Source organism: Chenopodium quinoa, unplaced genomic scaffold (assembly GCF_001683475.1).
Source record: "Chenopodium quinoa cultivar QQ74 unplaced genomic scaffold, ASM168347v1, whole genome shotgun sequence".
NCBI lineage: Eukaryota > Viridiplantae > Streptophyta > Magnoliopsida > Caryophyllales > Amaranthaceae > Chenopodium > Chenopodium quinoa.
In genome coordinates this window covers 5,180,939-5,251,940 of record NW_018743510.1, presented here as the reverse complement: position 1 = coordinate 5,251,940, position 71,002 = coordinate 5,180,939, and the positions used below count along the sequence as shown (strand labels likewise).

At 32.2% G+C, this 71,002-nt stretch overlaps 7 protein-coding genes across 11 annotated transcripts; 3 read left to right on the top strand and 4 right to left on the bottom strand.

The window, feature by feature from the left end:
* The first annotated feature begins 28,295 nt into the window (after positions 1-28,295).
* LOC110739792 (protein FAR1-RELATED SEQUENCE 5-like) lies at positions 28,296-31,468 on the top strand. 2 transcript variants are annotated; one of them, XM_021920276.1, is made up of 4 exons: positions 28,296-28,517; positions 29,094-29,657; positions 29,921-30,903; positions 31,386-31,468. In XM_021920276.1, exons 1-3 carry the CDS (start codon positions 28,324-28,326, stop codon positions 30,897-30,899), a joined length of 1,737 nt encoding a protein of 578 aa, XP_021775968.1. In that variant the 5' UTR covers positions 28,296-28,323; the 3' UTR covers positions 30,900-30,903; positions 31,386-31,468. The 2 variants fall into 2 exon arrangements, with proteins under 2 accessions (XP_021775968.1, XP_021775967.1); XM_021920275.1 differs by lacking the exon at positions 31,386-31,468 and having other exon boundaries at positions 29,921-30,986.
* Positions 31,469-32,255: 787 nt separating this feature from the next.
* On the bottom strand, positions 32,256-34,446 carry LOC110739794. The gene is made up of 6 exons (XM_021920277.1): positions 34,276-34,446; positions 33,807-33,987; positions 33,555-33,683; positions 33,142-33,285; positions 32,812-33,015; positions 32,256-32,522 (listed from the first exon to the last, which is right to left on the bottom strand). The coding sequence occupies exons 1-6, from the start codon at positions 34,374-34,376 to the stop codon at positions 32,394-32,396; spliced, it is 888 nt and encodes a 295-aa protein (XP_021775969.1). The 5' UTR covers positions 34,377-34,446; the 3' UTR covers positions 32,256-32,393.
* Positions 34,447-37,748: 3,302 nt separating this feature from the next.
* Positions 37,749-40,176, bottom strand: LOC110739791 (DNA ligase 1-like). The gene is made up of 4 exons (XM_021920274.1): positions 39,606-40,176; positions 38,973-39,315; positions 38,626-38,852; positions 37,749-38,058 (listed from the first exon to the last, which is right to left on the bottom strand). Exons 1-4 carry the CDS (start codon positions 39,683-39,685, stop codon positions 37,839-37,841), a joined length of 870 nt encoding a protein of 289 aa, XP_021775966.1. The 5' UTR covers positions 39,686-40,176; the 3' UTR covers positions 37,749-37,838.
* A 6,459-nt stretch (positions 40,177-46,635) lies between these two features.
* Positions 46,636-48,821, top strand: LOC110739789. The gene is made up of 6 exons (XM_021920272.1): positions 46,636-46,805; positions 47,094-47,274; positions 47,398-47,526; positions 47,796-47,939; positions 48,066-48,269; positions 48,557-48,821. Exons 1-6 carry the CDS (start codon positions 46,705-46,707, stop codon positions 48,683-48,685), a joined length of 888 nt encoding a protein of 295 aa, XP_021775964.1. The 5' UTR covers positions 46,636-46,704; the 3' UTR covers positions 48,686-48,821.
* A 789-nt stretch (positions 48,822-49,610) lies between these two features.
* LOC110739790 lies at positions 49,611-50,798 on the bottom strand. Its single transcript, XM_021920273.1, has 2 exons — positions 50,176-50,798; positions 49,611-49,693 (listed from the first exon to the last, which is right to left on the bottom strand). Exon 1 carries the CDS (start codon positions 50,750-50,752, stop codon positions 50,180-50,182), a length of 573 nt encoding a protein of 190 aa, XP_021775965.1. The 5' UTR covers positions 50,753-50,798; the 3' UTR covers positions 49,611-49,693; positions 50,176-50,179.
* Positions 50,767-55,733, bottom strand: LOC110739831 (protein FAR1-RELATED SEQUENCE 5-like). Its single transcript, XM_021920315.1, has 5 exons — positions 53,972-55,733; positions 52,562-53,490; positions 51,422-51,985; positions 50,814-51,158; positions 50,767-50,779 (listed from the first exon to the last, which is right to left on the bottom strand). Exons 2-5 carry the CDS (start codon positions 52,843-52,845, stop codon positions 50,767-50,769), a joined length of 1,206 nt encoding a protein of 401 aa, XP_021776007.1. The 5' UTR covers positions 52,846-53,490; positions 53,972-55,733.
* A 1,921-nt stretch (positions 55,734-57,654) lies between these two features.
* On the top strand, positions 57,655-67,224 carry LOC110739788 (transcription factor GTE10-like). Of its 4 annotated transcripts, none has more exons than XM_021920269.1 (11): positions 57,655-57,809; positions 58,114-59,400; positions 59,622-59,670; positions 59,785-59,940; positions 64,870-64,940; positions 65,139-65,208; positions 65,372-65,452; positions 65,536-65,651; positions 65,737-65,803; positions 65,921-66,051; positions 66,434-67,224. In XM_021920269.1, the coding sequence occupies exons 2-11, from the start codon at positions 58,123-58,125 to the stop codon at positions 66,716-66,718; spliced, it is 2,304 nt and encodes a 767-aa protein (XP_021775961.1). In that variant the 5' UTR covers positions 57,655-57,809; positions 58,114-58,122; the 3' UTR covers positions 66,719-67,224. The 4 variants fall into 4 exon arrangements, with proteins under 4 accessions (XP_021775961.1, XP_021775963.1, XP_021775960.1 ...); XM_021920271.1 differs by having other exon boundaries at positions 57,669-57,809; positions 58,084-59,400; positions 59,785-59,925; XM_021920268.1 differs by having other exon boundaries at positions 57,669-57,809; positions 58,084-59,400.
* Positions 67,225-71,002: the final 3,778 nt, after the last annotated feature.

The following is a 71,002-nucleotide window of genomic DNA, read 5'->3' as shown; positions in this document are numbered from 1 at the left end:
TAATGAGTAGCTTTAGTGATTGTAATGAAAAATATTACTGATTATAATAAATGATTGTAATGAATAGCTGTATTGATTGATATGAGGAATGTAACTGTTAACCTATTTATGTCTGTATGTTCGATCCTTGAATTGTTTTGTAGGGAAGCATGGCCGGAGGAAGAAAGGGAGATAGCTCGAGGAGGAGGACGTGAAGATCTGAGTCCTACCCCTCGTGCCATGTGTCAGACAGTCAGCATGAGGATGACTCTGAGACTGTTCAGGGTCTGGGTGACACTCAGGTACCATATTCGCTTACTCAGCATGAGGATCTGTCACAGCCCCGGAGCTCAGGGAAGTCGGAGCACGCACGAGGGGATGTAGTGCCACGCCTAGACCCGGGCACGCTCTGGTAAGAATATTACATCAGCTGTTATATGCATTTCCTGATTCATATTTCTAATTATCAAAAGCTACCGACGACCTTTTTGTTGTTCTGAAACAGGTTTGATGACCAAATAGTGAAGAAAACCGTCTCCGGTTCGATCCAAGGGCACTATACAGCGCCTTGGAGGAACTATGGAGAGGTTGACGAGGCCACGAAAAGTCATTGGTGGAACTTGTTCAGGGTATGTACCAGTACAAATAGTATTATTTTAAATGAAAAATATTTTGTTGTTACGTTTTACGAGTTTTGATTATGCAGCAAAATTTTACGTGGTCATCGGAGCTGGACAGTCAGGTACAATCGGCATTTAAAGCTCGGGCCAGCACCCGCCTTCGTGACATGTTTTACACTGTCACGAAGAAGATGAAAGGTGCGAGACCGTATTGGGTGTCATAGGAAGTGCACAAGAAGATGATGGAGATTCCTGACTCTGATGACACGTACAAGAAGCGGTCCACACAGAACAAGCTGAACCGAAGAGGCGGTTCCATGGAGAATGAAGTGGAGGCAACCCACTTCCAGGGTTCCGTATCAGCCGTACAGCATGCAAAACGGATGGTCAGTATATGAGATTTGTTGTTTTATGTTTTGCAGTAATTAAGTTTATAAATTAATGTGATTAATTTGTATTTATGTGCAAAGGCGGCGGAAAACCAAGGGAGGCTGCCATCCGCTGCTGATCTGTTCCTGAAAAAGCACTTCAAGGATGTGCCAGGAAAAGGAAAGGTTCCAGCAAACAAAAAGTCCAAGGAGATTGCGGTAATAAATTCATTAATTTAATGTCACTAAAATTTAAATTCAGTAACTAGGCTATGTTGGTAAAATCACGAACATTATCCCAAAACTTAGTGAAATGCTTCTAAGGTTCATTTTCAATGCCTGAACACTTGTAACTAGGCTATATTGGTATGTTAGTGCAAGTTATAGGTTAGTTTGATAAGAAATGTGAAAAATAGGCAAGGTAGAAGCCTTTTTGGCCCCTTTTCCCTCGAAAATCACGAATAGCGTCCCAAAACTTAGTGAAATGCTTCTAAGGTTCGTTTTCAATGCATGAACACTTGTAACTAGGCTATATTGGTATGTTAGTGCAAGTTATAGGTTAGTTTGATAAGAAATGTGAAAAATAGGCAAGGTAGAAGCCTTTTTGGCCCCTTTTCCCTCGAAAATCACGAATATCTTCCCAAAACTTAGTGAAATGCTTCTAAGGTTCGTTTTCAATGCATGAACACTTGTAACTAGGCTATATTGGTATGTTAGTGCAAGTTATAGGTTAGTTTGATAAGAAATGTGAAAAATAGGCAAGGTAGAAGCCTTTTTGGCCCCTTTTCCCTCGAAAATCACGAACATTGTCCCAAAACTTAGTGAAATGCTTCTAAGGTTCGTTTTCAATGCATGAACACTTGTAACTAGGCTATATTGGTATGTTAGTGCAAGTTATAGGTTAGTTTGATAAGAAATGTGAAAAATAGGCAAGGTAGAAGACTTTTTAGCCCATTTTCCCTCGAAAATCACGAATAGCATCCCAAAACTTAGTGCATTACTTCTAAGGTTCGTTTTCAATGCATGAACACTTGTAACTAGGCTATATTGGCATGTTAGTGCAAGTTATAGGTTAGTTTGATAAGAAATGTGAAAAATAGGCAAGGTAGAAGCCTTTTTGGCCCCTTTTCCCTCGAAAATCACGAATATCTTCCCAAAACTTAGTGAAATGCTTCTAAGGTTCGTTTTCAATGCATGAACACTTGTAACTAGGCTATATTGGTATGTTAGTGCAAGTTATAGGTTAGTTTGATAAGAAATGTGAAAAATAGGCAAGGTAGAAGCCTTTTTAGCCCCTTTTCCCTCGAAAATCACAAATAGCGTCCCAAAACTTAGTGCATTGCTTCTAAGGTTCGTTTTCAATGCATGAACACTTGTAACTAGGCTATATTGGTATGTTAGTGCAAATTATAGGTTAGTTTGATAAGAAATGTGAAAAATAGGCAAGGTAGAAGCCTTTTTGGCCCCTTTTCCCTCGAAAATCACGAATAGCGTCCCAAAACTTAGTGAAATGCTTTTAAGGTTCGTTTTCAATGCATGAACACTTGTAACTAGGCAATATTGGTATGTTAGTGCAAGTTATAGGTTAGTTTGATAAGAAATGTGAAAAATAGGCAAGGTAGAACCGTTTTGGCCCCTTGTTGGCCCCTTTTCTCTTAAAACATCATTATTTCTTAATATCTCGTCAATTTTCTGCAGGAAACATATCATAAACTGGTTGAGGAAGCAAGCAGTCAGGAGTCTTCCAAAAGCCAGGATGAACTGTACTGGGATGCAGTAGGCGGGCGTAACAAGAAAGGTCGAGTAAGGGTCTTGGTCGAGGTGCTGAGTTGTACTATCAATCCTCCCGAGTCTCTGGGTCCTCTCAGCAGTACCACCCGTCGTCATCTGTAGTGGCTGAGATCGAGGCTCGGGTGCAAGCTCAAATGCAGGCCCAAATAGAGACCCAGGTACAGGCCCAGCAGGCCCAAATGGAGGCCCAGGTACAGGCCCAGGTATAGGCTCAGGTACAGGCTCAGATGGCGGAACTTGAGCGGAGGAACAAAGAGATGATGGACGAGATGTTGAGTCGCATGACCGGACTCAACACTCCATTCACATGTTCCACGCCGATGTCGCCGCAGCTGCGAGACCCTTGGGACGACGACCCCGGTTGTGGGGGAGGCTCGGCTTCTTTTCCCGTCATGTAGATATTTGTTTCTTTTCACGTATTGTACATAATTTGAGATACAATGTAGGTTATTTAACAAAACTGAATGTAATAATTACAATTATTAATTTATATTAATTGCTTTATTTTCAAATGAAATGTTATTATGTTTTAAACAGATTGCAGTAGCGAAGAATTGGTTAATATACAGAGACGAAATAGAAGCAAAAAAAAAAAAAAATTGAACTTTCCGACGGAACAATTCCGTCGGAAATGTTGGGATTTCCGACGGAAAATAAATCCGCCGGAAATCCCCACATTTCCGATGGAATTGTTCCGTCGGAAACTACCCCCATTTCCGGCGGATTAATTCCGTCGGAAAATTTCCCCTTTTTCGGCGGAATATTCCGTCGGAAAATAGGGAGTTTTCCGGCGGATAATTTCTGTCGGAAAAGGGGAAATTACCGACGGAATCTCCAGTCCGTCGGACATCTCCGACGGACTTTTCCACCCCCCCAGCCACCATTCTCCGACGCCATTGTTCCGTCGGAAATTCCATCGGAATCATCATTTCCGTCGGAAACGACCTTTTTTCCGACGAAGGGTTTTCCGACTGGCTGTTTCCGGCGGAATTCCGTCGGAAATGACGATTTCCGACGGAAATTGCCTATTTTCCGAGGGATATTTTCCGTCGGAAATAGGCTTAATTCTTGTTGTGTTTGAAATTCACGCTTGTCATATAATAGCTCAAAATTGGATTGGGCTAATTTTCAATGTAAGCTAGATTTGGCATATGATATGGCAATGCAACATGGCATTTGGAAAGTAAATTTGCCCTTCAATGAAAAAATTTATTAGAAACCATCTCACCTGATAGATTATGTTAACATTGTTTTGTAATTATTCTTGATAATTATCTTTTGTATTATGGTAATTAACTTGTATAGTTTCCTAGTTTAACCTAGAATACTTTTGTATGTATTAGTTAATCGTTAATGAGAAAACAAGCCAAAATATTCTCACATTCTCTCATGGTATCATGAGTCTAGGTTACGATCCTAACCTTATTCGAATTTCAATTCCGCTCTCTTCTTCTTCTCTTCTCTTCCTCCATTCTTCCTCCATCATTTACTATGGCCTATTCATCAAAGCTTCATCCAGCTACCCTTGTCACAAACATCAAGAAATGTGTTCCTATTGTTCTTGATTACGACGATTCGCAGTACAACAATTGGTCGACTCTCTTTCAACTCCATTGCCGCGCTAGTTGATCCCACCGCACGGGCAAATAAACCATCCGAACGGGCAAATAAACCATCCGAACCTAAGGCAACCGAACAAGCTTTCTGGCAGCGACTTGATGATGTTGTTCGTGAATGGATTTATGGGACGATTTCCAATGACTTACTCAATTCCATTATCGATCTGGATGATAAAGTGGTTGATACATGGAATCATTTGGAAATTTTTTTCCACAATAATAAGTTGGCTAAGGCATTACAATTGGATGCTCAATTAACAAACACAAAGCTTGACTAATTTGATGGTGTCAAGCCTTACTGCACTCGTCTCAAAACCCTTTCCGATAGTTTGAAGAATGTAGGAAATAAGGTCTCTGACAATCGAATGGCTTTCCAACTGTTGAAAGGTCTCTCGGAGGAGTATAAACACTTTTGCACATCCGTTCATCATCTCAACCCTCTGACATCCTTTGATGCCCTATGATCCATGCTCGAATTGGAGGAGCAAGGAAATGCTATTGATGTTACATCTTAACCACTTGAGGAGGCACACATCTCTACTGCCTCACAAAACACCACCGAAACCCCACAAAATTCTGCTCAAAACCATGGGTCTTATTCGCGTGGTGGTGGCCGGAAGTCAAGAAAAGGCAAAGGTGGAGGAAAAGGCAAGGGTGGCGGCTCAGGGAAACAGAAACAACAGCAGCAGCCATGATGGGGTGATGTCCAGCAACAGTAGCCGCAACAAGGGGGTGGATGTATCCCCAGCTCTGGGCCTACCAGAATCAAGGTCCGTGGCCCACACCCCCTTGTCCGTACCCGTCTCAGGGTCCAGGCGCAGCCCAATGGGCCTCGGTAATAAGACCAGGTCCGAATGCTCAGTCGGGTCTTCTAGGTCCTCGTCCACCTCAAGCTTACTTCGTGGGTAATCTATCCTTTCCTTCTGGATATGTTCCGACGAATGTGGAGAAAGCTATGCATACCTTATCGATGGCCGATCCTAACTACTACATGGACACCGGCGCTACCTCTCATATGACTAATTCTCAAGGTAACTTGTCTTCTTATGTCAATTTGAGCAAAAACATTAATCATAATATTATTATTGGTGATGGTGGCAAAATTCCAATAAAAGGTTATGGTCACAAATCTCTTATTCAAAACACACTCCAACTCAAAAATGTCCTCCATGTCCCAAAACTTATCAAAAATCTCATTTCTATCCGAAAATTCACTACTGACAATAGTGTTCACTACTAAAATTAGGTCAAATTGCGACCATTTTTCTACGACCGTTGATTAGGGTAAAAAAATACCCTAACCACGTGGCCCAATCAGGGAGTGCCACGTGTCAATCCCAGAAAGGGCAAATGGGAGTCAATCCCAGGCTGACACGTGGCAGGCCCCCATTGGTAGGGACACTGTTCCCCTGCCCTATAAATAGAGGAACAAACCTCATTAATGGGGCATCTAGAAAATTAAACACACAACACAAAAAGCAAAACAACATTTATTTTCTCTGAATCAGAGAGAACCCATTTACTTTTCCGCACTATTCACTTCGAACGCATTCTAATTAGATCGTCGGAGGCGGAACTCCACCCAACCGGAGTTTCGTTATTTTGCAGGTACAGCCGGTTAGCAAGCTCAGTCTCGGAATTGTAACTCTCCCGTAGGACACAGAAAAAACCCCGAAACAACCGTCATAAACACGGTCACAAAAGCTGAAATCTGCGACCTTTTTATGCGGTCGCAAATTGCGACTATTTTTGGCTTTTTAAAACCGTCGCAAAGGTATTTGAAAAATTATTTTATTACAAATACATGTCTAAAATAATTCTAAAAAAATAAACCTCATTGCGACCGCTTTTAACGGTCGCAATTAAGGTATTTTCTTAAAAAAAATATGGTATAAAAGGGTGCTTAACTCATTTGGCCTAACCCAAATTTTCTTTCATTCTGCTCTTTCCTTTCTCATTCTTCATTCTCTTTCTTTTCTCTCTCTTCTCACGCCCCTCATCTCTCTTCTTTTTCTTCCTCCCTTTGTTCCTTAAGGTCGAGCTCCATCAGCTACGGTTGCCTTCTTCTCTCTTTTTCTGCCTCACTCTTTATTTCTCTTGTTCGGATTTTGACCCATGATATCAATTCAAATATTTCACTTTGAGAACATGTTTCAAGAAGTAGAAGGGATGAGACTTGGAGCAGCGAACGAATTTTGGTGTTTTTGGTCAAATTCAACTATAAAAATTCCAGATCTGGAGTTTTCATGGTCGAATTTGACCATATAAACACAAAGAGGATGAATTATTGAAAAGGTATGTTGATTTTTTTTTAAAAAAAAATTGCGTTTTTATTTTTATTTTTGTGGTTTAATTTCAGTTTTTGTTCGAATTTCTATGTTTATATTCATACGAATTTGGGTTTGATTTTTCGTTCGTTATTTGGGTTTGATTTTTGTTGATGGTCATAGGAATTTATGTTTGATTTTTTGTTGTTTTGGGTTTGATTTTTGTTGATAATCATACGATCTTTTTTTTCTTTTTTTTTGGGGTTTAATTATTTGTTCGATTTTTGGGTTTGATTTTTGTTAATGTTCATACTAAATTTTTTATTATGTTGATTTTCATACGAAAATTTCTTGGTTTGTTTTAGTGGGCGATTATGTGAATTTTTCTATGATTGTGGGTTTAATTTTTTGGGGTATTTTTTTGGGTACTGTAGGGTGGACGGTGGTGGTGGGTAGAGATTGTTTAGGGTGGCGGTGGTAGTGGGTAGAGGTTGTTTAGGGAAATAGGGCGGTGGGTGGAGTTGCTTTGTTTCGGGTGGGAGACGGTGGGACTAGGTGTATTGTAGGCAGTGGGTTGCGTTTGTTTACAATTGTTTTTTTTTAAATTTTAGCGACCGCCTATAGCGGTTGCAAATTATGAGATTGCGACCGTCACTAAAACGGTCGCAATTAATATTTTTTGCGACCACTTTAGTGCCGGTCATTGAAAATAAAGGAAACAGTCGCAAAAAATCTGCGCCTGTCATGCAGTCCTAATTATATTTTTTGCCACCATGTGAATAACGACCACCGTGTTACGACCGTTGGCGGTCGCAATTAATTTCAGCGACCGTTTGAGGCGATAGCAAAAACCTTAATTTTTAGTAGTGGTTTCCATTGAGTTTGATCCTTTTGGGTTTTCTGTGAAGGATTTGCAGACGGGAGAACAAAATAGTGAGATGTAATAGCAGTGGCGATCTATATCCCTTGTTCACAGATCGTCAAGTCTTTTCCTATTCTAGTCCGTCGGCTTTTGCAGTTGTTTCTCTTAGTGCGTGGCATTCACGTTTAGGTCATCTGGGAAATGCAATTTTAAGTTTTGCGTAGTAGTAATTTAATAAGGCTCAAAATGATGTTTGTCGCTCTTGTCCTTTGGGAAAATTAATGAAAATGCCATTTTATTATTCCTTATCTCTTACTACTATGCCTTTCGATATTGTTCATAGTGATTTATGGACTTCTTCTATTTCTAGCTCTCTTGGTCACATATATTATGTTCTATTCCTTCATAATTATACAAATTTTTTGTGGACATTCCCTATCTCACCTAAGTCCCAAGTCTTTAATTTGTTTCTCTGTATTAGAGCATATATTCACACTCAATTTGAACGGGAAATTAAAGTCTTCCAATGTGACAATGGCACTGAGTTTAACAAAGATCCTTTCCATAAATTCTGTCATCAACATGGAATGGTTTTTCGAATCTCTTGTCCATATTGTTCTCCTAAAAATGGCAAAGCAGAGAGAAAGATCAAAACGATCAATAACATTGTTCGTACTCTTCTTAGTCATGCTTCTATGCCGCCATCTTTTTGGCATCATGCTTTGGAAATGGCCACTTACCTTAACAATATCTTACCCACACAGATTCTCGGCTCTAAATCTCCCGCTCAAATTTTATATCAAAAACATCCTGATTATTCTCATCTTTGAGTTTTTGGTTGTTTATGCTATCCTCTCTTTCCATCTTTTAGGATTCACAAGCTTCAACCTCGATCTACACCTTGTGTTTTTCTTGGTTATCCGTCCAATCATCGGGGTTACAAATGTTTTGATATGTCAAGTCGAAAGATTATTATCTCCAAACATATATGGTTTGATGAAACTAGTTTTCCATTCTCTAAAGTTCATACTCCGACACCTTATACTTATAATTTTCTAGGCGATTTTTTTAGTCCCCTTGATAATCCGATGCCCCGGCATTTGGGGGCATCAAATGATGCTTCCCCTGCCCTTGCCCATGCAACAAATGTGAGTGCTGGTGCTACGCACGCCAAGCTGCCTCGCATTGCCACATAGCCTTCGGGCGCTGGGTGGGCGCATAAGTAGCGAGCTATTGCTACTGCTTCACCCGCTGGCTGGCAACCCGTCGGGCACTGTCTTGGGCGAGGCAGAGCAACAACATTCTCCTTATTCTCATTGTCGCAGCCCCTTCTCGCATGCAAGTGACTCTCCCCCCCACACCCAGCAGTGTGCTACTATCCCCGCCGGGTCAACCGCGGGTGCTAGTGTGGGAGCTATCCAGCATAGCGAGGACAAGCAGTGTGGGTATATCTCATCTCTCCAGTCCACTTCTCACCCTCCAATACCATCCTAACCTCATCCCATGACGACTCGTACTCGCCATGGGATCGTCAAACCGAACCCGAAATACCAAGACAGTTCTTTTCTCACTTCTACCTCTATGTCACCCATTCCAAAACATCCGGTTCATGCTCTACGTGACCATAATTGGAAAATTGCTATGCATGAAGAATATGATGCTCTTATTGAAAATGGAACTTAGGAATTGGTTCCACGACAGTCTAATGTGAATATCATTTTATCGTTGTGTATTTTTTGGCATAAAACGAACTCTGATGGCTCATTTGAGATACACAAAGCTCGACTTGTTGGTGATGGTAAGACTCAAAGGGAGGGATTGATTGTGATGAGACTTTTAGTCTGGTTGTGAAATCGGCAACTATTCGTGTGGTTCCTAGCATTGCTTTGTTTAAGTCTTGGCCTATTCATCAATTGAATGTGAAGAATGCTTTCTTACATGGTAGCTTGAATGAAACTGTTTATATGTACCGATCAGCCTTTGGGATTCAAGGATCCGTCTTGGCTGGATCATGTTTATATGTTGCGAAAGTCTCTTTATGGTTTAAAACATGCACCTCGGGCTTGGTATCAATGATTTGCTGATTTGTAGCATCCATTGGTTTTATTAATAGCAAATCGGACACCTCGTTATCCATTTATCATCATGGTAATGATATTGCTTACATTATTCTTTATGTTGATGATATTGTGCTCACTACTTCTTCAGAGTCTCTTCGGAAACTTGTCATATCCCAACTTAGCTCTGAATTTGCTATGACAAACTTGGGTCCTCTGAGTTATTTGTTAGGTATTGTTGTAACTCGGAACAAACATGGTTTGTTTCTATCTCAAAAGAAATATGCTCATGACATTATTGAGAAGGCAGGCATGACTAATTGTAAACCGGCTTCTACTCCTGTAGATTCGAAAGGAAAAATGAGTACTCAATTCGACACCCCATTTAATTATACTGCTTATCGTTCTTTATATGGTGCTTACAGAGTGCCTGACGTTTACTCGTCCAGACATTTCTTATGCTGTGCAACAGGTTTGCTTATTTATGCATGCGCCTAAGGTTGTGCACATGAATGCATTGAAGCGAATTATTCATTACATTCAAGGTACGCCTGATTTTGGGTTGCATTTGTGAAAGTCATCCGTTACTTCCCTCCTCTCTTATACGGATGCCGATTGGGGTGGGTGTCTTAACACTCGTCGTTCTACTTCTGGATACTGTGTTTTTCTTGGTGATAACTTGACCTCTCGGTCCTCTAAGCGACAACCTACTTTGTCAAAATCTAAGTACCGAAGCAGGTACTGAGGGGTTGCAAATGTTGTATCCGAATCGTGTTGGGTATAATTTATTATTAGAACTCAAGTGTCTGATTTCAAAGGCGACGCTAGATTATTGCGATAATGTTAGTGCCATTTACCTCTCTGGTAATCCGGTACAACGTCAGTGTACTAAACATATTGAGATGGACACTCACTTTGTTCGTGAGAAGGTCCATGGGGCGAAGTTCGTGTCCTACACGTGCCATCCCAATACAAGATTGCAGACATCTTCGCCAAGGGTCTGCCTAAGCTTCTTTTTGATGATTTTCGGGACAGTCTCAGCGTTCGTCAACCTCCCTTTTTGACTGCGGGGGTGTGATAGATTATGTAAATAATATATTTATGTAAATATTATTTTGTAATTATTCTTGATAATTATCTCTTGTATTATGGTGATTATCTTGTATAGTTTCCTAGTTTAAGCTAGCTAGAATACTTTTGTATATATTGGTTAATCGTTAATGAGAAAGCATGTCAAAATAATCTCTCATTCTCTCATCGCCATGTATTCTCGAACCCTAACCTAAATCTTAAAGAACTAAGGTCAAATTCTCTTTACTCGATATAAAGTATTTGAATGTATGTGATGTTTAAAGGTTAGTTTAATCTAATATGAATTTTTGTTTTAGTTTGATTTATTTGATACGATCATCTCTTGGTATGACTACGATCGATCTTTAGCTGTACTTACAAGCTAGCTTAGCTATAACATACACGGAGTACTCTGTAACAAAGAAGCAACATTATAAAGCATGATTGTGAATGTTTGATTCATCTTGATGTGTATTTAATTTTCTAGGTATGCTTTTATTTACATACTTTATAATTTGAGGACTGACTTCTGCATTAGAGAAAGAAATGAAATTTGAATATCCTGTGAATTATTTTTTATAAGAAAGAATATAATCTATGAATTACTCTAAGTTTTGTCAAAAAAAAAATTAACTCTATGTACAAGTCAAATCAATTTAATTTAATAGAAATAATAAAAATCCAACCGACATTGTAATTTTATATGTCGTTTACTTTATTAATTCAAAACACAGTTTTATAGATAATATATTTTTAAACACGTACGACTATACAAAGTACAAAAAATATTGTAATAGTGTATTTTTAAACACATACAAAGTACAAAAAATAAATTATAGTGTTAATGAACTTATTGTCATATTTAAAGTGACTAATTACAAGTAGAGATATAATAAGAAGCAGTAAAAAACTAATAATAAAATGAGTATTTCACTAGACTAGAAACTAGGCTACGACTACGCCTATTGATATCTAATTTAGTACACCAATCCGTATAATACGAAGTATACATTTATTTTTACAAACATTACGAAGTATATAAATAGGTTAAACAATGGAAAAAATTGACCATTATACAAAGTATATATTTGATGTACTTCATATATTACTTCGTACTTCTTATAATACAAAGTACGGTATCTATTAATGAAATGATTTATGGGACGTTGGAGTAAATCATTACAATTGAGTGGGAATAATTAATTGTTTCTTTTGACGCTAATTAAACTGCTAATCGAGTTTTTAAGGAAGCTCCAAGATACAGTGATCATGGTTGTGAACAGTTGTTATAAGCACAAAATCAAGTACCCTCATTGACTTCGTATCTCAAGGTTGAATCCAATACTATTTCAAATGTAACTAGGTAAGCACTACTACCTGGAAGAAATTCTAGATTTTCTACCACAAAAGGCAAATTTTTGAATAATAAATTGTTGGGTGTATTGTCACTTTCTAGGTTATTATTGGATCGTGTGATATGTCCTTCTGTCATTTTTTTAATGTCAAAAATTCTTTCATATGGAGTATAATGGAAAGTTAGACATCTACATTGAATAACACATTGTTGGCAAAAATAACTAATGAACTATACTTCATTTTGTTTGAAAAGTATTTAAAATTTGATAATCGTTTGAGAAATTCTAATAATTTAAACGTTTGAGAAAAGCTACATAAACTTTACGTCTATCATTAACTGCTATGAAGCAATTAAATTATTACTTTATCAAGCTTTTTTTTAAATTACCAGCATTTTGATGAATCGGTATATCAAAAAGTTAGTTAACCGCTACTTAAAATGCTATTGTCGCACTAAAATAGAGAGCTAGTTTGCTGCTTAGCTTTATTTAAAAAAGGAAAGGATCATTGGACTAAATAATACTCCGTATATCACATACAAGTACTTCAATTTGTGTCATACGGAGTACCAAATCTCATAAATTTGATCCCTTCAATTCAGTACTGTATATCTCTGACCAAGCAAAATGTATTTGACTCACTTGATAAAAAACTTGTTACCTTATATCGTAAATGTTTAGAGTTTGAATCTTACCAATTGAGACTACGAGAGTATTTGCAGGTAAGCAATTAAGGATCATCCTGCCTCACGGTTTACTTTCAAATATTTGCCCCGTACGTCAAAACTGCCAAATAAATATGAAGGTTGAGGATCTTCAAACCCTCTTTACGTTTTAATAAATAAAAAATAAAAATAAAAAAAAAAATAAAAATATTAACACCACTGTTTCTCCGAGGATTTGAGTTCTCAAATTTTGGTTCCTATGATTTGAACCTTTATCGCCAACAGTGAGTCCACCTTTGAGCAATAGCAGCATACTTACTGTATTACAAAGTGTATAACAAACTTTTTAAATACGAAGTACTGTACAACTTTTGAATTGACTTGCTATGATAAATCTATCTAGGTCGTTTAATAACAATAATAATCTAACAACGAAAATTCTCTACACCAGAAAACATTTACAAATCGAACTTCGGTAAAATGAGTTGAATGATGAAATTTAATAACGTACACTACAAACTTTAAAGCCTGGAAGTTTGTAATATACAAACATTATATTGGCTAAGGTGTATGCAATATTAAATACATGATTAAGACCTAAATAGAGTATTCTATTAACATCATTTTCATTTATTATTTTAAGTTATCTTTTTTAATTTTGGACGAAAGAGTTATCTAGTTCTAACTATTTCTCAATTTAAAAAAATTAAACTGATGAATAAAACAAAGCCTATCTATATGTTGGTGTTTGGAGAAATATTGCTTATGTGCAAATGGTGTCCGATCCAAACTGTATTAGATTAAATCTTAGTTTAAGCTAATCACCTTTTGAAATGTAAGTTTATGGTATGAGTTTTGTCAAAAAAAATAAAAATAATAATAATAAGTTTATGGTATGAGTACTTTTAACATTTTGACTCTTTCGTATTGAATGAATAGTATATACACTTGAGACTTTAATTTCTTCTCCACCTACAACAACGAACTTATAATACTCCTATGTATAGAATCTATTCTATTTTTAAAAATTTTATTAAATGTATCTAAGCTAGGAACAATACGTTTAGGTTATGTTTAATCACATTATTTTTGCTGATATGAACTGAACTTATTTTCTTTTCTAATCGTATATACATGATATGGATTTATTTTGTGTGATCTTATTGGGTTGTCTAATTTGACTAAACTTTGACATTATATATGTAAGAAAAAACGTATCAAGTAGGTCTTGTTAGAAATTCGTAATAATGAGTATTTTATTTATATGTAATTTTCATATATTTTTTTCATGATTACGAAATTAAAGAGATTTAGCGATAAAATGTCGCACATAAAATGATAATTGTGATAAGAATTTATTTTTTCTGATTTGATTTGAAATAAGTAAAAATAAGGTACTTATTAAGCATACCTTAGTTCCATCACTTTCATACATATTAGAAAAATACACAAATCTATTCACATCTAAAAATAAGTTCAAATAAGGTAGTCATCATTCTTAGAAAAACAAAAGTATAGATGAGAGTGAAGGATAGCTCAAGTAGTTACAGCTTCCCTCCCAATTACAAGAAATTTTGGGATCGATTCTCATCATTCCATCCTTGTAGCTCCCTAAAACCAAAAAATATGTGGATTATATATGTTTATTAAGGAAAATTGTTTAATTTCTGAAAATTTAAGATCATGAAAGCATGTTTATATATAAGTTCAAACAAGAAAAGGCATGCAATGTAACAAACACCCCCTTTTTTTTTTTTTTTTTGAAAGGGGAAAGTAACAAACTCTTATTAAACTTACAATAATAAATCAACAATTCAATCGTAAGACTTGTAACTATAAAAAGAAATTTAATCCATAAATATTGGTTTACATTAATTAATACATGTAATTTCAATTCCATAAAATTTAGGTGTATTAACATGACCAACATTAGTTGACTCACTCCCTCAAAAAAAAGGATGAGTAGTAAACAAAGCATTGTAAACTAGTAAAACTACAGAGTAATTGCATGCTAATTTTCTATTGATTGTAACTAATAAAAAAATATTTACATACATTAGTGTCTTTGGTTTATGAAAGTATTGATTAAAATCACATTAGTTGACTCACTCCCTCAAAAGTCATCCTTAAAATTTATTCATATCTTGAGTAAATTATTTTTTTTATACTTTAAAGACCCAAATTATTATTGGAATTAAAGAAAAAGAAAATTCCATCAAGCATACAATAGACGTAGTTATAGTACGGAGTAATCGTATTGCTAACTAGGGGTGGGCAAAAAATCCGATCCGAACAATTCGATCTGTGATTTGGTTGATCCGATCCAAAAATTAGATATTCGATTCGGTTTTTTCGATTTCGGATCGGATTCAGATAGCGAATCTAGAAAAATCAAATGTCTGATTCGATCCGATTTTTCAATATAATATAAAATTATAAAAAAAAAATTAACTAATTTGCAACAAACTCCCACTTAGAATGTTAGCTCTAATTATAATGTAATGGTATTTGTATCTTGGATTTTAAAGAAGTGATTTTTTATTTTTAATTTTTACAAGCTAGTATTTTATAGTTGTCTTAATAATCAAATGAACCTTATTGCATCATTGTACTTGAATTTGCTGCTTTTATTTAAATTTTATAATTATTACGAAAGTTCATAAAATATAAGATTTTAAACAACTCAAATCAAAGGCATTTTACCAAAAAAAATACCAAAATTTCAATACTAGTATATGGATCGGATATCTGGTGATCCGATCGAAATTCCGGATATTCGATTTTTTCAAATTGTAATTTTCTCGATCTGAAATTTTCGCATATCCAAAATTTCGAATTGGATGGGATATTCAAATGGCCACCCCTACTGCTAACAGTTTTAGTATTTTACCTTTTACTGTATAAAATGATAGTACGCCCTACAAAAAGTACAAATCAACAAATTAAGATGGTCCTACACTCCTACGTAATTTTTTTTTTCTTTTTTTTTTTTTTTTTCCAACTATGCGCAACCGCAACAGCCAAACAAGGCTTTATGACATGCTTGTTTGACTATATAAGGAGAGGGCAGAACATTATGTTATTGTACTCGTTTTGCAACTTTTTCTTTAATTAGTATGCAATCTATATATTTTTAAAAAATTTACTCGAAAACTTTACGAAATTCACTTGTTAATAAGTTGAAGAAAACTTTGAGAAATTTAATTGTATTTTACTGATTATTTAATTTTTAAAATGATAAAAAATTATGATTAATGTTGATAAAACTGATTATTAATTTATTATAGATAATATATATAGTTTTTATTTATTATTTTTTTTTAATGAATATATAGTTGATTTCTATAACGTGATAAAGAATTACGCAGTATTTCGTATCATCTAGGTGGATGAAAAATGCCCTAATTAAGTTAATTATATTTAGGACTATTTAAATGTTGTTGATTAAATAATTGTAAGTCGTGTAATTTAATTATTTAAAGCCTCTCATAACTTCTAAGAAAGACTCTAATACGAAGTATATAATTTCCCATGTACTCCGTAGTTCATAGGTTTGTGTAAGCGGCTAGCTAGCTAGTTTTCAGTGTGACATAACCATTGGCGGATGCAAGCTTGATCATGGTGGGTCACAGGACCCACCATCTATATATATATATATATATATATATATATATAATAAGTAATCTAATACAAGTAGTATATGATCATCAATAATCACTATAAAATTTGATTATTTGATCTAATTCAAATTGTTATTGAGTATCTATTAATTTGATAAATTGGCCGTATTGTTTAACCTACTTAATGGTTGTAATATGTACATTTTCAGATCCTATTACGTATTTTGTTTCGAGCATTTTTTATTTTACGTTTTCTTTTATAAAATCCTATACATAATACTCCAACTATATGTATTTCTACTTTTCCATAAAAAAAATACTATTATTAATTTTATGTTTATCTATATATCCCATACTTTCCCTTGTCTTCATTTAATTAAGGTAATCTTAAAAGTAATACTTAGTTACTAACGAAGTACTTTATTTATTAATTAAAAAATAAAATTATTTTCGCTTTAAATATTTCTTAGTCATCATGAATAATACCAAATGTAAATAGTAATAAAAATAATAGAGAGAGTAATATTTATTCTAGAGTATTTATTTTTTTTATTTTTTAAAACAATGCATTATAAATAATTGGTATGTTATCGGTGTACAATGGTGACCCATCACTCACAAAATCCTGAATCCACCACTGAACATAACACGTAGCATATTCAACAAATGATGTGACATAATATATTAGCGATAACTTCTTTAATTATCAAGTTATCATTAACCGCATGATCCACGTTATGTATCGCCATCAATATCCTCGTTGGAATAAATTATCTCATTTATGCATGGTTTGTGATTTCATTCATCATTATTCCTATAACGTTTAATTTATACGAACTTTTTTCCTCCTTGCCTGGTGGTGCAAAAAAGGGGACTTATATGTTATGAGTATGTGGTTTATATGTACTAAAACAGTTAATAGGCTAGAGTGTACAGTGTTAGTTGAGCGTCATATTTTAAAGGCAATCCAACCAACGACATTACGCACGTATAACCTGGACCATCTTTATCCTTTTTTATTTTATTGTTTTCTGGGAGAGGGGAATCTAGGTCGAAACTTGTTGCTATCAATAAATATGGATCGCCCGTCAAAAAAAAAAAAAAAAAAAAAAAAAATTGGATCGAGTAATTAATTGTATGGCTCACAATGCAACCAAATATAAAATACTTTCGCCTCTAGCAATGAATAATAGTTATTAATTAACTTGTTATTCTGTTCGTCTAAAATTGTACACCCTTCGTTTTATATTAATTGGCATTGTGTACATTGACTTTTTTCATTATTTATATGTTAATCTTGATTACCTCTTTTTAATAACATATTAAAAGTACATGTTATTCCATATCATATAAAATGCTGTTAAATACAAGTAAGTACACGGACTCACGGAGTATATATTAACATAAATTTTTAATTAATTTAATTAAAAAAAAAATAAAAAATACAGGGTTAACACAAGTGTATTGACATAGTTGAATTTGAATGTGTCAATTATGAAATGGAGTGATGGTCTCATGGAGGTAGCAGTATTTGCAACAAACTTTTTAATATAATTTTTGATTCTGATCAATGAGTAACGGCTTAAGTTAATACTAATTCCAACTTTTAAGCCCTAAGAAGTTTATAGTTGAAGTGTTTGATATGTGACTAATAGATAGATAAATAAAGTAATTAATAGTTGAAGATGATACATTAGCCAGAGAGTTAAGAGTATCCAATTATACACTTAATATAAGCGTATCATGTACAAGTTGGCAAGTCGAACCCACTATATATTCATTTTAATTTTGCAAGACCTATATGTTACGTTGCACATACTTGGATTTGGATGACGTGTCCGACACGATGTCATATGCTAAGACACTTCAGATTCTATAAAATATCATAAAAAATAACTATATATTAAGGTGTCGTGTCGAAATGTCAGAGGATCCGACACTAAATATTCGGCAATCGAATGTCGGAGCAACATAGCCTATATGTATATTGAAGCACCCTTAGTTAGATTAGAAAATATGCAAAATTAAGGACTAAGTGTAAGATAAACTTGGGTATTACATTTACGTCGTATATAACATAGTACTCCGTATATATTAATTAGGCAATAAAAGCGGCTAAAATATTAGAATGTATATTCGTGCAAAATCATTTTACATCTAGATTAAGCGTGTGAGGTTGTGCTATGCTAATTCTGAATTGAATTGAGGGAGGTGTCTGTAAAAGTGTAAAGTATCAGGAACTGAATTATTTTTTAGAGAAGGTAACATAAAGAGATCTAAGGCCATACAAATATGCAATGATCGTTTTTCCGAACATTGACTTTTGGGTTTGGTACATCAATAATTTAATTTTTTTCTCGTTAATAATCCCAAAATTAATAAATAAATATTAGTTTTTGACTCCAAAAACCAACAATTAAGCTGTAACGCTAGCTTTGTAATTTGCTTGAATCTTTTTATTAGTGTACATGGAGACATTAATAGACGATACTTGATCTCATACCTCGTGTTCAAATATTTGTACCAACGACATTGCGACTTGTGTTCAAATATTTGCAACGACATGGCGACATACTTTGTATATAATACTGGTACTTTCACGAATTGCCGTTTGGGTACATACATCTTCAATTCAAAGTTATAGCACAAGTTAATTAAAGCTCATTGAAGTAGCAGTTTCAACCAATTCAATTAGGAGCTATAGCACAAGTTATTTAAAGCTCATTAGTTCATCAATTAACAAAGTTGGTGTTGGTTAAATTCTTAACACCTTCAATACATGTTGTCTTTAACAGTAACTAATTGTATATAATCTGGAGCTTATCATACTTATTTATATTAGCAAGCTTATTAAGTTTGCTTTTATAAATCATCCCAAACAACCTACAAAATGACACCAAGAAGAAATGTCAGCTAATAATTAAACAAATTACCTTTTCATTCTTTTTTTAAAATTGGACGATTGGTAGGGATTTTTTTTTTGTACAGGTTGGTAAAGAAATAGAGTTGATGAAATGATTGGAGAAATTTAGGCTAAAACTGCATTATTATTTCTTCAAACTGCAAATTAAAACTTGTAATGCAACCATTTCTGCATATATGCACATACATTTTAATCCTCCGATCTGTCCAAAATTAAAGGTTACATGAACGATGTTTTTAGGATGTCTGGAAAATATTGTATGTCACGTTTATATTTGTAGCTAGTACGGATTTAAAGTATATACGAAGTATATAATTAGAATTTACAATATGTTGCTACTTTTATTAATAAGAAGATGCATAAATAATATACGAGCAGTAAAATTCAATTAATAAGTTCATGCTATTAGTTCGTATTAACGTATATGGATCTTTTTGTGAGGTTATACAATAATACTATTGCAAAACGTGATATACATAATTACTGTATTTTGGACCGGAAAAAGCAATAATACACTAACACTATATATAACCATGCATGTCCATGAAATGCACAATAGAAATAAGAAGTACAGAACGATACATAATTTTAGCATACGAATATTACCTCTATTAAATGTTAATTAGTTGTAACTTTGGGGTATTATTTATGAGATATAAAATATTCTAAAGTTGTAACTAACGTTTAACGGAGGTTGTATCAATCATGAAAATATTATTGTCTTCCCAACATTTTACACATTTTATGTCTCTCATTTTCTCTACTGGTACAAAATAATGCATGGCAAGTTATAAGAACAGTCAATTTCCTATTGTTTTTCTAAACCCTAAACAAAAGAGACAAAGAACGTGGGATGCTTCATCCATGTGGGGCTAGGCCACCTAATTAAGGACATCAACATATTAAAATAAATACAAAAGAAAATATTATAGAAATAATAATACTTCCTCGGACTTTTAAATCTTGCGTGCCCTAATTTAACTATTACGGAGTAGTTTATTTCTTTAAGTTTGCCTCATACTCAATATTATAAATAGTCACAAAATGCTACAAGTTAAGTAGTCAAATACTTGTACAACTTTATTTCCATATATATCCAATTTTTATCTTTAGTCTCACCCCCATTTTCTTTGTCATTATATCCTCCAATATAAAAAGTAATTATATATTTATACTTCTATGGTCGGATGTTAATTCAGGACATTATTTAAGGGACGAAAGAAGTATGGTTGTACACTTGTACTTATTCTTAACATAGTGAGTGGTACCAGTTACAATAAAATGTAACCTATAAACTAAACCTAAAGCTATTGTAACTATTTATGCTGCAAAAATATAACAATGTGGGGGGTACGATAAAGATGTAATGTTTCAGGGTAGGGAATATAATACTCTTACTGGGGTCTACTCTTTATGTTTATATTTTTCTTTTCTAGTGAACATTAAACTTTCTTAATTGCATACAGGAAAAGTGGCTAAAAAGGTAGGTCCTATTATTATTTGTGGGGATATGCTCCATTTAATATACTTATATGACATATTATTATATTAACATAAAGTATGTATGTATTAATGTATATGAACAACTTATGTACTGTATATCTAATGTTATGCATGCAAAATAGCATATCCATATGCTTTTGGTACATTATATGTAGTGATGGTCCATACAATTTATATATACTCCGTACTATGTAATAATATAATATAAATGCATTGATGACATGGCATTTATGTGTGATCTCATTTATTTATGTCATTGGTGGCTAATGGGCCGGGTTAACCAAAAGGCCGCCAGTCCAACTAACATGCAATGTCTATAGTCTAATAAGCCTGTGAGATTGGGCCCAATCAAGGATTATTATTTTAATAATTAATATATTCTGTTAAAAAAAAAAAAATCCTTGATCAGGCCCGATCCCATCGGATGGGTGATGCTACTTGTGAATTGAACTCCCAACCTTCTCGTCAGTCTAAAGTAACCCAACCCAATCCAATGGCTACACCTAGAAAGCCCTACCTTCTAGTATGGTTAGTTCATATGCCGGTGACAAATCCCCACCACCAACACACCCACTTGACTTTATTAGGGGGTGTCTATTTCGGTTTTCGGTTTGGATTTTGGTCAAACCCAATTCGATCAGAAATAAAATTCGGTTTTAATTTTTCAAATCCAATCCAATCCAAATTTCTCATCAATCGAATACGAATTAAAATTCGGTTATTTGGATCCGATCCGAAAATCCGAATTAAAATATATTGTAAATTTTTAGGGCTTAAAGTGATTATAAAAATAAAAAATGCAATTATAAAAATTTAAGTTTTGAAAACATAGTTGTACAAGTATTGAAAACATAGTTTTACATAATTTATATTAATGTAATTATCAACATAGTTTTACATAATTAATATAAACAACCATAATCTGTAAAGCATGGTTTCATATATTTTGATTAATTCGGTTTTTTGGATCCAAACAAGGTCAATTCGATCCGATCCGAAAATCTGAATTTTCAAAAAATTTCAATCCGATCCGATCGGAATTAAAGTTTGGATCCAATCCAAATTAATAATTCGGTTTGGATTAGATTGGATTTCGATTTTTCTCCAAATAATGAACACCCCTAGACTCAACCTATTGTGTTATATGTACTAAAGCTTGTCACATCATATTCTCATCTTTAAATTACAGCGATTAAAATACTTCTCACAAAGTTTAAACTTAAAATCACCGAGAATGATTTAAATGTCTTATTACCATCTCATTTTTTTAGATGTCTTACCATCTTATTAACTATTGATTAATATACATAATTATGCGCGCGTATTATACGCGGCTTATAAATATGTATGTTTTTTTTATGTGAAACGCTAAACGATATCCTTATTTTATCGGGTAATGCACGCATTTTAAAATGAATGACCAATCTACCCTTTCATATACTCCATGATTTTCACCCTTGGCCTCTAACTCGAGAACATTCGCTCTCCTCCTAACAAACCACCACCAATTAAGGGACCCGACATTCGCCGGAGAAAATGTGGTGATTTTTTTTTTCTGACAAAGCCATAAACTTTTTTTTTAAAAAAAAACCAAGGTTGTAAACACACAAAAAATTCGTAAACCCGCATGGTTATACAGATTTTCTGGGCGTTTCTACCATGCACGATAGTCAAATTGCCCAGAAATTTCGTATGACCGTGCGGTTTTATGAAAAATTGGGCGTTTCTGCCATAATAGTCTAAAAAAACAAACCCAAACACCTAAAACTTTAGAACTACCAGGGTAGAAACGCCCAAATTAAATTTTTCATAAACCCACACGGTTATACGAAATTTCTGGACGTTTTTCTCAAAATACCCTCAAGAATTCATATCACCGCGCGATTTGTGAATTTTTTAGCATTTACACACTTGATTTTCGACAAAAGTAGGCTCTTTTGCCTTTCAAGAAAAAAGAAAAAAATTATTGTGGTGGTTTGTGTAGTATGGGTGGTGGTGGTTTGTATGTAAAAGGGAGGAGGTGGTGGTAGTGGTGGTGGTTTGTATGTGGTGGTGGTGGTGGTGGTGGTGGTGGTGGTGATAGCAGTTTAAAGAGAGGGTGGTAAAATAAGGGTATGTTCGTAAAATAAATTTTATTTTACGAGCGTTAACCAGAGAATTGAGGGCGCTATTTAATATATTTGGATTGGGAAGCATTTACCCTACTTACCAAAAAAAAAAATGCTAATACTCATCAAGATAATAGATGTAAGACAATTTTTAATAAAGCTACCTCTACGAACAAACACCAACTCATATGTAATAACGGTCAATATGTAATAATAATAAATTACAAAGGGTTTTTTTTTTATATATATTAATAATAATATAAAAAATTCAAAGATCAAGCATTTGTTTTCACCAATTAAAGAAAAAGACTAGACAATTATTGCTTTTATTATCACAATCTCATTTTTTAATACTTATTTTTGCACTTTAACTTTTATGTTCATCAATGCTATTTTGAATTATATATAAGTAAATATAGTAAATTAAAAATAAACTAGCTCTAACATTATTGATTGAGATAAATCAAGTACTAGTACTATACTTTCCCATTCACTTATTATTGCAACAATTTTTACTTTCACAGTTGTCGATGCAAAAAATTGAAAGCTTCATATAACACTAATTATAGATAGGTTAAAATTATGAAAATTGATATTATGACAATACACTTTGCATCGGAAAGAATCCAATAAAATCTCACGTGACTTTATTTTTCACACATATTATTCATTAAAGCTGGTCAAATAGTGAAATTTGTTATATACACCCGACGGGTGCATCATACACCCAACCAACAAAAGGTTAGTTTTTCCTCATCATTTGATGATTAAATGAAAATCAATCATCAAAATGACATCAAAATACTCATGGGTGTATGGTACACCCAGGTATATATCTCCGTCAAATAGAAGTGCATGAATATTAGACCAAACTTCACACATTGCACCTAAAATGGCTAAAAGAGAACGGAGGAAGTAGTAATTTTATGAATGTAGTTTTTATTTGTTGGCCCATGTTCAATTCACCTTATTTTTGTTGAACTTAAATTATTTTAAAGAATAACTTAAATCATTTTTACCTTATAAACTTTATTTTACTAATTATCTTCAAAGTTACTTAGCTAATTTTTATTGACTAAATTATTATTATTATTATTATTGAGTACTAAAATTATTTCTGCTAAACTAAACATTTTTATACTAAAATGAAATTATTTAAATTAAATTAAAATGATTTGTACTAGTATATTATTTAAATATGTTGAAGTATAAACTTCTTAAATAACACATGTAAATGTCCCACGTTGAGAAAAGAAGAAAGAGCTAAACACTTTATAAGACTATGAGACTATTCCTTCTATTGTCATATAATTTTAGGATGGAACCTCCTTTAAATCGACTTGTGAAATAAACTTTTCAAACATGCAACACATATTGGTAGAAATATACGGTTAATACAGTATTAGACGACATTACCAAGTAAGCAAGTATATATTTTGGTAATTGTGTGTACTTTTTCATCTATACTAGACACCCAAATTTTCAAGTTAATGCATGCATGCCCTATAAGATGGCCTATACATTAGTATAAAGCCAAAGATTAAACAATATAGTTTAAATAGAGCTATACAAGTTAAGGTTTAAGATTTTTAAAAGACGCTCTTCCGTTGCAACTCCAAGATGGATAGTGTTGGAAGCTTGAAATACACAAACTTGTCTTGATCATAGTTTCATTGCCACTCTTTTTAAATAAAAATTAAAACAACTCTACTTGAAAACTACATTAACAATTAAGTAGAAAATACTCCGTACTAGTTATCATTTCCTTTAATTTTTTTTTTTATTTTCTTTTTGTAAGCCATTTCAGAATTTCATATCCTTAACCTATGAGGTGGGTTAGTAGTGATAAATTAACCTTTGCTCAATCTCAAATTTGTAATAAATAGGCTTCGATTGTTGTTATTGGATTGTGCTGTTGACTTGCTGTAGAGTAATTGACTTGTTGTAGAGTAATTGAGTAAATGCTAAGCCTAGTCAAACATTGTGTTGGTATATATTCATTTTAAACCCGCTAAATAAAATCAACTTTTTAAAATATATATATATATATATATATATATATATATATATATATATATATATATATATATATATATATATATATATAGAGAGAGAGAGAGAGAGAGAGAGAGAGAGAGAGAGAGAGGAAGGCTCATATAAGAACCCTCCTCTATATAAGAACCCATTATATATAAGAACTAATCTGGACCGTGGAATTAGCTTGATCTGACCGCTCAAAATGAATGATTAGTAATGGCATTTTTGTAATTTGAAGGAGTTTATTCAAATTCTTTTTCCTCTTCCTTCATCTAGTTATTTTATGTTTCTCAACTCTCAGCTTTCTCTCTCTAAAATTCTCAGCTTTCTCCCTCTCCTCAGTTCAACAGATTGGCGAAAGTTCATCAAATTCATCACGATATTTTCACAGATTTTGGATTAATTATTGTAAGTTTATTAATTTTATAATCAGATTTGTTTTAAATTTAATGATTTTTCATGCAATTTTGATGCGATTAATTTCATGCGATTATTTTGAGCATTTTCTATGTAATTGTTCTCAATATTGTTTAGCGAATATTTTGCTGCGATTTTGCTACGAATTTTATGCGATTTTGATGCGATTTTTTGCTGCAATTTGATGTGATTTTGTTGCGTTTTTATGCGATTTTTTCTCAAATCTTTCCCTGATTTTTGCGATTTGTATGCTGCGATTTTGATGCGTTTATTTCTCAATTTTTGCTGCGATTTATGTTCGATTTTTACTGATTAATTCATGTTTTCGTCAATATTTTTGCGATTTTTTGCGAATTTTCTATTCGATTTTGTTTTTGGCGATTTTCTATTCGATGTATATTTATTTTGCTCGATTATTTATCAATTCGATTGTTTGATTGTTCGAATTGTTTGTTCTTATTTTGATTTTTTTTGTTCGGTTTTCTTTTGCGATTTCGATGCTGTTTTATTTGCTGCGATTTTTTCTCAAAATTTTCCAGCTTTTTGCGATTTGTGTATGCTGCGATTTTGATGCGTTAATTTTTTCTCAAAAGGAAAAAGGAAAAAGGAAAAAGGGGGGTGGGGAGGCTGGGTGGGTCCCCGGCACAGGGGATCTGTTCACCGGCGAGGTTAGGGTTGGCTGGGTAGAGAAAGGTTAGGTGGCGGCTAGGGTAGCGACGGCGGCGAATTTGGTGGCTGGGAAGAGGAAAAGGGTGGTGGTGGTTTTTCCTTTTCCTTTTTTTTTTTTTTTTTTAATTTTATTATTTCTAGATTTTATATAGTTCACTATGTTCTAAGCAAAAGCAAATTTAGAACATAGCTATGTTCTAAACAAATTTAGAACATAAAGTAATTTACTACGTTCTAAGCAAATCAAATTTAGAACATAATTCACTATGTTATAAGGAAATTTAGAACATAAAGTAATTCATTATGTTCTAAAATAATTCAAGATGTTCTAAAGTTTTCCTTCTATGTTCTAAAATTTTCCATCTATGTTATAAAGTTTACTCTTTGTGTTCTAAAGTAATTCACTGTGCTCTAAAGTAATTCATTATATTCTAAACTATTATTTAACTATCTTAGCATGTTCTAAACTTTTATTTAGCATATATTAAGTTTACTCTTTATGTTCTAAAGTAATTCATTGTGTTCTAAAGTAGACAATCTTAGCATGTTTGTCAAAGCTTGTTTAATTAGCACTAGTCTTAACTTGGGATAACTTTTGCTTTAAAGGACTACTAATGATAGATTGATTATATAGCCAATATAATGAACCCACCTTAATGCAAGTAATCGATCATCAAATTACAATAAACGATGCTAAAGATAGTGTTTAGAAGTGCAAAAGGATATGATTAAACAAAAAAAAATTACTTTTGTGATTATCTCATATAGTTGTTAGTAGTTTTTCCTCTAGTTCAAGTGTTTTATATACATTAGCCTACTAGCTCAACGGGTAGAGCATTGTTTGAGTTTTTTCATTAATTTCATCAATTTCGTTTTCTAGTTTTCTTTTTCTTCTTCAATTTCCAGATTTTTCCAAATTTTATTTCTAGATTTTATTTCCTTTGCTTATTTCCAGATTTTTTATTTCCAGATTTTTCTGTTTTTTTCCTTTGCTTGAGTTTTTCAACATCGTTTTCGATTTTATCCTATTTTGTTTTCCAGATTTTTGATTTTTAATGGATTTTAATTTCTGGTTGCTTTTTTGCTACAATTTGTGTTTTTCAAAATAGGTTTATGCATATTGATGGATTTAGATGGTGTGCAACCTAATTATCCTTCTTCCTGTGTTACTCATTCAGGTAATTTTATTGTTTTCAATGTTTTAATTTCAATTTACTTACATGTTCTAAAGTTTCTTTACTATGTTCTAACATTTATCTGTAATGTTCTGAAGTTTTCTCTGTATGTTCTAAAGTTTTCTATATATCTCTCTCTTTATATTCTAAAACTTTCATTCTATGTTCTAAAGTTTACCTTCTAATTTTAAATTTTACTTTTTATGTTCTAATGTTTACTTTCATTGTATGTTCTAAAGTTAACCTTCTAGTTTAATTTTTTCACTTTATTGTAAATTTTATTATGTATGTTATAAAGTAATTCACTATGTTATAAGTATGTCCCTGATTTTATATGTTCTAAAGTTTATCCTTGATGTTCTAAAGTTTATCTTTGATGTTCTAAAGTTTCTCTGTATGTTCTAAAGATTTTTATGTATCTTTCTTTTATATTATAAAGTTTATTTTTATGTTCTATGTTTACTTTCATGTTCTAATCAGTTGTGATATTTATCGTATCTAGAGGTTGTTGGATCATTTAGCCCTGGTGGTACCACTAAGGAATGGATTCCAAGTGTTCCCGAGGAGTTAAAACCCAGTTTGGGGATGATATTTAAAGATCCTGAAGAGGGTCTTAGTTTTTATAAAGCATATGCAAATGCCGCTGGGTTTACTTCTAGGAAATCTACTACTAAAAGGAAGAAGAATAACAAAGATATAATTGCTTTTCAATATGGAGTTTGCAATAAGGAAGGTTTTAGGGCAATAAGAAAACCTATTGCTCAACAAACAGTTTATGAAGAAGGAAAAGTTCGTATTACTAGGAAACGTTTAGTCACTCGTGTAGGATGCAATGCTCACATATGTATGAGATATGATGCTGGAAAGTATGTTGTAACTCATTTCAAAGAAGAACATAATCATCCTTTATATACTCCAAGTTGTGCAAAATTTCAGAAGGATAATAGAAAAATGCATATTATGCATAAAAAGTTGATTATTGATAATTCAAAGGTGATTTATTTTTATGTACTAAATAATGTTTTTTTTTTGTTTTGATTTACTATGTTCTAAAGTTAATTCTTAATCTTAGTAATATTTTTTTTTTTCTAACAGGTAAATGTTGGTCCTGTGAGGTCTTATACTATGATGAAAGAATTAGCTGGATCACATGATAATGTTGGTGCATCTAAACAAGATTTCAAAAATTTTTTATAGAGATTTGAAGGCTTTTATTGATGGATCAGATGCCCAAATGTTTGTGGATAATTTTCAAAATAAGAAATTGCTCTGGAGTGCATTTTTTTTTTTCCTATGATGTTGATGAAGAAGATAGACTTTGTAGAGCTTTATGGGCTGATCCAATCTGTCGAAAAAATTATGCACTTTTTGGTGATATGGTTTCTTTTGATACCACATTCAAAACAAACAGGTGATGTTTTAAATATAAATTTCTTTCATAATGTAATTAATATTTTACTTTTACATATTAATTTTTTAAACATATGTTCTTATATTCTAAATATCATGCCTTGTGTTCCTAAACAAATATCCATCATGTTTTGATGTTCTAAACAAATATTCTTTATGTTCTAAACTATGTATGCCTTATGTTCTAAACATATATTGCTAATGTTCTACCTTATGCTTTAAAATATATCCATCATGCTTTTATGCTTTAAACATTATGCTTTTGTGTTTTACACTTTATTCTTTGTGTTCTAAACTAATATCCATCATGTTCTAAACATTATGTCTATATGTTCTAAAGTTTACTTATAAGTTTTTAAAGCTACATTGTATATTTTTAGTTTAGTGTTTATGTTTTAGAGTAATTCATTATGTTTTAAAACAACTATATTACTGCCACGTTTAATAATTAAATTAAATTACTATCCTCTAAAGTTTATCCTTAATGTTCTAAAGTATACCTCTATGTTCTACAATTTACCTCTATGTTCTAAAGTTTACCTCTATTTTCTGCATAAATAATTTGTGTATGTTACAGATATAATATGATCTTTGGTCCATTTACTGGAGTTGATCATCATAAAAAATGTGTTACTTTTGCGGCTTCTTTTGTAGCTCATGAGGATATATCATCTTTTGAATGGGTTTTCAAAACTTTTCTTAAAGCAATGGGAAATAACGAGCCTGTGTGTTTGATTACCGATCAAGACCCTGCAATGAAAGTTGTTGTTCGTAATGTTTTTCAAACTACAGAACATAGGTTTTGTATGTGGCATATTATGAAAAAGGTGCCTGAAAAAGTAGGTCGGGCGATTGCCCAAGACACTGATTTCTTGAAAAAACTGTGTTCATGTGTTTGGCATTTAGAGATTGAGCCGGCAGAATTTGAAGAAAAGTGGAACAAAGTTATTTCAGAATTCCATTTGAACGATCATGAATGGTTGGCATACATGTACAACATACGTGATATGTGGATTCCAGCGTATTTCAGAGATTTATTTTTGGGTGGCATTATGAGAACCACATCTAGATCAGAAAGTGAAAATAATTTTTTCACTATGTTCACAAATCCCCATCTCACTTTGATTGAGTTCTACATGAGGTAATAAGTAATTGTCTATATATGTTCTAAAGTTACTCTGTATGTTCTAAAGTTTTCCTTGTATGCTCTAAAGTTTTCTTTTTATGCTTTATAGTTTTACTATTTATTTTATAATTCTCTTTTATGTTTTCTTTTTCTCTTTATGTTTTAATAATATTTAGATCATAATAAACATGTCATGTATATTTATATGTTCTAATGTAATTCACTCTATGTTCTACAATTATCTTCTATGTTTTAAAGTTAATTTCTATTTTCTATAGGTTTGAATGTGCATTGGATGCTCAAAGGCACACTCAAAATAAAATGGATAATGATTCGAAGAATAAGCGTCCGGAGTGTAAGACTCCAATTCCTTTAGAGAAAGATGCTTCTGAATTGTTTACAACAACAATTTTCTATGAATTTCAATATGAGCTTGAAATTGGATGTTTTAATTGTGGTGTTGAGGAGATGAAGAAGGACAATGAGCTTTACATTTTCAATTTGAGGGAAGGAACTAGAAGGAGGACTTTTGATGTTGTTTTTGATCCAACTACCTTTGATACCAAGTGTTTTTGTAAAAAATTTGAACGTGATGGTGTGCCTTGTAGGCATATGATTTGGGTGTGGAAGGCAAGGATGTTAGAAAAAATTCCCAAGGCCTACATTCTAAATAGATGGTGTACAATGGCTTATAAGAAGCCCATTTTTGATTTAGAGGGTAATGTGTTGGAGGAATGTATTAATGCAGTAGATAAGAAAATGTTATTAAATGATTTGTGGTCTGAAATTCATGCTTGTGTGAGTTTAGTGCAAAACAATGAAGATGATCTTAGTGATCTTGTCAAAAAACTTCGAGCCATGAGGGTAGATTTGGAACAGAAGAAAACAAATGGAAGCAACAATCTTTCGAGCAAAGTTAAAGACATTGAAATGCTTATTGGAGCTAGTCTACCTTCTAATGTTTTAATCAAACCTCCTAAAATTTCGAAGAACAAAGGCACGGGGGTTCATGTTCCAAATCAGGTCAATGTTCCAAATGATGTCCATGTTCCAAATCAGGTTCATGTTCCAAATCAGGTAAATGTTCCAAATGATGTCCATGTTCCAAATGAGGTTCATGTTCCAAATAGTGACAAAAGAATGAAGAGTGACAGAGAAAAGTCTATTGAACAAAGTCAAAAGAAGAAGAGATTATGTAGAGCATGTGGGGAGCTTGGTTATCATGATAGTCGTAATTGCCCTGGAAAAGTCAAGTGATATTGTAAGTAAACTTTATTTTTAATTTTCTTATATTTATTTTGTTCTAAAGTAATTATGTTTTAAGCAAGTTTAGAACATAAAGTTATTCATATATGTTCTAAAGTAATTCAATATGTTCTAAAGTGTTTTCTCTTTGTTCTAAAGTTACTTTTCTATGTTCTAAAGTGTTTTCTCTATGTTCTAATGTTTATTCTTTCTGTTTTAGTGTAATTTAATATGCTCTAATGTTTAGAATATAAAGTTATTCATTTTGTTCTAAAGTTTTCCTTTATATTTTAACTTTTCTCTTTATGTTCAAAATATTTTCTTTATATGTTCTAAAGTTTTCTTTATATGTTTTAAAGGTTTCTTTAAATGTTCTAAAGTTTTTACTCTATATAATATCATGTGTTCTAAACTAATAGAAATGGCATGTTATAACATTTTTTAATGCTAAATTATGTGCTTATGTTCTAATATTGTTTTATTTTTTTTTCTTTACAGGTTGGTGAATATACTATTAATCCAGTTGCATGAGATGTTATATATTTAGAAACAATATCTCATTTACTAGCACGTAAAATATTATTCATGTAATTCTTAAAATATAAGAACTCAATTTATTTACTTTTAGAAACAATATATTTTTATTTCTTTTTTGTCCAATTATTATTCAGAGTATCTCTACTAGTGTTTTTCTTATCAATTTTTATGTTAATTAAAGTTGATTATAATGTTTTATAACATCTCCTGTCTTTTCATCTTCCCCCCTTTTCGTAATTATAAGTTGTTTTATTAAGTCAATTTGAACTACGAGTAATGATAGTACAAGCATTTTAGATACCTTTATTAAACAACATTTAGTTGAATCTTGCTTTAATCAACTTTTATTTATTCAAGTTTCTTAACATTGATTTACATATGCCTTCTTAGATATGCACTAAAGAGTGTATGCATTGTATTCAAAAGGAAAAATAAAGCAAAAGTAATGGATTAGAAGCAGCCAGTTTAGAACATAAGCAAATACTTTAGAACATAGATAAAAATAATTAGAAGATTAGCAAAATCAATAATTTGGACATGTAATAAGAAAAAAGTACAACATAATAAGATATAATTAGAATCAAGTTACCAATTGAATGCTTTGGAATCTTGTTACTTTGGCTGTTGTCATTTCTTGTTACTTTTTTTTAATTTTCTTATGTTCTAATGTTCTACACTTTAAGTTTTAAGTCAAAATTAATATATAATAATATATTCTAATATCCTAACTTTATAAGCATATAATTATTAAAACATAATCAAAAATACTTTAGAACATACCCATATAATTTAGAACATGAATATAATTTAGCATATAAGTTTATATGATATATTTTATATTAAAATTTTAGCATTTAATATGATTCAACAATATATTTCTTGTAACAGGTAAATACATAGAACATAAAAAATTACTGTTATATTCTTTGCAAATATCTCTCTACAAATATAAACTTAAGATCTTAACAATCATATATCCATTTTGTTCTCCTTTGACCACTTTTTTGATCTCCTAATCACTTTGTTCCGTTCTTCATTTACTTCTGCTGTTATTATCTTCCCACAATACTCCACTCTTAATTTTTTCATTTGGTCAAACTGCAAAAAAAAAAAAAAAAAAAGAGTAACTTTTAGAACATAAACATAAACATTTGGTCAAACTGCAAAAAAAAAAAAAAAGAGTAACTTTTAGAACATAAACAGAAATACTTTAGAACATAAGCATATAATTTAGAACATGAATATAATTTAGCATATAAGTATAAATAAATATAATAAACCATAATATATCTAAACAATAACCAAACCAAACCACAACACTAAAACCATAACACCAAAACCATAAACGAAACTAATTTAAAACATGTATCTTATGTTTTAAACTTACATTGTCTAATTCTAGTCCCGAATTCCATTGTTTTACAGATTCTCCTTCATATGTTTCCATGTGCTTCAACAGGAACACTCCACAATCATGTTTGTTCTTATTGCTCTTCCATGACATACTCAAGTTTCTTGTTTTGAAGGAGGATACAAAGTCACTCTTTATATTTGAGTCAATTGAGTGAACGAAATCAGCAAATGCATTCAACTGAAAAATTGGATAAACTTTAGAACATATAAGGTAAACTTTAGAACATAAAGAAAAACTGTAGAACATATAAGGCAAAAGTTAGAACAAAAGTATAATTAAAAAAATGTAAACTTGATGTCTTACCATTAATCTATGGTAATTTCCATATTTATTGTGAAAAGGAATATTTGGTGGAAGAAATATGTTGTCAATCAAATCAAATGTTCCTTCCACAAAGTTGACACACAGCAAATAGTAGTGATCTGGTAAAACGACCGGGAAGAAAACCTAATAGATAAACAGAATTAGAACATAGATAAGCAAAATTAGAACATAAGCATGCATTTTAGAACATAAGCATATAGATTAGAACACAAGCATATAATTTTTATAACATGTAGTTTAGAACATAAGTAAGTAGTTTAGAAGATAAATAAGTAGTTTAGAACATAAGTAGATACTTTAAAACATAGATAAAAATAATTAGAACATAAACAAAACCAATAATTAGAACATATAATAAGAAAAAAGTACAACATAATAAGATACCAAATTACCAATTGAATGCTTTTGAAGCTTGTTACTCCGGTCGTTGTCATTTCTTGCTGCATTCTATCAAACAAAGCCTTCATTCTATCATCTTGCCTTTCATTTGATTTGAAGTATTTTTCTGTACAACATATGAGCTGAAAAAGAAAAAGAAATTAAAACATAAGTAATTAGAACATAGGTGCATAGTATAATCTATATGAGAAACAAAAAGAATCTACTCTTAGAACATAGTTATAATTTTAAGTTCGAAAACATACATAGCATTCAGTACTGAAAAAGAATCTACTCTTCTTGTCTACACCACGTCTTTTATTTTCAAAATTCAATAGGCAAACATAAGCATCCACAACATTGTTCAACATGTGCTTATCTTCTATGAGACTATGAATCTCATCTCTCGTAATCGTTGTCCCCATGTTATCAGCATACAAAAGCTCCCTAAAATCAGAACAATAAAATCAGAACATAAGCATGTAGTTTAGAACATAAACACATAATTTAAAACATAAGAATATAGTTTAGAACATAAGTACCTATTTTAGAACATAAGCATATAGTTTTACACATGTACTTTATAACATAATCTCGTAGCTTAGAACACGCAGTTTAGAACATAAGAATGAAGTTTAGAACATAATTTATAGCTTAGATCATAAGCATATAGCTTAGAACATAAGCATATAGCTTAGAACATAAGCATATAATTTTAAAGTTTTAAAGTCTTACTTATTATCTCCTTGAGCAAACGCATACTCAGCTACCTTTCTATTGTCCACATTCTTGAAAAGTTTTTCATGTTCAACCATGAAAGGTGAACGCAAGTACATTGGAAGCTTATCCTTTCCTCTTTTTTTCCGTGTCTTTTCTTCTCCTTGTTTCCTACTTAATTCAATTAAAAAATATCACATAGATAACAAAAACCATAACTAAATCAAACCAAAATTTATTGATAACAAAAACCATAACCAAATCAAACCAAAATTTATTATTACCAAGTTCTAAATTAAAATTTAACTAAACCATAACCAACATTTGTTTTAAAGTTTACAAAATGATTACCCTTTCTTGTTCTCATTTTTTTCTTCTTTGTTCTTCTCTTCATTCTTGCTTCCTTCATTTTCTTTCTTCTCCTCTTGATTCTCCTCTTTTTCCTCCTTTTTCTTCTTCCCCTTTTCTTCTCTCTTCTCCTCTTGGATCTCCTCTTTTTCCTCCTTTTTCTTCTTCCCCTTTTCTTCTCTCTTCTCCTCTTGGATCTCCTTTTTTCCTCCTCTTTCTTCTTCCCCTTTTCTTCTTTCTTCTCCTCTTGCTTCTCTTCTTTTTCCTCTTCTTTCTTCTTCTCCTTTTCTTCTTTCTTCTCCTCTTTTTCCTCTTCTTTCTTCTCCTCTTTTTCCTCTTCTTGCTTCTCCTCTTCATCCAATGTAGGTGGATGATCTGGATTTAGAAAAGCACAATTTAGAACATTTGCTGTCACTTCTTCGTAAGTGAGTTCTGCTTCATTATCTTCTTGATTTTCTGGGACATCAAACCATAAGTAGAAACAATAAGGACACAACATAGAAATAGTTGGAAAAAATTTAGAACATTAGAAATAACTAGAATATAACCAGAAAAATTTAGAACACAAGAAGTAACTTTAGAACATAACTAATTTACAACATAATTATATTATTTAGAACATATGCACATAATTTAGAACATAATCATACAATTTAGAACATATGCACATAATTTAGAGCATAACTAATTTCAAACATAATCATATTATTTAGAAAATATGCACATAATTTAGAGCATAACTAATTTAGAACATAATCATATTATTTAGAACATATGCACATAATTTAGAACATAATCATATTATTAGAGCATATGCACATAATTTAGCACATAATCATATAATTTAGAGCATATGCACATAATTTAGAACATAAGAAAGTAGTTTAAAACATAAGCATCTGATTTAGAAAAAATTTAGAACATCAGAAATAACTTTAGAACATAACAGAAAAAATTTATAACATAAGAAGTAATTTTAAAACAAATCTAGTAATATTATTTCAAAAGAAAAAAGTTTGAAAATAATGTAAAACTACCAACTGCTGGTGAGGGGGTCAATAACTTGAAACTTGGAGGAGTTATATCAAAAGGTTGCTTCTTTTTTGGAGGAATTGGGGTTTTTGGTGACTCCTCATTCCTTTTCTCTTTCTTCTCAATTTTTTCCTCCTCGTTTCTCTCTTTTCTGTACAGCTCTTTTTCTTCTTCTTTTGATCCCAAATCTTCATAGCAATTACACCATAAAAATTAAGTATTATAGCAAATAGCAAAAAATAATTAGAAAATAAAAAGTAACTTTAGAACATAAGAAATATATACAATTAGGAGACAACCTAGAAATAGTTAGAATATAAAAAATTAAGAATTAACTTTATAGCATAACCAGAAAAAATTTAGAGCATAAGAAGTAATATTAGAACATATCTAGTAAATATTAGTACATAAAAAATGAATTTGAAAATAATGTGAAATTACCAACTACTGGTGAGGGAATCAACAAGTTTTTGTCTTTATTCTCTTCATTTCTCTCTTCTTTGTTCTTATCTTTTTCCTCTTCCTTTGATCTCAAATCTGCTTAACAATTAGAACATAACTAATTTAGTACATAACTAATTTAGAACATAACTAATTTAGAACATAATCATATAATTTAGAACATAAGCATGTGATTTAAGCGCATGTTTTAGAACATAAAAAAGTACTTTAAAACATAAGCATCTAATATAGAACATAAGTATAATTTGGAAATTAAGCATGTACATGTGAAATTACCAACTGTCGGTGACTTTGGTGACCTTGTTTCCTCGAATTTCTTCCATGCCTTATCCATAACCATATCCAATTCTTCAATAAATGCCGGTTCATCGAAGACATGTTGATCTTGGCTGAGTATAGAAGGGCTTTTCTTTTCTTCTTGGTTCACGAATGTCTATAAAATAAGAAATTATAATTTAGAACATAATATGCATAATATTTATATAAATTTATTATACTTTAGAACATAAGCTGAAAATACTTTAGAACACAACCAGAAAATACTTTAGAACATAATTATAATACCTTTGTTGTGTACTTGCACCATATGTTGTCTATGAGATGTTGCATTTTTCCTGTTGTTTCTTCCTCAACAAAAAGATCTTTTGCTTGTTCTAACATGCCATACATCTCTTTAACATTCGAGGCAAGTGTTTTTGCCAAATCTCCAAATTTGCTCAAAAAGCCCTTCATTAGAACACAAAAATATTTTAGAACATAAAGGACATAACATGGATAATTTAACAGAAAAGGATTAAATGGAGCATAAAATATAATTTACAATATAAACTAAATCATACCATCATGTCATTTCGAGAAGTTGTAGAACTAGAACCTATTGATGATTTTTCCATTCTCTTCTCTTTTTCCTTTTGTTTTGGTTGTTTCTTTTTTCCTTTTGGTGCCTTCTAGTATATAAATTATAAAATTTAGAAAACAACAACATAAAGTGTAGTGTTTAAACATAAACATATACAAATATCATACCACAATTGATTCCATTCTTTCCAAGAGTTTTCCATATCCAAATCCATGATCTTTTTCAAACTTATATCTCACTTGAATCCTTTCCTTTGTCCACACCGAAATTAGTGGACATTTTCTTGGTTTTTCTAACCCTCCTCTTTGTAGACGATCAAAATAGAATACCTATTTAGTACATGTTAAGAATTAATTAGAATATTTTTCACACATTTTCAACATAACAAGAATAATATATATACATAATGGTAAGAATTTAAAACTTACCATTAGAAAAGGTAAAGGACCTGTAAAGTAAGAATTTCCCTTCTTCCATACACTTACAGAATCTTTCAAGTGCTCAATCACAAATGTGCACCAATCCAATTCAGCAATTTTCTTTACATCCATACAACTATACAAGAATTTAATGTATAGTTGTGGGTTGTTTGTTGATCGAATGCAACAATTGACAACACATACCACAAAGTTCCAAAGAAATTCATCAGAAACTGATTTTTCCTTCTTCAATTCTTGAATTCTGTCAATCAATCTCTTGTTGGTTGGACTTCCCTTTTAGAGGTAAAAAAAACATATAAATTAAAACCTATGGAGATAATAAATCTATTTTAAAGCAAAAAACACTTTAGAACATAAGCAAAGCACTTTAAAACATACAATTTATAACATAAAATTCATACTTTAGAACATAAAATTTAAAACATAACCACATTATATCATCATACTTTTTTGAGGCCAAACTTGCTTCTCCAAGCTTTTAGAAACTTGCTCCATTTCAGATTTGACTCATTATTTGGTTGCTCAATCCTTTTGCCTCCCAATGGCAACCCATAAGCCAAATGAACATCAATTTCCTCCAAAAAGATTTCTTGTTTTCTCTTTGGTAACATCAAACAACATCTCTCCGTGTCAAAATTCGTAACCAAGTTTTCTGTCAACCTAGAATTATAATGAAAAATGTAAGATTTAAAGCACAATACAGCTATATTTAGAATATAATAGTCAATCTTTAGAACATAGAAGATTAAAACATTTAGTATAATATTTAAACTTTTGAACATAATTTAGAACATTATATAATAAAAAAAGTCTATTTTAGAACATAATAAACATACATTAGAACATAACAAAAAATTAATTTAGAACATTAGTGTATAGCAATTCAAACATGAGAGTTCATAATTTTAGAATACAAGAAGTAACTTTAAAACATAAGTAATTTACAACATAATCATATTATTTAGAACATATGCACATAATGTAGAACATAATCATACAATTTAGAACATATGCACATAATTTAGAACATAGCTAATTTCGAACATAATCATATTATTTAGAACATATGCACAAAATTTAGAGCATAACTAATTTAGAACATAATCTTATAATTTAGAACATTAGTGTATAGCAATTCAAACATGACAAATCATAATTTTGAACATAACATTGATAATACTTATGATTTTAGAATATGATTTTAGAACATAACATTCTACTACTTACGTAGAATTAATATGGATTGGTAAATCCAATTCCAAAAAGCCTCCAAAACCAATGTTCCGAATAGCTTGCTTTTGTTTTTCCGAAAGATTTATCAACACATCCTTCATGAATTGAGTAGGAGGTACTCTTTGATAAGGTTGCCTCTTAACTAGTTTATCTTGCTCATTAGCTTCTACTACTTGGACATCCTCACCATCTTCTTCTTTTTCAATCTTTCTTTTCTTCTTCTTCACATCCTCACCATGAATAGATAAACATAATTAGAACATAGATAAGCAAAATTAGAACATAAGCGTGCACTTTAGAACATAAAAATAAAGATTGTAAAGATTAAAGAGTATTATTACCTGAGTTTGATTTTTTTTATTGATTTTTTGTTCCTCCTCACTATCATCTTCCATCTCCTCTTTTTCATCTTTCTCTTTCATCTTTACATCACCCTTATTATCATCCTCACCATCATCTTTACTATCATTATTCTTGTCATCATCCTCAACATTATTACCCTCTTCTTCTTTTTGATCTTTTCCTTCTTCTTGATCTTTTTCTCTTCCTTCCTTTTTTTGCAATTTTCGAGGTGGTTGAAGCCTTGTTGGAAGTTTTCTATGTCTTATAGCAACACTTTTACTTTCAATATGCTTCTCAAATTCCGATCTATCAATTACTTCCGCTTCAACGTTTTCAACTTTCCTTTAAAAACAATTAAAAATAATTAGAATACAACTAACATTAAATAGAGTGCAAATATAAAGGGATAAGATGAACATAAACTATAATGGATACATATTAGAACATAATACAAATCTTCAGAACATAAGAGAAAATTTTAGAACATAATGGAAAACTTTAGAACATAATGGAAAACTTTAGAACATAATACAAATCTTTAGAACTTAAGGGAAAACTTTAGAACATATTGGAAAACTTTAGAACAAAATTTAAAACATAATAGGTAAAGTTTAGAACATTAGTTTAGTTACCTTTTTCTTACATAAGTAATTTCTTCTTCTTGTATATTAGTAACTCCTTCTTCTGATTTTTCTTCATTTTGGCCTTGCATTTTACTGCAACATTAAGAAATCAAAAACATTAGTAACATTCCAACATTATTATTATATTTTTGAACATAGGAATAATTTAGAATATGCTGAAAAATAGTTTAGAACATGCTAGAGAGTGAAAAACCCAAAATAGAATGAGTAAACTAGAAATTTAAAAGACAAATGAAACAGAAACATGATAAGGTTTGATTGAGTTTATTTTCAGCCCATGTTCTAAATTATTTCAACCTATGTTCTAATTTTTTCTTATGTTCCAAATTTTTTCTACCTATGTTCTAAAGTTTGTTTTCAGCCCTGCAATCACAAGTTCACTACTAACAACCCCTAACCAATTAACAACCCCTATGTTCTAAAGGATCCATTAAAATGCACAGTCGATATATAAGTGAACTCCATGCAAAAGGATCCGAAATACAATGCATAGTTCCCAATATGCTGAATTGCTGATTCTATAATACATCACCGCAGAACAAAAATGTCAACATAATTCACAATCACACAGGCAGCATTCATCACTTTGGAGTGCAACGAAAGGGTTGCAAGCTGATTGTAGAATGAAGACCCAATGAACTAGAGAAACTCAAGTATAAGACCATAAAAGGCCTGGAGAACACAAAGGAATCTGAGTCACCAAAGAAATAAATCCTCACCAAAGCCAATTGTCATGTTGCTGCTGATGGAGTCAAACCTTGCAAAGGTCTAGCATGGGGAAGAAGTCGAGTACCATATGCTGTTAGCTGAGTTTACTAATGAAAAGCTAATTAACATGCCTCAGTCTTGGTTTAAATTTATAACAAAACCTCAAAGAAATTAACCACCAGCCTCATAAAATCAAGCAATGTCACTGCGATCAAGCATATCGATCAAAGTCATTTTGACAACATTCTAATTTACGCCTTTTTTATGATTCCTCTTTGATTGTAATGTCACATCGTATTATGAACGAATTGACAGCGATGGGTCGGGATGATAACTGATTTTATGTTGTCTCTGTTCTAGATGCTCTATTATTGAATTTTCTTCGGTACATTTTCCCATTGAATAATTCAAAATATTAGCAAAATCGAACTAAAATCAAGCAAAATTCGAACTAAAATCGAGCAAAAATCAAACAAAATAATCGAACAAAAATCGAACTAAAATTGAACCCTAAATTCGAACACTAAAGCTATCTAACTTACTCAAAAATAATAATATGTGCTGGTAATTCGAGGCCTCTGGGTTGTGTCATGGGCGTTCAGTATAATATGAATTTTTTCATAAAGAAAAGATGCAAATAAATAAATAAATAAAAATGACTAGCCATTTATCCAAAAAAACCTATCCTCAAACTTACTCAAAAATATATCGAATGTAAAAACAAAATCCACTTGAACATCATGCTAATTTCATAGAAATTTAAACAAAATCGAAAAGAAAAACATACAAAATCGGCTTTAACTCATGCAAAATTCATGAAAATCAAATCGCAAAAATCAAAATCGCCAGTTTGCAAACATCATGCGATTGAAATCACAAAATCGAATTGAATATCATGTGAAATTCATAAAATTAGAACATAATCAAAGAAAAAGTACCTGATTTGAGCAATTTAGGTTGTTTTGCAGCAATTTGGGCTAGATTTTGAGATTTGAGGAGAGAGAAAGTAAAGAGGATTGAAAGTTTGAGGAGAGAGAAAAGTATGAACGTTTAGGGAGGGTTTTGGGGGATTTTTTTTTTGTTTTAATCTTGACCGCTCATCCTAATCTAATCCTACGGATGAGATTGGTTCTTATATAACTAGGGTTCTTACATAAGGAGGGGTTCTTACCGGATCCCTCCCCTATATATATATGTTCTAAAGTTTTCCAATATGTTCTAAAGTTTTCCCTTAAGTTCTAAAGATTTGTATTATGTTCTAAAGTTTTCCATTATGTTCTAAAGTTTTCCATTATGTTCTAAAATTTTCTCTTATGTTCTGAAGATTTGTATTATGTTCTAATATGTATCCATTATAGTTTATGTTCATCTTATCCCTTTATATTTGCACTCTATTTAATGTTAGTTGTATTCTAATTATTTTTAATTGTTTTTAAAGGAAAGTTGAAAACGTTGAAGCGGAAGTAATTGATAGATCGGAATTTGAGAAGCATATTGAAAGTAAAAGTGTTGCTATAAGACATAGAAAACTTCCAACAAGGCTTCAACCACCTCGAAAATTGCAAAAAAAGGAAGGAAGAGAAAAAGATCAAGAAGAAGGAAAAGATCAAAAAGAAGAAGAGGGTAATAATGTTGAGGATGATGACAAGAATAATGATAGTAAAGATGATGGTGAGGATGATAATAAGGGTGATGTAAAGATGAAAGAGAAAGATGAAAAAGAGGAGATGGAAGATGATAGTGAGGAGGAACAAAAAATCAATAAAAAAAATCAAACTCAGGTAATAATACTCTTTAATCTTTACAATCTTTATTTTTATGTTCTAAAGTGCACGCTTATGTTCTAATTTTGCTTATCTATGTTCTAATTATGTTTATCTATTCATGGTGAGGATGTGAAGAAGAAGAAAAGAAAGATTGAAAAAGAAGAAGATGGTGAGGATGTCCAAGTAGTAGAAGCTAATGAGCAAGATAAACTAGTTAAGAGGCAACCTTATCAAAGAGTACCTCCTACTCAATTCATGAAGGATGTGTTGATAAATCTTTCGGAAAAAACAAAAGCAAGCTATTCGGAACATTGGTTTTGGAGGCTTTTTGGAATTGGATTTACCAATCCATATTAATTCTACGTAAGTAGTAGAATGTTATGTTCTAAAATCATATTCTAAAATCATAAGTATTATCAATGTTATGTTCAAAATTATGATTTGTCATGTTTGAATTGCTATACACTAATGTTCTAAATTATAAGATTATGTTCTAAATTAGTTATGCTCTAAATTTTGTGCATATGTTCTAAATAATATGATTATGTTCGAAATTAGCTATGTTCTAAATTATGTGCATATGTTCTAAATTGTATGATTATGTTCTACATTATGTGCATATGTTCTAAATAATATGATTATGTTGTAAATTACTTATGTTTTAAAGTTACTTCTTGTATTCTAAAATTATGAACTCTCATGTTTGAATTGCTATACACTAATGTTCTAAATTAATTTTTTGTTATGTTCTAATGTATGTTTATTATGTTCTAAAATAGACTTTTTTTATTATATAATGTTCTAAATTATGTTCAAAAGTTTAAATATTATACTAAATGTTTTAATCTTCTATGTTCTAAAGATTGACTATTATATTCTAAATATAGCTGTATTGTGCTTTAAATCTTACATTTTTCATTATAATTCTAGGTTGACAGAAAACTTGGTTACGAATTTTGACACGGAGAGATGTTGTTTGATGTTACCAAAGAGAAAACAAGAAATCTTTTTGGAGGAAATTGATGTTCATTTGGCTTATGGGTTGCCATTGGGAGGCAAAAGGATTGAGCAACCAAATAATGAGTCAAATCTGAAATGGAGCAAGTTTCTAAAAGCTTGGAGAAGCAAGTTTGGCCTCAAAAAAGTATGATGATATAATGTGGTTATGTTTTAAATTTTATGTTCTAAAGTATGAATTTTATGTTATAAATTGTATGTTTTAAAGTGCTTTGCTTATGTTCTAAAGTGTTTTTTGCTTTAAAATAGATCTATTATCTCCATAGGTTTTAATTTATATGTTTTTTTTACCTCTAAAAGGGAAGTCCAACCAACAAGAGATTGATTGACAGAATTCAAGAATTGAAGAAGGAAAAATCAGTTTCTGATGAATTTCTTTGGAACTTTGTGGTATGTGTTGTCAATTGTTGCATTCGATCAACAAACAACCCACAACTATACATTAAATTCTTGTATAGTTGTATGGATGTAAAGAAAATTGCTGAATTGGATTGGTGCACATTTGTGATTGAGCACTTGAAAGATTCTGTAAGTGTATGGAAGAAGGGAAATTCTTACTTTACAGGTCCTTTACCTTTTCTAATGGTAAGTTTTAAATTCTTACCATTATGTATATATATTATTCTTGTTATGTTGAAAATGTGTGAAAAATATTCTAATTAATTCTTAACATGTACTAAATAGGTATTCTATTTTGATCGTCTACAAAGAGGAGGGTTAGAAAAACCAAGAAAATGTCCACTAATTTCGGTGTGGACAAAGGAAAGGATTCAAGTGAGATATAAGTTTGAAAAAGATCATGGATTTGGATATGGAAAACTCTTGGAAAGAATGGAATCAATTGTGGTATGATATTTGTATATGTTTATGTTTAAACACTACACTTTATGTTGTTGTTTTCTAAATTTTATAATTTATATACTAGAAGGCACCAAAAGGAAAAAAGAAACAACCAAAACAAAAGGAAAAAGAGAAGAGAATGGAAAAATCATCAATAGGTTCTAGTTCTACAACTTCTCGAAATGACATGATGGTATGATTTAGTTTATATTGTAAATTATATTTTATGCTCCATTTAATCCTTTTCTGTTAAATTATCCATGTTATGTCCTTTATGTTCTAACATATTTTTGTGTTCTAATGAAGGGCTTTTTGAGCAAATTTGGAGATTTGGCAAAAACACTTGCCTCGAATGTTAAAGAGATGTATGGCATGTTAGAACAAGCAAAAGATCTTTTTGTTGAGGAAGAAACAACAGGAAAAATGCAACATCTCATAGACAACATATGGTGCAAGTACACAACAAAGGTATTATAATTATGTTCTAAAGTATTTTCTGGTTGTGTTCTAAAGTATTTTCAGCTTATGTTCTAAAGTATAATAAATTTATATAAATATTATGCATATTATGTTCTAAATTATAATTTCTTATTTTATAGACATTCGTGAACCAAGAAGAAAAGAAAAGCCCTTCTATACTCAGCCAAGATCAACATGTCTTCGATGAACCGGCATTTATTGAAGAATTGGATATGGTTATGGATAAGGCATGGAAGAAATTCGAGGAAACAAGGTCACCAAAGTCACCGACAGTTGGTAATTTCACATGTACATGCTTAATTTCCAAATTATACTTATGTTCTATATTAGATGCTTATGTTTTAAAGTACTTTTTTATGTTCTAAAACATGCGCTTAAATCACATGCTTATGTTCTAAATTATATGATTATGTTCTAAATTAGTTATGTTCTAAATTAGTTATGTACTAAATTAGTTATGTTCTAATTGTTAAGCAGATTTGAGATCAAAGGAAGAGGAAAAAGATAAGAACAAAGAAGAGAGAAATGAAGAGAATAAAGACAAAAACTTGTTGATTCCCTCACCAGTAGTTGGTAATTTCACATTATTTTCAAATTCATTTTTTATGTACTAATATTTACTAGATATGTTCTAATATTACTTCTTATGCTCTAAATTTTTTCTGGTTATGCTATAAAGTTAATTCTTAATTTTTTATATTCTAACTATTTCTAGGTTGTCTCCTAATTGTATATATTTCTTATGTTCTAAAGTTACTTTTTATTTTCTAATTATTTTTTGCTATTTGCTATAATACTTAATTTTTATGGTGTAATTGCTATGAAGATTTGGGATCAAAAGAAGAAGAAAAAGAGCTGTACAGAAAAGAGAGAAACGAGGAGGAAAAAATTGAGAAGAAAGAGAAAAGGAATGAGGAGTCACCAAAAACCCCAATTCCTCCAAAAAAGAAGCAACCTTTTGATATAACTCCTCCAAGTTTCAAGTTATTGACCCCCTCACCAGCAGTTGGTAGTTTTACATTATTTTCAAACTTTTTTCTTTTGAAATAATATTACTAGATTTGTTTTAAAATTACTTCTTATGTTATAAATTTTTTCTGTTATGTTCTAAAGTTATTTCTGATGTTCTAAATTTTTTCTAAATCAGATGCTTATGTTTTAAACTACTTTCTTATGTTCTAAATTATGTGCATATGCTCTAAATTATATGATTATGTGCTAAATTATGTGCATATGCTCTAATAATATGATTATGTTCTAAATTATGTGCATATGTTCTAAATAATATGATTATGTTCTAAATTAGTTATGCTCTAAATTATGTGCATATTTTCTAAATAATATGATTATGTTTGAAATTAGTTATGCTCTAAATTATGTGCATATGTTCTAAATTGTATGATTATGTTCTAAATTATGTGCATATGTTCTAAATAATATAATTATGTTGTAAATTAGTTATGTTCTAAAGTTACTTCTTGTGTTCTAAATTTTTCTGGTTATATTCTAGTTATTTCTAATGTTCTAAATTTTTTCCAACTATTTCTATGTTGTGTCCTTATTGTTTCTACTTATGGTTTGATGTCCCAGAAAATCAAGAAGATAATGAAGCAGAACTCACTTACGAAGAAGTGACAGCAAATGTTCTAAATTGTGCTTTTCTAAATCCAGATCATCCACCTACATTGGATGAAGAGGAGAAGCAAGAAGAGGAAAAAGAGGAGAAGAAAGAAGAGGAAAAAGAGGAGAAGAAAGAAGAAAAGGAGAAGAAGAAAGAAGAGGAAAAAGAAGAGAAGCAAGAGGAGAAGAAAGAAGAAAAGGGGAAGAAGAAAGAGGAGGAAAAAAAGGAGATCCAAGAGGAGAAGAGAGAAGAAAAGGGGAAGAAGAAAAAGGAGGAAAAAGAGGAGATCCAAGAGGAGAAGAGAGAAGAAAAGGGGAAGAAGAAAAAGGAGGAAAAAGAGGAGAATCAAGAGGAGAAGAAAGAAAATGAAGGAAGCAAGAATGAAGAGAAGAACAAAGAAGAAAAAAATGAGAACAAGAAAGGGTAATCATTTTGTAAACTTTAAAACAAATGTTGGTTATGGTTTAGTTAAATTTTAATTTAGAACTTGGTAATAATAAATTTTGGTTTGATTTGGTTATGGTTTTTGTTATCAATAAATTTTGGTTTGATTTAGTTATGGTTTTTGTTATCTATGTGATATTTTTTAATTGAATTAAGTAGGAAACAAGGAGAAGAAAAGACACGGAAAAAAAGAGGAAAGGATAAGCTTCCAATGTACTTGCGTTCACCTTTCATGGTTGAACATGAAAAACTTTTCAAGAATGTGGACAATAGAAAGGTAGCTGAGTATGCGTTTGCTCAAGGAGATAATAAGTAAGACTTTAAAACTTTAAAATTATATGCTTATGTTCTAAGCTATATGCTTATGTTCTAAGCTATATGCTTATGATCTAAGCTATAAATTATGTTCTAAACTTCATTCTTATGTTCTAAACTGCGTGTTCTAAGCTACGAGATTATGTTATAAAGTACATGTGTAAAACTATATGCTTATGTTCTAAAATAGGTACTTATGTTCTAAACTATATTCTTATGTTTTAAATTATGTGTTTATGTTCTAAACTACATGCTTATGTTCTGATTTTATTGTTCTGATTTTAGGGAGCTTTTGTATGCTGATAACATGGGGACAACGATTACGAGAGATGAGATTCATAGTCTCATAGAAGATAAGCACATGTTGAACAATGTTGTGGATGCTTATGTTTGCCTATTGAATTTTGAAAATAAAAGACGTGGTGTAGACAAGAAGAGTAGATTCTTTTTCAGTACTGAATGCTATGTATGTTTTCGAACTTAAAATTATAACTATGTTCTAAGAGTAGATTCTTTTTGTTTCTCATATAGATTATACTATGCACCTATGTTCTAATTACTTATGTTTTAATTTCTTTTTCTTTTTCAGCTCATATGTTGTACAGAAAAATACTTCAAATCAAATGAAAGGCAAGATGATAGAATGAAGGCTTTGTTTGATAGAATGCAGCAAGAAATGACAACGACCGGAGTAACAAGCTTCAAAAGCATTCAATTGGTAATTTGGTATCTTATTATGTTGTACTTTTTTCTTATTATATGTTCTAATTATTGGTTTTGTTTATGTTCTAATTATTTTTATCTATGTTTTAAAGTATCTACTTATGTTCTAAACTACTTATTTATCTTCTAAACTACTTACTTATGTTCTAAACTACATGTTATAAAAATTATATGCTTGTGTTCTAATCTATATGCTTATGTTCTAAAATGCATGCTTATGTTCTAATTTTGCTTATCTATGTTCTAATTCTGTTTATCTATTAGGTTTTCTTCCCGGTCGTTTTACCAGATCACTACTATTTGCTGTGTGTCAACTTTGTGGAAGGAACATTTGATTTGATTGACAACATATTTCTTCCACCAAATATTCCTTTTCACAATAAATATGGAAATTACCATAGATTAATGGTAAGACATCAAGTTTACATTTTTTTAATTATACTTTTGTTCTAACTTTTGCCTTATATGTTCTACAGTTTTTCTTTATGTTCTAAAGTTTACCTTATATGTTCTAAAGTTTATCCAATTTTTCAGTTGAATGCATTTGCTGATTTCGTTCACTCAATTGACTCAAATATAAAGAGTGACTTTGTATCCTCCTTCAAAACAAGAAACTTGAGTATGTCATGGAAGAGCAATAAGAACAAACATGATTGTGGAGTGTTCCTGTTGAAGCACATGGAAACATATGAAGGAGAATCTGTAAAACAATGGAATTCGGGACTAGAATTAGACAATGTAAGTTTAAAACATAAGATACATGTTTTAAATTAGTTTCGTTTATGGTTTTGGTGTTATGGTTTTAGTGTTGTGGTTTGGTTTGGTTATTGTTTAGATATATTATGGTTTATTATATTTATTTATACTTATATGCTAAATTATATTCATGTTCTAAATTATATGCTTATGTTCTAAAGTATTTCTGTTTATGTTCTAAAAGTTACTCTTTTTTTTTTTTTGCAGTTTGACCAAATGTTTATGTTTATGTTCTAAAAGTTACTCTTTTTTTTTTTTTTTTTTTGCAGTTTGACCAAATGAAAAAATTAAGAGTGGAGTATTGTGGGAAGATAATAACAGCAGAAGTAAATGAAGAACGGAACAAAGTGATTAGGAGATCAAAAAAGTGGTCAAAGGAGAACAAAATGGATATATGATTGTTAAGATCTTAAGTTTATATTTGTAGAGAGATATTTGCAAAGAATATAACAGTAATTTTTTATGTTCTATGTATTTACCTGTTACAAGAAATATATTGTTGAATCATATTAAATGCTAAAATTTTAATATAAAATATATCATATAAACTTATATGCTAAATTATATTCATGTTCTAAATTATATGGGTATGTTCTAAAGTATTTTTGATTATGTTTTAATAATTATATGCTTATAAAGTTAGGATATTAGAATATATTATTATATATTAATTTTGACTTAAAACTTAAAGTGTAGAACATTAGAACATAAGAAAATTAAAAAAAAGTAACAAGAAATGACAACAGCCAAAGTAACAAGATTCCAAAGCATTCAATTGGTAACTTGATTCTAATTATATCTTATTATGTTGTACTTTTTTCTTATTACATGTCCAAATTATTGATTTTGCTAATCTTCTAATTATTTTTATCTATGTTCTAAAGTATTTGCTTATGTTCTAAACTGGCTGCTTCTAATCCATTACTTTTGCTTTATTTTTCCTTTTGAATACAATGCATACACTCTTTAGTGCATATCTAAGAAGGCATATGTAAATCAATGTTAAGAAACTTGAATAAATAAAAGTTGATTAAAGCAAGATTCAACTAAATGTTGTTTAATAAAGGTATCTAAAATGCTTGTACTATCATTACTCGTAGTTCAAATTGACTTAATAAAACAACTTATAATTACGAAAAGGGGGGAAGATGAAAAGACAGGAGATGTTATAAAACATTATAATCAACTTTAATTAACATAAAAATTGATAAGAAAAACACTAGTAGAGATACTCTGAATAATAATTGGACAAAAAAGAAATAAAAATATATTGTTTCTAAAAGTAAATAAATTGAGTTCTTATATTTTAAGAATTACATGAATAATATTTTACGTGCTAGTAAATGAGATATTGTTTCTAAATATATAACATCTCATGCAACTGGATTAATAGTATATTCACCAACCTGTAAAGAAAAAAAAATAAAACAATATTAGAACATAAGCACATAATTTAGCATTAAAAAATGTTATAACATGCCATTTCTATTAGTTTAGAACACATGATATTATATAGAGTAAAAACTTTAGAACATTTAAAGAAACCTTTAAAACATATAAAGAAAACTTTAGAACATATAAAGAAAATATTTTGAACATAAAGAGAAAAGTTAAAATATAAAGGAAAACTTTAGAACAAAATGAATAACTTTATATTCTAAACATTAGAGCATATTAAATTACACTAAAACAGAAAGAATAAACATTAGAACATAGAGAAAACACTTTAGAACATAGAAAAGTAACTTTAGAACAAAGAGAAAACACTTTAGAACATATTGAATTACTTTAGAACATATATGAATAACTTTATGTTCTAAACTTGCTTAAAACATAATTACTTTAGAACAAAATAAATATAAGAAAATTAAAAATAAAGTTTACTTACAATATCACTTGACTTTTCCAGGGCAATTACGACTATCATGATAACCAAGCTCCCCACATGCTCTACATAATCTCTTCTTCTTTTGACTTTGTTCAATAGACTTTTCTCTGTCACTCTTCATTCTTTTGTCACTATTTGGAACATGAACCTCATTTGGAACATGGACATCATTTGGAACATTTACCTGATTTGGAACATGAACCTGATTTGGAACATGGACATCATTTGGAACATTGACCTGATTTGGAACATGAACCCCCGTGCCTTTGTTCTTCGAAATTTTAGGAGGTTTGATTAAAACATTAGAAGGTAGACTAGCTCCAATAAGCATTTCAATGTCTTTAACTTTGCTCGAAAGATTGTTGCTTCCATTTGTTTTCTTCTGTTCCAAATCTACCCTCATGGCTCGAAGTTTTTTGACAAGATCACTAAGATCATCTTCATTGTTTTGCACTAAACTCACACAAGCATGAATTTCAGACCACAAATCATTTAATAACATTTTCTTATCTACTGCATTAATACATTCCTCCAACACATTACCCTCTAAATCAAAAATGGGCTTCTTATAAGCCATTGTACACCATCTATTTAGAATGTAGGCCTTGGGAATTTTTTCTAACATCCTTGTCTTCCACACCCAAATCATATGCCTACAAGGCACACCATCACGTTCAAATTTTTTACAAAAACACTTGGTATCAAAGGTAGTTGGATCAAAAACAACATCAAAAGTCCTCCTTCTAGTTCCTTCCCTCAAATTGAAAATGTAAAGCTCATTGTCCTTCTTCATCTCCTCAACACCACAATTAAAACATCCAATTTCAAGCTCATATTGAAATTCATAGAAAATTGTTGTTGTAAACAATTCAGAAGCATCTTTCTCTAAAGGAATTGGAGTCTTACACTCCGGACGCTTATTCTTCGAATCATTATCCATTTTATTTTGAGTGTGCCTTTGAGCATCCAATGCACATTCAAACCTATAGAAAATAGAAATTAACTTTAAAACATAGAAGATAATTGTAGAACATAGAGTGAATTACATTAGAACATATAAATATACATGACATGTTTATTATGATCTAAATATTATTAAAACATAAAGAGAAAAAGAAAACATAAAAGAGAATTATAAAATAAATAGTAAAACTATAAAGCATAAAAAGAAAACTTTAGAGCATACAAGGAAAACTTTAGAACATACAGAGTAACTTTAGAACATATATAGACAATTACTTATTACCTCATGTAGAACTCAATCAAAGTGAGATGGGGATTTGTGAACATAGTGAAAAAATTATTTTCACTTTCTGATCTAGATGTGGTTCTCATAATGCCACCCAAAAATAAATCTCTGAAATACGCTGGAATCCACATATCACGTATGTTGTACATGTATGCCAACCATTCATGATCGTTCAAATGGAATTCTGAAATAACTTTGTTCCACTTTTCTTCAAATTCTGCCGGCTCAATCTCTAAATGCCAAACACATGAACACAGTTTTTTCAAGAAATCAGTGTCTTGGGCAATCGCCCGACCTACTTTTTCAGGCACCTTTTTCATAATATGCCACATACAAAACCTATGTTCTGTAGTTTGAAAAACATTACGAACAACAACTTTCATTGCAGGGTCTTGATCGGTAATCAAACACACAGGCTCGTTATTTCCCATTGCTTTAAGAAAAGTTTTGAAAACCCATTCAAAAGATGATATATCCTCATGAGCTACAAAAGAAGCCGCAAAAGTAACACATTTTTTATGATGATCAACTCCAGTAAATGGACCAAAGATCATATTATATCTGTAACATACACAAATTATTTATGCAGAAAATAGAGGTAAACTTTAGAACATAGAGGTAAATTGTAGAACATAGAGGTATACTTTAGAACATTAAGGATAAACTTTAGAGGATAGTAATTTAATTTAATTATTAAACGTGGCAGTAATATAGTTGTTTTAAAACATAATGAATTACTCTAAAACATAAACACTAAACTAAAAATATACAATGTAGCTTTAAAAACTTATAAGTAAACTTTAGAACATATAGACATAATGTTTAGAACATGATGGATATTAGTTTAGAACACAAAGAATAAAGTGTAAAACACAAAAGCATAATGTTTAAAGCATAAAAGCATGATGGATATATTTTAAAGCATAAGGTAGAACATTAGCAATATATGTTTAGAACATAAGGCATACATAGTTTAGAACATAAAGAATATTTGTTTAGAACATCAAAACATGATGGATATTTGTTTAGGAACACAAGGCATGATATTTAGAATATAAGAACATATGTTTAAAAAATTAATATGTAAAAGTAAAATATTAATTACATTATGAAAGAAATTTATATTTAAAACATCACCTGTTTGTTTTGAATGTGGTATCAAAAGAAACCATATCACCAAAAAGTGCATAATTTTTTCGACAGATTGGATCAGCCCATAAAGCTCTACAAAGTCTATCTTCTTCATCAACATCATAGGAAAAAAAAAATGCACTCCAGAGCAATTTCTTATTTTGAAAATTATCCACAAACATTTGGGCATCTGATCCATCAATAAAAGCCTTCAAATCTCTATAAAAATTTTTGAAATCTTGTTTAGATGCACCAACATTATCATGTGATCCAGCTAATTCTTTCATCATAGTATAAGACCTCACAGGACCAACATTTACCTGTTAGAAAAAAAAAATATTACTAAGATTAAGAATTAACTTTAGAACATAGTAAATCAAAACAAAAAAAAACATTATTTAGTACATAAAAATAAATCACCTTTGAATTATCAATAATCAACTTTTTATGCATAATATGCATTTTTCTATTATCCTTCTGAAATTTTGCACAACTTGGAGTATATAAAGGATGATTATGTTCTTCTTTGAAATGAGTTACAACATACTTTCCAGCATCATATCTCATACATATGTGAGCATTGCATCCTACACGAGTGACTAAACGTTTCCTAGTAATACGAACTTTTCCTTCTTCATAAACTGTTTGTTGAGCAATAGGTTTTCTTATTGCCCTAAAACCTTCCTTATTGCAAACTCCATATTGAAAAGCAATTATATCTTTGCTATTCTTCTTCCTTTTAGTAGTAGATTTCCTAGAAGTAAACCCAGCGGCATTTGCATATGCTTTATAAAAACTAAGACCCTCTTCAGGATCTTTAAATATCATCCCCAAACTGGGTTTTAACTCCTCGGGAACACTTGGAATCCATTCCTTAGTGGTACCACCAGGGCTAAATGATCCAACAACCTCTAGAGTACGATAAATATCACCAACTGCATTAGAACATGAAAGTAAACATTAGAACATAAAAATAAACTTTATAATATAAAGAGAAAGATACATAAAAAACTTTAGAACATACAGAGAAAACTTTAGAACATCAAAGATAAACTTTAGAACATCAAGGATAAACTTTAGAACATATAAAATCAGGGACATACTTATAACATAGTGAATTACTTTATAACATACATAATAAAATTTACAATAAAGTGAAAAAATTAAACTAGAAGGTTAACTTTAGAACATACAATGAAAGTAAACATTAGAACATAAAAAGTAAAATTTAAAATTAGAAGGTAAACTTTAGAACATAGAATGAAAGTTTTAGAATATAAAGAGAGAGATATATAGAAAACTTTAGAACATACAGAGAAAACTTCAGAACATTACAGATAAATGTTAGAACATAGTAAAGAAACTTTAGAACATGTAAGTAAATTGAAATTAAAACATTGAAAACAATAAAATTACCTGAATGAGTAACACAGGAAGAAGGATAATTAGGTTGCACACCATCTAAATCCATCAATATGCATAAACCTATTTTGAAAAACACAAATTGTAGCAAAAAAGCAACCAGAAATTAAAATCCATTAAAAATCAAAAATCTGGAAAACAAAATAGGATAAAATCGAAAACGATGTTGAAAAACTCAAGCAAAGGAAAAAAACAGAAAAATCTGGAAATAAAAAATCTGGAAATAAGCAAAGGAAATAAAATCTAGAAATAAAATTTGGAAAAATCTGGAAATTGAAGAAGAAAAAGAAAACTAGAAAACGAAATTGATGAAATTAATGAAAAAACTCAAACAATGCTCTACCCGTTGAGCTAGTAGGCTAATGTATATAAAACACTTGAACTAGAGGAAAAACTACTAACAACTATATGAGATAATCACAAAAGTAATTTTTTTTTGTTTAATCATATCCTTTTGCACTTCTAAACACTATCTTTAGCATCGTTTATTGTAATTTGATGATCGATTACTTGCATTAAGGTGGGTTCATTATATTGGCTATATAATCAATCTATCATTAGTAGTCCTTTAAAGCAAAAGTTATCCCAAGTTAAGACTAGTGCTAATTAAACAAGCTTTGACAAACATGCTAAGATTGTCTACTTTAGAACACAATGAATTACTTTAGAACATAAAGAGTAAACTTAATATATGCTAAATAAAAGTTTAGAACATGCTAAGATAGTTAAATAATAGTTTAGAATATAATGAATTACTTTAGAACACAAAGAGTAAACTTTATAACATAGATGGAAAATTTTAGAACATAGAAGGAAAACTTTAGAACATCTTGAATTATTTTAGAACATAATGAATTACTTTATGTTCTAAATTTCCTTATAACATAGTGAATTATGTTCTAAATTTGATTTGCTTAGAACGTAGTAAATTACTTTATGTTCTAAATTTGTTTAGAACATAGCTATGTTCTAAATTTGCTTTTACTTAGAACATAGTGAACTATATAAAATCTAGAAATAATAAAATTAAAAAAAAAAAAGGAAAAGGAAAAAACCACCACCACCCTTTTCCTCTTCCCAGCCACCAAATTCGCCGCCATCGCTACCCTAGCCGCCACCTAACCTTTCTCTACCCAGCCAACCCTAACCTCGCCGGTGAACAGATCCCCTGTGCCGGGGACCCACCCAGCCTCCCCACCCCCCTTTTTCCTTTTTCCTTTTTCCTTTTGAGAAAAAATTAACGCATCAAAATCGCAGCATACACAAATCGCAAAAAGCTGGAAAATTTTGAGAAAAAATCGCAGCAAATAAAACAGCATCGAAATCGCAAAAGAAAACCGAACAAAAAAAATCAAAATAAGAACAAACAATTCGAACAATCAAACAATCGAATTGATAAATAATCGAGCAAAATAAATATACATCGAATAGAAAATCGCCAAAAACAAAATCGAATAGAAAATTCGCAAAAAATCGCAAAAATATTGACGAAAACATGAATTAATCAGTAAAAATCGAACATAAATCGCAGCAAAAATTGAGAAATAAACGCATCAAAATCGCAGCATACAAATCGCAAAAATCAGGGAAATATTTGAGAAAAAATCGCATAAAAACGCAACAAAATCACATCAAATTGCAGCAAAAAATCGCATCAAAATCGCATAAAATTCGTAGCAAAATCGCAGCAAAATATTCGCTAAACAATATTGAGAACAATTACATAGAAAATGCTCAAAATAATCGCATGAAATTAATCGCATCAAAATTGCATGAAAAATCATTAAATTTAAAACAAATCTGATTATAAAATTAATAAACTTACAATAATTAATCCAAAATCTGTGAAAATATCGTGATGAATTTGATGAACTTTCGCCAATCTGTTGAATTGAGGAGAGGGAGAAAGCAAGAATTTTAGAGAGAGAAAGCTGAGAGTTGAGAAACATAAAATAACTAGATGAAGGAAGAGGAAAAAGAATTTGAATAAACTCCTTCAAATTACAAAAATGTCATTACTAATCATTCATTTTGAGCGGTCAGATCAAGCTAATTCCACGGTCCAGATTAGTTCTTATATATAATGGGTTCTTATATAGAGGAGGGTTCTTATATGAGCCTTCCTCTATATATATATATATATATATATATATATATATATATATATATATATATATATATATATATATATATATATAATACATAAAATTAGTTTTGTGTCCCGGGATGCCCAGGTTGTTTATTAAATTTTAGGATAAACATTTTAGCTTGAATGTTAAACCGGTCATATAATCACTTTTGATAATGCAGGATATATATTTAGACATGCGATATTATACTTAAATTATTTTTTACTAAATTGAAAGTATTTTTACCGATTAAAACTTATTTTTTACTAATTCTCTATTATTTTGAATATATTATAAATGGATCTTATTTTAAAGAACTTTTTTAAATAAATTTTATGATGGAAATAGAACCGGGTTATTAGTTTTTTATTAAAAGTTATGATTAGTTTTCTATAAATGAAATATTAGTAGTGTATCGATAATAAAACTCTATACAACATTTTTATCTTCAAAAATCTATCCAATATTCAATTATTTAGCATCATATGTGTCACAATAATACCTATTTGTCCGTTTGTCGCCTACGTGGCACGACACTTGGTGAAAAATTTGAATGCCAAGTGTCGATGTCTCGTGACCTGGGTGCGAGACCGACTTTATTTGTTAGTGATATCATATGATATGATATTAGATTTAGGATTTTCCCTATAAATTTTTTATCTTTCATTTGAAAGAGTTTTTCTTTTTTTGGGTCTTAGCAGTTTGTCTTGATTTTATCTTATTTACTTTGGTGTTGTTTTTATTTATTAGGATATATTTGTTAATTTAATTCGGTTAGTAGATGATAGATTAACTTTAAAGCTCATATTTGCAAAATATTATCGAATTAGTTTCCTAGTTGTATTAGATCGTGGTCTGCACGATTTTAAGCTAATTATTTAGGTTATAAATACGTGGTTAAGAATTAATTAAAAAAAAAAATTAGTTTTAAGCGTTTGTTAATTGATGAGCGTAAGAGCTATCTAGGTTGGGAGATTTTTCTGTGTGGCCAACTGTGTGGCCGAGGTTACTTAAGTTACTCGGTCAGGTGTTACTCAAGTAACCCCTGACTGAACTCCTCAAGTAATTCCTGACCGAGTAACCCCTGACTAAGCGAGTACCCCCTGACCGAGTAACCCTGATCGACTAACCGCTGAGCAAGTAACCCCTCAAGTAGCCCTGACTGAACCTCTCAAGTAACCCTTGACCGAGTAACACGATGTGACCAGCCATATATAAAAATTTATGAGCTAGGTTTAGTTATTGAACTGATGTAGAAAGTGAAATTGCATCAATTATGTTGGAGGCTATTTAGCTTTTCCCAATTACACAAGATGGGATGAACAAAAGGAATTATTAACATTAGAATAGAGTAAAGATTTTAATAAAAAATGAAGTTTCTATCTTCATAGTTCGATTAGTTTCCCTACTTCAAAACCAAATTTAACACTTTCTTTCCTTAGTTTTCTCTACCTATTTTCTTCCCTTTTTTTTTTCTTTTTCTTTTTCACTTTTTATGCTAATAAATTTCATTCCTTTATTACGAAAATGCCCCTATTATTTGTGAAGAGTATAACAACTGTTATTGAATAAAAACGACTCCGTTTTCCGCTGCGTCGCTGCACCCCTCTCCCCTTTCTCTCTCTCCTCCATTGAAGCGAACTCTGAATTCTCCATTGAAGCGGCTTCTAAGCTTTCTTTCCTCCATTGGAGCAGCTTCTGAGGTAAGATATCTTTTTGTTCTTTTCGTTAATAATCGAATATTAAATAAATTCAAAATCTTGAATTGTATTTCAATTTAAATTTTAGTATAGTCAATTTAGGGTTCTTCCAAGGTGAATAATTGAACTATTGATTATGATTGCTGAAGTTATTAAAGATTATAATGAGCGATTTCGTTGCTAGAATTTTGATGTGAATTTGAGCGAGAAGAATTTAGGGCGATTTTTCGAGCCGAATTTGATAATTGAGTCAAATCTGGTTGCTAATGTGTTGCAGGATTTTGATTATATAACCCTTTAATGTTAGGTCAGAATTATGAAAAAAATGAAAATGGACCTGTTTTCCATGGGCCCAGGGCGCCCGCCCGTCATGCCCTGGCTTAGGGACGGTCCTGAATATCGGCATGCTGTGGAAACCACGGCCGAGTCAGAGGGTTTTGGGAGTTCGGGTCGGGTAGACACGGAGATGACGCTTTCTGAGGATTCGTGTTCTCCAAAGAGGAAGCGTATCAGTTTAAATGGGGATAGTCATGATCAGTTTGGGGTTCCTATGCAAGTTTTGTCATTTTCGAAGATGTCGAGATTAGAAAGGAAGGATTTGGAGGTTCGGTTGAGGAGGGAGCTTGAAGAGATTCGGATTTTACAGAGGAGAGTTGCATCGTTTAGTACAAGTGCTGCTGTTTTATCACCAGCGAGTGACATTCGTAGTTGTAGTGATGGGCAGAAGAGGCCTCCACTTGAGAATCCTCTAAGACGGCCTGAGCATCCAGTTCAGGGGAAGAAACAGCCTGTAGGTCGTAATGGTGCTCGTGTGAAAAAGGGGTTTTCTAAACAAGTTGATCCTCCAAAGCAAGTCACATCAGTAAATACAGCTAACCCTATGCTGATGAAGCGATGCGAAAACCTCTTGAGTTGGTTGATGGGACATCAGTATGGTTGGGTTTTTAATGAACCTGTTGATGTTGTCAAGCTAAATATTCCTGATTATTATACTGTGATAAAGCATCCCATGGATTTTAGTACAATCAGAAACAAGTTATCTAGAGGGGAATACACTAATCCATTGGGCTTTGCTTCGGATGTTAGGCTTACTTTTTCAAATGCGTTGACATACAATCCACCTGGAAATGATGTTAATTTCATGGCCGATGCACTTAGTAAATCTTTTGAACAGAGGTGGAGAGTAATTGAGAAAAAGATCCCAACCAATACAGATGCTCAGGTATTGCCTTCACACTTAAATGCCCCCATACGAAATGAACCAACAGCCCATCATATTCCACCTTCTAAGAAAAAGAAGGTTGCTCCTGTGGGATATGTAGGGAAGTCAGAGCCTGTTAAGAAGGTCATGACAGTTGATGAGAGACATAAATTGAGCACGGAATTAGAGGCATTAATTACTGAATTGCCAGATACTATAATCGAATTCTTGAAAGAAAATAGTTCTGGTGATGGGCAAGATGGTGAGGAGGAGATTGAAATTGATATTGATGCTCTCAGTGATGATGTGCTGTTTAAGCTACGAAAGTTGTTAGATGACTTCCTGTTGGAGAAAAAGAAGAATGAGGCAAGGGCTGAGCCCTGCGAAATGGAGGTACTTCTTTATGATGTATCCTATTTGTGGGTTCAAATTCTTTATTTACTATTTTTTTTTTCTTTTTTGGAAAGAGCTTACTCCTAGTTTCTCCCCCTGTCATGTGTTTGTGACTTATGACAGTTATGAGCATCTGATTAAAACACTGACTTTTTGTGCATTTTGTGTAACAACTGCGATGTTTATATGATTTCTTTCTTGATTTCCTCTCTTTGTTTCAGTTACATAATGAGTCCGGGTTTAGCAATTCATCTATTCAAGCTGGAAAAGGTATTTCTGATTCATTTAGAAGGATACTTGGGATAAAATGCTAATATAGGAGTGATTCCTTTGTTTAACTATTTAATTTTCTTTATTTGTTGCTCCGGATGGTTCATGTCTCAGGCAATGATGCAGTTGATGAGGAAATTGATATTGGAGGTAGTGATCATCCTATTTCAAGCATCCCTCCAGTAGAGACAGAGAAAGATACAGCCAATAAGAACAATAGATGCGGTAGTCCTACCAGTTCCAGCAGTGACTCAGGTTCATCATCTAGTGGTTGGTCCTTTAGTCAACCTTTTTGCTTTGATTCCTTTTCAAGAGGTCTTTATTGTATATAATTGACAGTTATGAATGGCTGTACTTTCCCATACGTCCATAGAATTATTTGGCTAAAACCGGCAAGCCTTCGTGGCTTTGTTTATGCTTGCATTGTATTTATAACCATATTCTTGACCTACTCCATCCTTTTTTCTAAATCTTATTTATTTATTTATTTTAGGCTTTTCCACATATATTAAGAAAACTAGTCAGGTGGCCTTTAAATTAGTTAAATGTGTGCTAAATAACAAGATGTACAGAGCGATAAAAAGGTAGTAAGATAACATTAGGATGTATGAGTATATGAATTGCTTATTAACTAAAGTAGTAGGAATGTAGGATGGCTTTTCTTGATTATGTATAATTTCTAGCTTCTAATTTACGGGTAACATAGTACAACCTCCTATTCTAACAATTTTTTAACATTTATTGTTTGCATAATAATTAATGCAATTGGAAAGAGACGTTGATGTGGTGAATGGGTGAAAGAAAAAGGTGGATAATCTAAAAGGTGAATGGGTGTACAAAAAAGGTCAGTAAAGTAAGAGAGAATGAGTGAAACAATGTAAATATTATAGGGTTTAAGGTTTAAGGTAATAAGGATTTGTTCTCGTCACCATATTTATGGTGTTCTTATTTAAATTTTTAAAGTTCTAGTTTGGTTTTGTCTTTGATCAGAGTTATTATCTTTATGATATTGTTTGATTTGATGCGAATTTTTCTGGATGTGGTCCAATTTTAATATGAACAAGTGATAAGAATGAGGTGAAGAGAATACAATAAAGTTAAAATGTTGAGAACTTTTTGAAATGGACGAAAAATATAAAGTTGTGAAATCTTCAGAAAGGAGGCAGTATAATTTGGACTTAGTAACATAAAATTCGAAAACTTTCATAAAGGAGGTAGTATAATTTGGACTTAGTTATAGGATACTAAAATAATAATACTCTATTCTGAATATGGGATGTGATATTTATTTATCCATGTGTGAGGTGGAACTCATTTTTATCATTGCTAATGCTTGCTTTGCATTCCATAAGATTTCATTTGATTCCATGGGGTTCCCTTTTGAGACTCAGAATGACCACCTTCATAGCTACTTTTTTTTAACTACAATTTAATGCATGTCTTTTGTCCACCTTCTTCCTTCTTTTTGGGAAATGTTTTCATGCCGCTGTGTCTTTGTGAGTATGTGGAGGAAGAGTGGAGTTATATCTGGATATTGTTGCCTTTTGATAGTCATTTGGCTCTGGAATGGAATAGATTGGTAACTAATACCTTACCTTGCTAAATTGTTTGGTTTGAAACTTGAATGGACATATACTTAGAGTGGAATGGATTTAGAGTCATAGGGGTGAGGTGGGTATGATAGTTGGGGGTTGGAATGGAGTTTGATACAACTGCTATGAGGTTCCATGGCAGATAATGCTCAATCAATCATTAGAATGTTGTCTACTCTATTCCAATGTGTCAAACACTCAAACCAAACACCCCTTTAATATGTTTCACGTATTGGGCAGTTATCGCTGAGTTCTTGCTAGTAGCTTCATTGCATATATCATTACTTCCCTGGAACTCTAGGAGGGTCACTGTGCCTGTATGGCAATGATTTAGAAGCTTTTGTCAGATGTGCAGGTTACTGAATTACTGGTATATGACTCGGTCAATGTTAAACTTCTGTACATTTGTTAAAGCTATTGCTCAACAAGAAGACTCTTTCATTTTGCTCATCATTAAATGCCATTGTGGATGTTGCTGGGCCATGAACGTCTTCAAGAAATTGTACTGGGTTTGTATTTGTTCATGTATCGTCTGGGCAATACCTAAGTGCTATGTGTGGAAACTAATATATATTTCTTCTGGTCTGAGCATGTTTTTTGTACTATTTTGTTGTGTTTGGCTCTGTACATATGCAACTGCTAACTATGTCTAGTTTAATATAATTTTAATTAGGTATGAAATGCCAATGTGTAGTGACCACAGTAATTAGGATAGAGCCTCAGTAGATTCAAAGTCTAAATTTTACTGTCTGATATCCTATTTGAGGATTTTATATGATTTCAATTGTGATTAACCACGATTAAGATCCTTGGTTTCAACACAACACTCCATCTTATTCTTATCAGTCTTTTGAGGGTTTGGTTTTGTTTGGTTGATCTCCCTCAAACTTGCAGTGGACTTTGTATAGGAAAATCTGCTGTAGTTTTGGGGAAGAATGAGTGACTAAAGGCAATTAAGGAAAGAGCAATGGGATGTGAAGTGTGGTTTTTGTATCAATATTGCTTCTAGATATGAGTAGATTTATCTGGATTTAGTTGGAATGACTAATGCTGATGGATCTAGTGAGTGATGGGTGGAAGAGTAGAGAGGTGTGATGTGTGCGTGTGTGTTTTTTTGTTCTTTTTTTTTTTTTTTTTGTGGGGGGAGGGGGAGGGGGAGGTTTAATGTTTTAACTTTATTTTTATGTTTTTTTTCTAAACAAAAGTAGAAACTAATAATTAGCTCTTTGTTGCTATCTTGCTAACATTTTAGTATAATGTCTAACATTAGAACTACTAATTGATCATAGCTGAAAGTGCTGATTCCATCATGTGCCGTGGAATGTATGGATGCATTTGTTGCGGATTGTCATTTTTAGCAGAAAAGCCCTGTCATTATTAGAACAGTGAAATAAAACATATGCTAATCTGCCAGACTCGTACTCTTGATTTATGCTGGGAGAAATCTTGTTTTGACATGGACACAATGATAGTAAAGTTTGACCAACATTAATTGGATGGTCACTTTTATTTGGATGTTGAATGCGATGACATTGACAATCTGTGAAGTACTTTAGCAGTGTACCCTACAGATTTCTTCTTGATCTAATAAGGATGTACGATCCTGATCTATTGCTGAAATTTTCGATTTGGCTTGCTGATGAACTTTTAATTAGCCTGACCATGTCCTGTGGAGTCTTAAGCAGAAAGCTTATTTGGATAATTGTGGCAATAAACCTTGAATAATTAATGGATTGTGAAATATCGGCCCATCTACTGAGTTATCATCTGCAATTGTGATAGGGATAATCAGTCATTGTTTGGGAAGCATATCTATTTTGTAGTACGTCATACTCTGTGGTTTGATTGTGCAAGGAGATAGCTTATGTATCTCTCTTGGAAAGTTGAGTTATACTTGTGCTCCTAGCTTTACTTTCATGTTTCAAAATTTGAAATATGCTTGTGTTGGTGAGTTTACGTGTACTTCTGACTTCTAAGCTTTGTCTTGTGCTAGTGTGTATGGATTTCCTTTGGATTGATGTCATGTTAAGTGGCCCCTTTGTACACGTCTCTACTTTGCCTTTGTGAAATTGTACCCGCACTTTTTTCTTCCGTACAATACGGGAAAAAGTCTACCCAGCTTCCTCATCAGACCAAACTCGTGTGTTTTGAAAGAGTTGAGGTTCTTTAAGGTGTGGGATCTTAGAGCTTACATATGAGACGAGCAAAAGCCACACACCTAGGGGACGAGGAAGAGTTGGCTTTTTTTTCTTTTTTTGAAGTTATACTGGACCATTCTGGGTAATCTGGGCTTAAGCCAGAGACCTTGCCCGAGGAGTACATTAGCACTCACTGATGGAGTCATCCTGAAATCATTATTTCTTTTTTATGAAATTGACCATGGATCATTTCTTTTTTCTTTATTTCATTATTTTTTTGGGGAGTATTGAATACATCCATAATTATGAGCTTCATGTTCCTCCTTCCAAGAGATATGACTAAGCTAGGGCACCCTCTTTTTAGATGTCTATTGCCACTAGTGCTGAAAGATTTTTTGGTCAACATTTCAGCTTTGGATGCCTTTTAGTTTATGTGAAATTGCACACAATTGATGTTTATATTCAATGCTTTCCAAATTTTCAACAGAACTAGGTAATAGCCTTTTTTGTATGCTTAAGATTGAATATTTAGTGACACACACTGGACTCAGATTATTATCTGGTGGAGAAAATAAGACCTGCTTTGGCTTGGTTTTGAGGAATGAGTGTAACGCTGCTAAGTCTCATATCTGATAAATTATGAGAGGTATTATTGATTTGTAAGAGATGTAGCCTAACTAAAATATTTAGGCTTTTTATGGGCCTAGATTTCTCGCCATGGTGGTTGTGCTGTTGTTTTGTTTCTAAAGATTCAATTGTCCAATTTAAGAAGCCAGGAGCTTTTTCTAAACAACTCTGATGGTTCTTATAAATGATGAGAAGAATTATGTATATGATTTTTATGTAACAAACTTGTATTCCATTATAAAGGTACCTTGCTGGTGAAATCTCTGTCTAAAGAAGCATTGTGTATTCCTTTTTTTAGAAGCATACAGACACCAGCTAATTCTAAATCCTTTTTATGTGTGGATTAAGCACTCAACTAGGTGAAGTTGTTGCCCAACTTGTGCTTAAGTCTTTGCAAAATTGATTTCTGATATATTGTTTGGCATAGAGTTTTATTGGTGATTTTATTCTATACATGGTAGCTGCTCTTGGGTGGCTCTCTTTTGTATGTTCAAGTTAAGAGAGTAGATGGTTTCAGTAATTTGTAAAGCTTTCTATATTGTTAAGAAAACTCACATGTAGTGGGGGCGGTCTCAAGCTCACAACCATAGCTATTGGTGCTTCATGATCTGTTGAGAACGGGTGAATATGATTCAATGAGCAACACATATTTGTAGCTTCTAATATTGCGTGGGAAACCGATATTTTGCTTCTGTTAGCTTTTTTCATTCTTTGCATATTTTATCTTTTAATTTACTGTTGAAATTTTTCCTTTGGCTCTTCATCCTATTTACTTTAGTGATAAGAATTTTAATATATGATGCTCTCACCCACGTTAATGTTTTTGCTTCATTAATTTTCAGATTCAGATTCAGGCAGTTCTAGTAGTGAATCTGAAGGCGCAAGAGCTTTACCTCCGGGTAACAAGCTGCAGGTACAATTGTAACAAATATTCTTGTATATTATGATGAATTCTGTGATGGATTCTTCTTATATCCTCATCATTATCTCTTATTGTCATAAAAGTAAAGTCCCTCCCCCCACCCCCCCAAAAAAAAAAAAAAAAAAAATAGAGGGGAAGTTATAGTGAGTTATGTTTTGGTGTACTTATGTCTATTTGCATCATTGGTAGCCAACTTCGGATGCCAAAGAAAATACGGACCAGAATCAAAGTGACATTGATCAGGAAGCTGGGATAAATCGTGAGTATCTACAAGCTTGCATATGTTCCTTTGATAGAAATAGAGTACAAGCTTATGGATATGATGCCCTTTGCAGTTAATTGTGCATTACAGATTTTATTCTTTATTCAGCTCTTATTTTAATCTTTGTATCTTATCTGATGTCTTGATTTTTGTGGCACAGAATCTAGGAGCAGCTTGAGCCAAGTTGAACAGAGTTCCCAGACTAAGCCTCTGTCAATTGAGGTGGATGGTCATAAAGAGGGTAAGCATGAAAATAAATCATGATCAGAAGAGTGTGCTGTTAGTTTGAGTTGCTGTCTTACCCCTTGAGCTGTAACGTTTTAGGGGAGAGTGCTCCATCTGAGAGGCAAGTCTCCCCGGATAAGCTATACCGTGCTGCTTTACTGAGGAGCCGATTTGCTGATACAATCCTCAAAGCTCAAGAAAAGACTCTTGAAAAGGTTCCATGAATGCTTTGCTTTAGTTTATTTTTTTGTGGTTCTATTGTGCTTGGTGTCATATATTGTGATATGCTATTTTATACAGGGTGAAAAGCGTGATCCAGAGAAATTGCGGTTGGAAAGGGAAGAGCTTGAGAGAAGGCAAAGAGAAGGTTTGACACTATTCCTTATATTTTGAGCTTGCCTTACTGGTTTTATCTAGTTTTGGCCTGTGGCCTTTCAGTCTTAATTATGTCATGATAGGTAACTATCTTGTTTATGTCAATCAGAAAAGGCTAGACTACAAGCAGAGGCCAGGGCTGCGGAAGAGGCAAGAAAGAAGGCTGAAGCAGAAGCTGCGGCGGAAGCCAAAAGGAAGAGAGAATTGGAGAGGGAGGCTGCACGTCTTGCTTTGCAGAAGGTACAATGATCATATGTTACATGGTAGCATGTTTGGAAATTTATGCTTTGATGCGTTTAGTTGTGGACGAAATGAACTTGATTCACTTGAAAGTTCTACTTCCTACATCTTGTTTTGTTGGAGGCTTATCACCATTAAGGGTTTGCAGAGTTGTCATGTCTGATTAAATTTTGACCTGCAGTTTCAAAGATATCGTATGCCTACAATTGCAAAAGCTCTTATGTCTTATGTCTATGCTGCATATATTATATGACTAAGTGCCTAGCATGTCATAACTGAAAAAAAAAAATAGTATTTTCCAATTCTACTGTAATTCATTTAGCTCTGAAAATTCCTGTTTTTTTTTTTTGTTCAATCACGTGATCCTTTTGGCGTCATACAGATGGAGAAAACAGTGGATATCAATGAAAATTGTCAGTTCATGGAGGATCTTGAGATGCTCAGTGCTGCTCCTCCTGATGATCTGTCTAGTTTTATGGGTGATACAAGCCCAAATGATTCTCAAAATGGCGGTCTGGGTAGTTTCAGATTCAGGGGAAATAGCAACCCCTTGGAACAACTTGGGTTATACAGAAAAGATGACGATGAAGAGGAGGAGGAGGTTGAGGCCCCGCAAGATGCTCCAGATCCAGCAGCAAACGATGTAGAGGAGGGGGAAATCGATTGACTAAGACCTTAATTTCTTCCCAAGCGTGCCAGTATTTCTAACTCAAATGGAGAACTGATTTCCATAGGATGTTGGGATATGGTTCGTTCATTTGTCTATCTCTGCTTTGGAGCTTTTCATGAACATCAAATGAAGCAGAGTTTAGCTCGTGAATAGTTCAGCTATGACGCCCTTGGATAATCTTGGTTTAGCTTCGATTTTACAGTGTAGGAGGTTATTTGTCATTTGTGCAAAAACCTACATAAAAAGTAAGCTGTGGCATTCATTGTCAGGGTGAAGGTAGCTCAGTTAATCAGGCTTTTTTTGCCCTTTATTTTTCCTGTAAAAAAGCAAAATTATTTTGTAACGTGAACCATGGCACTGCTCCAGAATCAGGGGTTGTTAGTACATGTTTGGCACTGCATTAGAATCAGGGTTTAGTACATGCATGCCTGCTCTATAACTGTGGGACTTAATTTGTCGAACCTTAATTGTTCATACACTCAGGCACTCAGCAAACAGAAGAATGAGGCATTTATAATGGATACTTGGTGAATGTCTCGCGTTATGACATGGGTAGCTGGTTATGTACTTTACTTTGAATATCATATTGTAGTGTTTACATATTTGTTAGACAAATTTATCATAATCTATTTTAAAATAATTATAGGAAAATTTGTATTTTACCACACACAAACTCACTTTTTGAATTTACCTACATAAAAAAATTTATTTTAAAATACCACTTAAAAAAGACAAAAAAAAATTAGATTTTGTTATAAAATAAAGGGAATAGAAGAGAGATTGAGAGAGAATTAATGTATTTTTTTTCCATATGAGGGGATATATATACATACAATATAATTAGGGTTTACTTGGGTAACAATAAATCCTAAATCTAGAATATTTTGGATAATACAAGAAGGATAATGGGCATCTACCCAATATTTCATAACACTCCCCCTTGGATGTCCATTATTGAAAAGTGTGCCTCGTTAAAACCTTGATAGGAAAAACCCTATGGGATAAAAACCTAATGAAGGAAAAAGAGTACAATATTCTTCGAAATACGCTTGAGATGCTGCCTCATTAAAAACCTTACCAGGAAAACCCAATGTGGGACAAAACCATGGTCAAGGGAAAAAGAGTGCAGCGTGTATTTTCTCCCCTAATGAATACATAACTTGAGATCTTCTAGTGCCGCAACAATGAATCCAATATGGTTGGATATCTTCTCATATGTAGTAAAATATCATTCGTTGATCTTTGATCCTCCTAAACTAAAATTGCATCTTTTAGTCTTCACGTGAACATGTGAATTGTCTTCATTTCACCATACATGTGTTTATCTCTAATATCATTATTTCAAATCTCTGTTTAATAGTTGATTTAAAAGTTCAATTTATGCGGTTATAACTTCTGAGATCGTGAAAAATAAAAATTGATGATCATTATTTGATCAAACATTCATTAATAATAATTTGATAACAAAACTTGATATTATTACTGTCGTTCTTCAATTTCATATGAATTATAATATAACATATGTAATTATATACGCTAATCATGGTTCTTCTTGACCATAAGAAAACATTCTCACGCATAATTATTCCATTGATATTCTTTAGACGTTTCATAATTGACACGATAGCTCTCTTGCAAATACAAATAGTAAATCTCACTAACTTTCATATGCTCAAACTTCAGGTTGAGATGTCAATGATGTAGTCACATATACATTTCAAGAGTTTGATAATAATTACAATATTCAAGATCGATATAAACTTTGTAGGGTTGGATATTTAGATACGTCGTATATAATTTCAAGAACTCTTCTTGTTTCGGGGTTTTTTGTCCCTCGGGAGAGTTACGTCACTAAGATTGATTTCCCGCCGGCTGTACCTGCAAAACCATGGAAGCCCGAGGTGTTCGGAGTTCCGCCTTCGACGATCAAGTTTAAAAGTGTTCGGAGTGATGTAAAAGTGCAGAAAGTAAAATTAGATCTTCTCGGATTCCGAGATCAGGTAATTTCTCTCTGTGTAATAAATAAGCGTGTCCCTAAAATGTGGGGAATCTCCCTATTTATAGGGTTAGGGGAACATGTGCCCTTATCTAGGTCATTTTGACCTAGAGTTGGTGGGCTGCGCTGCTTTACGGCTTTCTCGGGAATTGGGCCTTGAAGGCCGTCTTTTTCCTTGCTGATTGAGAGTGCCACGTGCCAACTGGTGAGTGGCCCTTTTTAAACCTTTCCTGGGATGACACATGTCCCATTCTGATTGTGACACGTAACATTGGTATTTTTACCCAAATCATTTGCCCCTCACAGGGGTGACGTGGCGTGCCACGTGGCGCCTGTGATATATGTCACTCTGGCATTGGTGAACATTTTTTAATTGTTCACCTTCTAGGGAAATTACAGGGATGCCCCTGAATTTACCCCTCTATAAATAGACTTTTACCCCCCCTTTTCCCCTCATCTTTGACCCTTCTAAAAAGTCTAGAAAGAGAAAGAGAGAAGTTTTTTTTATAGAGAGAGAGAGGCTCTGGTATCCGGCTGCATTTATCTTCACAAAGTTTCCTTCTGTTACTTCCGTTTGACACAACCGGTCATCGCTTAAGACTGCTTTGCTACAACCTTCAAGGTAATCGTCTCACCTCTTCTCAACTCTTTCAAGCTTTTTATCGTTTGTATATATTGCATTTAATAATAGATTCACCCACAACACACACGACACAGTCTAGGACAGTATTCAGCCGGTCTCCTGGTACGACTGAGTCTAGGACTGGGGGTGCCGTCTATAGGTGTTTGGACCACCCTTGTTCTTCACTGAATCCGACCTTCTTTATGCATGTGCAAGACAATATAGCTCGGACAATGTGGACGACACCTGACCCAGATTATAGGTCAGACGATTCAGCTGAGGCGTCGGCTGATAAAAAACCCGACTGAGACGCATATGTCCGCCAGGGATAGAATTACCCTGGAAGCAAGCTTTCCCGCCTTTGTAGACAAATGCCCAATTGGGGATAGGTGGGAAATAATTGTGCCGCCTGCAAAGGCAACAGTTGTTTGGGAGGATGAGATTGAACATGCCGATAATTATTTCGGCTGCTATGAGGCGGCATTCAGAGCCGACCTCCGCTTCCTCCTTCATGAAGGAATTAAAGCCATTTTAAGGGGCTATGAGATAGGCGTATGGCAACTCACCCCCAATTCGTTGGTGAACATTCTTTGCTATATCACCGCTTGCGAGATGCAAAACATAACACCCAGCTGGGAGATGTTTGCACACATGCATTACTTAAGCCGTGCCCCAGGCGGTTGGAGGGCGAAGTATACTTTGACCATGCATCCGGAGTATATGATGACGTTAGATAAACTTTCTAAGTGGAGCAACTGGAAGAACAAGTTCTACTTGGTTTCTCCTCCAACCAGACGTCAAAATCATTTCCTCCGTTGGTATAATAAGAAGCCGACTCTCTTGGGGAAGAAGTGCGCCCTTTCGCATATCCCTGAGGAGGCTTGATCACAGATAATTGAGCTGGAGTTCTTTAAGACAACCTCCATGCCTCTGGATGATGGCACCGAAATAATTGAACCCAAAATTGGGTACCTCATCCGGATTGGCTCAAAGACGAGGCGTTCCTCTCCGCCTGTGGTCTTAGTAACATGTTTGAGAGACGTACGTTGACCATTTGACTGGAGTTTTGATGCCGCCTCTATTGTTTTGTGATTTGTTTTGTGTCTAACCAACCAGTTCCTTTTTGCAGAAAAAGCTTTAAAAAAGGTTGACACTACGAAGACGCCTGCTAGATCGGCAGCCTAGATCCAGAAAGATCAGCTTGAAAAGAAAAAGGCCCACCTGGCGGCCAAAAATGATGGGGTAAGCTCCGCTTGTATCCTTCAACTTGGGTAAACATTTTTATAGTCTTCAGACGGCATTTCACCAGCTGTAACCCATGTGTTCCACTTTCAGGGTGGAAGCAAGAACATTCCAAGGTCCATCATAAAGATGCCGCTTGAGGAATCTGCTAAAGCTGCTTCCAAAGTCAGGAAGGCTTAGACAACCCAAACGACATTTTCCTTGCCGCCTGGACAAGACCGACCAACCTCTGGAGGCAAAAGCCTAAAAGATCTTGTCCTGAACGCCAACTTGGTCGGCAAAGATCCGGGCGTCCCTAAGTCGCCGAAGAGTAGCGTGCCACTCAATGCTGCATCCGATTCTGCAGCGGCTAAGGATGGCGAGACCCCTTAGCCAGAACCTCAAGGTATGACTAACCGCTTTGAACTCACATGGCCACTTG

What these genes read in the sequence shown, in the direction of transcription:
- LOC110739792 (XM_021920276.1), top strand. Translation starts at nt 28,324, where the DNA reads ATGGATCAGATGCCCAAATGTTTGTGGATAATTTTCAAAATAAGAAAT. An exon ending in ACCACATTCAAAACAAACAG is followed by an intron (nt 28,518 to 29,093) that starts GTGATGTTTTAA and finishes TGTATGTTACAG; the next exon opens with ATATAATATGATCTTTGGTC. An exon ending in TTGATTGAGTTCTACATGAG is followed by an intron (nt 29,658 to 29,920) that starts GTAATAAGTAAT and finishes TATTTTCTATAG; the next exon opens with GTTTGAATGTGCATTGGATG.
- LOC110739794 (XM_021920277.1), bottom strand. Translation starts at nt 34,376, where the DNA reads ATGTACTTGCGTTCACCTTTCATGGTTGAACATGAAAAACTTTTCAAG. An exon ending in TTTTCAGTACTGAATGCTAT is followed by an intron (nt 33,684 to 33,806) that starts GTATGTTTTCGA and finishes TTTCTTTTTCAG; the next exon opens with CTCATATGTTGTACAGAAAA. An exon ending in GAAATTACCATAGATTAATG is followed by an intron (nt 33,016 to 33,141) that starts GTAAGACATCAA and finishes CCAATTTTTCAG; the next exon opens with TTGAATGCATTTGCTGATTT.
- LOC110739791 (XM_021920274.1), bottom strand. Translation starts at nt 39,685, where the DNA reads ATGCAAGGCCAAAATGAAGAAAAATCAGAAGAAGGAGTTACTAATATA. An exon ending in ATTACTTATGTAAGAAAAAG is followed by an intron (nt 39,316 to 39,605) that starts GTAACTAAACTA and finishes TTGTTTTTAAAG; the next exon opens with GAAAGTTGAAAACGTTGAAG. An exon ending in CCAATCCATATTAATTCTAC is followed by an intron (nt 38,059 to 38,625) that starts GTAAGTAGTAGA and finishes TTATAATTCTAG; the next exon opens with GTTGACAGAAAACTTGGTTA.
- LOC110739789 (XM_021920272.1), top strand. Translation starts at nt 46,705, where the DNA reads ATGTACTTGCGTTCACCTTTCATGGTTGAACATGAAAAACTTTTCAAG. An exon ending in TTTTCAGTACTGAATGCTAT is followed by an intron (nt 47,275 to 47,397) that starts GTATGTTTTCGA and finishes TTTCTTTTTCAG; the next exon opens with CTCATATGTTGTACAGAAAA. An exon ending in GCTTCAAAAGCATTCAATTG is followed by an intron (nt 47,527 to 47,795) that starts GTAATTTGGTAT and finishes TTTATCTATTAG; the next exon opens with GTTTTCTTCCCGGTCGTTTT.
- LOC110739790 (XM_021920273.1), bottom strand. Translation starts at nt 50,752, where the DNA reads ATGGCTTATAAGAAGCCCATTTTTGATTTAGAGGGTAATGTGTTGGAG.
- LOC110739831 (XM_021920315.1), bottom strand. Translation starts at nt 52,845, where the DNA reads ATGATGAAAGAATTAGCTGGATCACATGATAATGTTGGTGCATCTAAA. An exon ending in ACCACATTCAAAACAAACAG is followed by an intron (nt 51,986 to 52,561) that starts GTGATGTTTTAA and finishes TGTATGTTACAG; the next exon opens with ATATAATATGATCTTTGGTC. An exon ending in TTGATTGAGTTCTACATGAG is followed by an intron (nt 51,159 to 51,421) that starts GTAATAAGTAAT and finishes TATTTTCTATAG; the next exon opens with GTTTGAATGTGCATTGGATG.
- LOC110739788 (XM_021920269.1), top strand. Translation starts at nt 58,123, where the DNA reads ATGAAAAAAATGAAAATGGACCTGTTTTCCATGGGCCCAGGGCGCCCG. An exon ending in CTCCGGGTAACAAGCTGCAG is followed by an intron (nt 64,941 to 65,138) that starts GTACAATTGTAA and finishes CATCATTGGTAG; the next exon opens with CCAACTTCGGATGCCAAAGA. An exon ending in GGTGGATGGTCATAAAGAGG is followed by an intron (nt 65,453 to 65,535) that starts GTAAGCATGAAA and finishes GTAACGTTTTAG; the next exon opens with GGGAGAGTGCTCCATCTGAG.